The sequence below is a fragment of the Megalops cyprinoides genome, chromosome 8 (genome assembly GCF_013368585.1).
Source record: "Megalops cyprinoides isolate fMegCyp1 chromosome 8, fMegCyp1.pri, whole genome shotgun sequence".
In the NCBI taxonomy this organism is placed as follows: domain Eukaryota; kingdom Metazoa; phylum Chordata; class Actinopteri; order Elopiformes; family Megalopidae; genus Megalops; species Megalops cyprinoides.
Genome location: NC_050590.1, coordinates 8370377 through 8440506, shown reverse-complemented (window position 1 = coordinate 8440506; position 70130 = coordinate 8370377). Strand labels below are relative to the sequence as shown.

Genomic DNA, 70130 nt, shown 5'->3' with positions numbered 1-70130 from the left:
AATTACTGCATTAATGATTAATTTCTGAGACTATATTTCATTAAAATAATGCAGAGTAGGTACTTTATTCAAGGGTACATGGGCAGTGCCACTGCTTAGGATTTAACTTGACAACTATTTGTTTACAAGTCTATTTTCTATACTGGTATAATTTATAACCTGCTTTAAACCTAAATCTGTGTGCTAATGCTTTCTATTCTTTCTATTCTTCAAAATCTTCAGTTTATAGAATAGTATCTGTATGCACAGATTTCATACATATACCATTTATTTTCATAAAGATTTCAAACCTGATTTCATACAGGTTTCACTGTCTTACTCAAGAGTTTAGAGTAAGACAGTGTACAGTGTCAGTGTACAGTATCAACACACTATGTGAACAGTTGAATTTGTGTACGCCTGAATTCATAACTGAACAGCAACAGAAACAGATGTGTAAATAACTGACATGATTTTTTAGCCCCCCCTCCATACTCCAGATGCATTCCCTTCAATGCAGGCAGCTGAACGTCTTCACAATAAGGATCAAAAGTGATTATGTCTTTGCACATCCTCTCATATAACCTGTAATGAGTTTTTAAGCAGAGTGAGATCATTACGGGGCGAGCTGCCTCAGCATTCAGAGGCCTGATTAAGCACCCCATACAGGGGCCACAGTAAATCTACTCCTGGGAAAGCCAGAAGAACTGTCCTTGACCATATTAGTGCACAGATGATTTACGCAACACTCCCATTTGTGGTTTAGGAACCAGAGGTTTGAAATACATTTGTAAAAACAAAACATTGTTTTTTTATTTTGATGGCTTGGACACAGTTTGGATCGTTTGAGTTTAACTGGAGAAATCAATCCCCTTGTAGAAGAGGTTTAGTTTTGCAAGGTTGGGTGTGTGTGGGTGTGTTCATGCGTGTGAATGATTTTTTGGTAACTGGTTTATGCTGTGTGTAAGAATCAGTATTGGAAGCTGAGTTGAACATTGGATCTCTTGTTTATCTAAACAAAGCTTCAGAGTTCCAGCACATTAAATCTGTACACTCTTGTGTTGAGGTAAGAATTTATAGTGGTGTTGCACCATATGATTTTTTTAAAAATGACACATACATAGTCCCACAGAAAGACTGCACTGTCATTTGTTTTAAGATACAGTTGAAAATATTAGAATTCCTGCAAGGCTAATTTGCACTACATGCTTTGAAACAGCTACATGCACAAAGTTCTGTGTGCATTTTCCTTTATGGGTCAGGGATTAGATATCAGCACTGGGATGCACTGTAAATTTCCATCAGCTGAAACCTGCACTGCCCATGAAATTCAAAGGTGACGTCAGATGGCCATAAAAACGCATGCATGGGGGCCACAGAAACGGATTTGATCCGAGCGTAGACCGTAAGCGAATTTCAGCCTAAGCGTTCCCCTAATTGAAAATGATTTATCGCCAGCATTATGTAACGGCCAAATCGGCCATGGGCATTTGAAAAGGAGAAGAAAGAAAGAAAGAACGAAAAAAAAGAGAGGCTACGATTTCCAAAAAAAAAAAAAAAAAAAAAAAAACCACAGCAATGTGTAGTCATTAGGGAACACAGTCCATACTAATATGCAGTTAATTCCTCATCCTATTACTTCCAGCTCCCTTTATGAGAACTGTATTAAAAATCCAGGGGAATATCATGCTGACGCTGCACCTTTATTAATTACCCTCCTCACAGAGAACATCTGCTGATTTAGCTAGATTCCAAAAGGATCGCTTCTGTTCAGACCTGATACTGCCAGACGGTCGCTGTGGCTGTAAAGCATGCCATAAGAACATTGATTGGCATTATACTGCTTGGCCTGCTGGTATGGTTGCCTACCCACGTCACACCAGCAGTCCTGGAGGAAACGGCCTTGGCGGCGGTTTCTTTGACTCATTCAATACTCCAATGATGGCGCCTGTGTTGAGGTTGGGTAATTCCGGAGGCCACACGAGTTTATATCTGTTTTCTGTGGCTCTTAAAGGCAGCAATCAGATCCCACATTCTGTGTGCCAGCAGGCCTTGGTTCCATTAGCCAGCCTTGTTATGTGTCATTATTTTATGTGTCATTACATGCCTAGTACAGTAGATAAGAGAATAGCATTAATTCAGCATCTTCCTGGAGCATTTCCTCTTTGGGATGTGAATCTGTTCTTTTTAGAGACATGAGGTGTAATCAGCCCCTCCCCCCACCCTGCTGTTGGGGTTGTTCATATAAAGTATTACTATATCAATATGATGGAACATTTTATTAGTTTAATACAACCGTCTCTGATCTGCCTTATTTATGAGCGCAGTGTCCCATAAATACCTGCTTACAAATACTGAATCGGTCATTGGTGACATCTTGATAACCTTCCTCAGATAAAGAGGGTTTTGTCTGACAAGGTTTTCTGTTTCAATGTTTGTCCAAAAATGCACAGATCCTGAACTGGAAGCCCCCTGAAGAGGAGAGCACTATAAATTTTCCCCCTGGTAATAATTTATGTGCCAGTGTGTGGAACATGTAGATGCCACCCAAAATTTGGCTGGAAAGAGAGGAGCTCTTTCGCTCACTCTGTTTGCATTGGCTCTCAGAGCACTGAAAAAACAAATAAGCCAAAAATGCAAATGCATACCTGTGCTGAGACAAGCATTTCGAACCTGTGCTGCACAACTGATTTGAACCCTTTGCTGTACCTGCAACCCTTTCTTGTGATCAGTATAAGGGGGAAATGTTTGGATGGGTGAGGTAATGTCACTTTTCACAGTGCTGGCGGTGTGAAGGCACATTTCAGGAGAAAACTGATGTTATGAGGTCATCACAATCACCTAACTCAGACCCCATTCAGTACCTTGAGGACCAAACTGCAAGTTATGCTGCTTGAATTTGCATGGGAACCTGCTGGGAGCTCTGGACTGCTGTGAACACCCCAGGGAGTCTGCTACCCTTGAAGACCTCCAAAACGGGGAGTTCTTTCAACATGCAAAGGAGCTCTGAAGGAAGATATACAAAATACAATTTGTGCTATGCATGCTTTCATGTTTGTTATCATAATCAAATTTTTCACAATGAGGCAATTATTTTTTTCTGGTGAGAAATACTTCTTTGCCTTTTGGAAATTTATGCAGGCAAAAAAATGGGTGTGTGTTGCTTCTCAGATACTCCACAACAAAGCGTGCAGGAGACACAAATCTCCCAACTAGCTCATCTTTGTTTCAGAAGTAAATTGTCTTCTCTGTGTTTTGTTCTGCCTGTCTGCATTGTAGTACAGAGGTGTTTTGATTTATTACATTGCATTATTACTTATTGCCTTGGCAGGCAACCTTGCCCTATACCTGGGTGATGTGCAGTTCATAGTGTGTAAATTATCCATGTTAACAATCAGGTATTGGGGTATTTGCTCAGGTAGTTTGCGTTGGTTCTTTGCACAACAGGTGCAGCAGCAGTCTGTCACCTGGATTTGGACAGCACTATGGCTTTCTGACATCACTATGCTACCATTGTGCCTCACTGGTGTGCTCAAAGCAGTGATACTAAACTATAACTTGTAATGTACTTTAACAAACTTTGCAACCTGGTCAGTGGTGATAGTGAGGACCTTTTTTGGACAGGTCAAGGGAACTTTGTGTTGTTTTCCATGGTTGTCTTACTGCCATAATTACCAGGAGCCTGCCCTTTGTCATCATACTCCCAGGTGTCTGAATACAGAGGTGGGACTGTGTGTCCTCCCCCCAACTCAACCCCCCCCAGGCCTACAATGTGCTGCAGCAGGGTGGGTGGATTGATTCAACAGTATAGTTTAATTTAGTGCTTTCATTATCCTCCCCCCACGGCCTTCCATTCAGCAGCATGTAGGCCAGGGGAACATGCTGTGCACAGACCTGACAGCTGGGCTGAGTTACACCGCTAACCCCAGCTGGACGGGACTGTGCGGTGAGGGCCGGCCGGAGCCAAACTGAATTACGGAAGTTCTCCTCCAGGTCACTGGCAATGTCCAAGACAATGTCATGGCCTGAGCCCTGGCCAAAACTGCTATTGGAGGAAGTAACTTTTCAGCACAGACAATTTAAAGTCCAGGCCTTGTTTTTTTGTTTTTTTTTTTTTGCTTTGTGAAATGATTTTGATATTATGTAATCTGTATCCTTAAATGGTATTGCATAGTCTGAAAAGACAACCACCAGAATGCTTAAATACAAACTAAATGTTAAATGGTGTTTTAGAAGAACCAGAGAAAACTGTGAAAATCCTTTACTAGTATTTCTAATCCCAGATAGGGGTCGCTGTTCTGCAGTGAGACAGAAATAAACTCTTTCTGCCAGTGTCCATTCACAAAAAAAAAAGAAAAAAACAGGAAAAAATCACGTTTCACAGAAACGCTGTCATTGCACCTTCACTGCATGTTACTACGCAGTTCTGCCCCACATACAGCCAAAATGTCATTAGTAATATCTAGTGGAAGCAAGGCAGCTCAGCTGCAGTGTGAGGTGGGATACATGTGCTGAAGAGAGCTGAAGAATTGTTTTGGAGTCAGATAATCATGGCATAGCTAAGAAGCTCATTGAGAGCTCATGCTGAGTGGAACCCTCAGGAAGCCCTGGGCTGAAGCCCTTTCTGAGCAAACTACACACAATGAAGTCAAGAGGACAAAAATGTGTGTGTGCGTGTGTGTGTGTATGTGTGTGTGTGTGTGTGTGCATGTGTATGTGTGCGTCTGTGTGAGCGTGTGTGTGTATATGTGTGTGTGTGTGTGTGTGTGTGTGTGTGTGTGTGTGTGTGTGTGTGTGTGTGTGTGTGTGCGTGTGTATGTGTGCATCTGTGTGCGCGTGTGTGTGTATATGTGTGTGTGTCTGTGTGTGTGTATGCACACGTTTGTGTGTGTGTATGTGTCTGTGTGTGTGTGCGTCTGTGTGCGTGCATGTGTGTGCGCGCGTGTGGTGTGTGTGTGTATGTGTGTGTGCGTGTGTGTGTGCGATCGTCTGCATGCACGGGCTCATGCAGGTGCACGTGTTGCAAGGAGTAGAGGCTGCAGTGGAAAGGTGGTAAAAGCTTGTGTGCAAGGTCTGTTGGCAGTATAGGCCTTTAACTGTGGAAAAAAAACCTCAGTGATCAAAACTTTGTGGCAATAGAAGCTTATAGTTGCACATGCTTGGTGGCTGAAAGTGTTGATTGTAGCATATAGTTGTATGTAGCACTTTATGTTATGACAGCAATAATTTCCACCATGCTGGCACTACAAACATGCGCTAATGATTCAGTGATTTACACAGCAGCATGCTTAACCCTATGAAATGCACTTTCTGTAAGTCACTCTGGATAAGGGTATCTGCTAAATAAATAAATGTAAATTAAATATAATACCAAACAAGAAAATGAGACTTTCACTGTCCATTCAAGCTCACAGTATATAATTTAGAATTTGCTTGTGATGGGGAAGTAAGGCCGCATGAGCTCCATAATGGGTAGAGTTAGCAAGTATGGTTAGCTCTTGACAGCCTTTGCTGTCTTGAGTCATTAAAAGCACATGACAGCTTCAGCCATCACCGATTTGAACGAGTCAGACTTCTGATAACATCAAAACATTCGGATTGCTTCAAATCAAAAAGTACGCGATAGCATACAACAGCTCTGTTCATCACTCACGCATCACTTTAAGTTTACCGTCAGTTACAAGGTGATGCAACTGGATATGCAGAACAGTTGTTCCCCCTTTGAATTGCAGTGCCCTACAACAGCAACCCGTTCATTTTGAGAGGATCATATATGCTGACTGTGCACCAAAAATGCCCATGTGAATCGTTGCCTCCTGGCAGATAGAATCAAACTTTCAATAAAAGTATTACGCAGCCACACACAGCATGGGCCGAGTGCCTCGGTGAGGAATAATTAAAAAGTTTGACATTTAGCATGACATTTAGCTCCTGAGTGAATTTCAGCCAGGGATTCTTCCTGAGTTCAACAATGCCTGTAACCATGAACCATGTGTTCAGGCAATGATCAGCTCACTTGCATTTCCTATTGACTAATGTAAAAAGGGATCAAAACAACAAACTGCTAAATTAAACAAACAAACGGCTTAAAGGAAACAGAACCTGATAACTTTTTCTGTGACTGGGCAAAGGGTGAAGTGCATTCATGAAAACTTCCCCTTGAATTACTTTTTTAGTGCTGCTGCTTTGAACAATAAACCACTCTAACTGAAATTGAGTTAGTTTATTAAATTTAATTTTGCACGGTATAATGAAAAAAGAGACAGAGGTTATAAAACATGTCAACCTGTGCTACATTTCAGAGAATTATGCAGTGTTGACAGTTGGAATTACCCTTCCAGTCACACTAGCCCTGCGTGTGAACAGTGGCTACTGTGGGCAAAAATCCAGCATGCAAATTCACCTGCAGTTTTCTCCACGTCACAGTTTGACCAGACAATGTGCAGGGAATTAGGGAATTAGTTGCACTCAGGGGTTTTTAGAACGTTCTAGATAATGTGTCAGGTAGTGCTAGATTGTACTTTTTTGTTAGTTTCGCGCAGATATTTGGAGACTTGCTCAGAATCCACGGTCCCCTTGCAGATACCCCAAGATGTGGCACCATCATAAGGTCAGGACACCATCCTAACAGCTGTAGGCAGACCACAGCTGGTTGGCAGATCACAGATGGTCTATTTTATGTTTAGATGAGGCAGTTTGGAAGGCAATAATCTTGAAGCACTTACGATTTCTCTTAAAAACGGATAATTGTGGTGGTGTTTGGTGCACTAGATTTAATTCTGTAAAGTTTGTGATGTTAGTACATTGTTTTTCTATGTAAATAAAGGAGACATTGGTAACCGCAATATGTTTTCTGAACTGTGAGGTGAAAAAACTGCCATAATGCAAATGGTATGTGAAAAATAAACAATGACATTCTACACGGATGGAAAAAACAACCCCTGTTAACGCAGTTGCAAATAAACCTAAGTGACATAATGTAACCATGATTTTTGCATTGTGTAACAGGCTGTTAACTTCTAGTAACAGCTCAGGTGATCTTAACTATGAGCAATTGCACAAGTGGCACTTTCCATTACCGTTGTTCAATATTTTCCATCTGTCTTGTGCTACTGGAATGTACAGTGCACTAAGTGAGCAATGACTGAGGTACACAATGCAATCATCTTACAGCGGAGTAAATATCAAGAGGAATGTAGAAAGAAATGAAGGAAAGACTGGAAGCTAAAGGCAGCAGAGATTGGTAAAAACAGAGAAAAAACACATAAGTGTGAGACTGCAGAGAACAGACCCCAGAAAATCCTGCAGAGGATTGACAGTGTTTTACCTTATCCGACAGGTTCGTCTGCCAGAGTAACGCAAAGGTTTTTCATTTCAATTATACAACCAAGAGAAAAATAACTGATAAAGCATAAGACAGTGACCAAACTGTAGGTCTGACTGCGCAGTCATGTGAATCATTCCCTTCCCAATGAGCAAGTTAACAAACCACAACACAGCACAACCAATGATGAAGGAGGTGGTGGTTGGGTGGTTTGTATATATTTTGCATTGCATCAGCATTTGGGCCTCCTGTTCTCAAAATGTTGCAACAGTGTAATATGTTGAATTTTCATGATATAGTGATATCATGTATAGGCTTCTTTCATCAAATCTATGATATATATGCAGTTATGTAATATTTATTATTATATAGTAAATAGTCTATGTATTAAAAATTTGGCGCTGAAGATTGAAGAAAATTTGAGTTTCTACAAAGTGTGTGCATTAAAAACAATAGAACTATTACTGTCTTTGTCTCATGTAGAGTAAGAAAGGGGTTTTATGTAACATTTTTAAATATTCCTGTAGTAATTTCAACAGACTGTGGAATGTAACAACAGTACTCTGAGCTAATTTGTTGATTTTGACATTGTTTCAGCGAGTGGACTATGACAAGGTTTGTTCTCAAGGTGGAGTGTTCTGGTAGAGTTTAGCTGAGTTAGGTTTTCTTTTGTGATGTGCTTAAAGGGAAACCACCGAGATCTTATTATTTCAACCAAGCATTGTGATGTAGGCATTTAAATACTTTTAAAACCTTCAGCGGTTCCACGCTGAAGAACAAAGATGGATGAGTAGATTGCAGCACAACCCAATACATGTGATAATTTTTACTGGGTCACTAACAAAGGTGATATTGATTTGGTCAATGCTGATGTTTTTTAAAAATGTCATGAATGTGTCAAAACTCCACATTTTTTTCAATTTTTTAAAGAAATAGTATTTAAAACAAGCAAGGTTTTTTTAAATAAACAGTTCAAATTCAATACTGGGAAACTGTCTTCAAGAAATTGAACTCACAGCAAGAATTTCAGTTTCTTCTATTTCAATACAAGTTAAAAACAGGATGCAAATTTTAATTTTACAGACTGTATAATTAAATAAATATTCAATAACAATTAATGTAGCTTCTATAAAAACAAAACCATAAACTAACAAAAAATATGGTTCAACTGTTGTCAATTATCATATAGATAACATCTGTAATACAACAAAACACACAAAAAGAAACAAAAGCAAAGGGATGTTGGGTAAGATGTCTTAAAATAAATCTTTAAGATATTTAAGGTGAAATTCCTTCAAAAGAAGGTCCCAGGTCTCATTTTCTGTAAACATATATACATCAGCATTCTCAGCGTTGGTTTGTAGCATATCTATCATCACCACATTCCTCAGCTAAAAATAAGTTTTAGATTTCATAAATGTCAAAAATAGACAAAATAGTAATTAATGTTTCAGTGACCAGTTAGCTAATGTTTCATAACTATAAATAAATTACAACCAACAAGCAGTAGTCTTGAGAATGGCCATTATTTTTAAAAAGTGTCTTTATTTTCCATTTTCATATAAATAAAAATACCAATAAAAATATTTGGGTAAATTTCAGCAATAAAGTCATAAATATTCAGAGTTTAAATATGAAACTGTTTCATTTGAAAGAGTAGTTCTACAGGAGGATTATTGCTGAAGAATATCAGACTCTTCTTGTAGTGCCACCAAAATGGTGATCAGTAGTTTGCATTTGCAAAGGACTCAGCTTCTAGTTGAATGGACTGTCACTGTAGTGTTCAAATGAATCAGTTTATTACCAGCGCTGGTTTTCTTCCGGAAGCCTTTTCTTCCCTTTGTGATGCCTTCATTTTTTCTTACATTGTGGAAAAAATCTTCTCCATTTATCACTCTGCAGAATGGAAAAAAAATAAGAATCATTTCCACCCTGTTATTTTCAGAACATTTTCTTCAGGCTGAAAAAGATGACTGGTAGACCGGATGACATTTTGAGTGCTTTGGGAAAATTTTAGCCGGACCTACCTTTATTCCCCAGCTGGACTCAGTATGCCTGCGATGCATGTCCTTGAGCGTCTCATAGGTCTTGTCCTCATCAGCGGCAAAGACTCGGGGTGGTTTTTTGAAGCCCTTATCAGGGATCTGCTCGTATGTGTTGTTGTCCAGGGGGGTGGTTTTGAACCCCTGATCTGGGATCAGCTCATAGGTATTGTCGTCAAGAAAGTGGCAGGGCAGGGGATCTTGGGGGACCTCGGCATATGTTCTGTCATCTTGCATCGGTGTTGGGGCCCTGGTGGGTTCTGTTTTGCGGGGGGCAATACCGCAAGGAACCTGGTCATCATAGGTGTCACAGGGCCTTGTAGCCATATGGTAGAGAGGGTTGTTGCACAGTGCGTCAAGGCTGTTGCTGCTGGCAGGTGGTCTTAAGTTTACCTGCTGGTCCAGGAGAGAGTATGTTTGACTGGTGGCCTTTTTGGATGTGTTGGGTGAGAGCTTTGGCGGGCTGCTCAGCCTGTAGGAGTGATTATCCTCTGCACAGTTGTCCAGAAGGGGTAAAGACTTGCTCCTGCAGTTCTCCAGGCTCAGCTCTGAGTACACAACCCCTGGCACCTCCGGTGAACTGGGCTTGGGTCCCTTAGGATGTGGTCCTCCATCATTATCAGCACTGACGCTTTCTTTAATCAGTGGGGGCCGAGTCTTCTGATTGGCTCGGTTTTTCTGCAGTTTGGCATACAGGACCTGGCTGTGTCGATCACTTGCCCCATCCAGAGTGGAGACACTCATGGAATTTGTCAGAGGGGTGTCCCTCTTTGGGACCAGAGGTACTGCCTGCATACAAAAAAATTCAAAGAAAAAGCATCACCAACCTATGCAAGTTTATTCAATTTTTTGTACTTTTTTTTCACACAGTTTTGCAAAAATACATATGTCACAGGGTGCAAATTCAGGGCCTTCACATTTTTACTAAAGGATATTACAAATCGGATTCAGTGACCTACACAGGTCTTAAAAACATTACTTACCTGTGGAGGAGAAGGTGCATCAAAAGAGGCAGGAGAGGTGAGTTTTCTGTACACGCTCTTAGGCGGCAGTGCAGGTGGTTGTTCGGGGGCCTGTTCAGTCCGCTGGTTCCATAGGCTTCTCACAGCTTCCACGCTGACCCTCGGCTTCTCTTGAAGCTGAATCTGGACCACATCATAGATCTCACTGGATGAGGACTGCTGTGAAGCAAAGCTGTCTGTTAGGAGTTCGTTCACAGGAAAAGAAACACTTTTCAAAATACGTTTCTTTTCAAGTGATATCACATAAACTCATATTATCGACGACAGCCCTCCTTACCTCAGAGCATGATGATGTCAGGTACTCATCGAAGGGTTCGATGGGACTGGACCTGTAGTACTCTATCAGGTCAGTCAGGTTATCATGAATCTCTGTGTCACCCGAAACAATGAACTGTCCAGTCTTATTCTGGTTGATGACAAAGTGGCGACATCGATCACGGCCCCTGAAATTGAAACTTGAGTTAAAGTCTGTCCTTCTTTTTTCTGAATAGTTTAGTGTTTAAGAATAAAAAAGCCATTATAGCTTGAAAGGCATACAGTGAGGCCGGGGGCTGTATTGTCTCATCACTTTTTTATCCTGCTTAGTTCAGTCTCTGATGTGAACAAGGGCTGACATATGGTCCCAAAAGGTATAGTATTCAGAAATAAATGGGCAGGTCCCTGTCAGTCACCATATTGCTGGATATTGCCATGCTTGATAATTACAGAGCACTGCAGCTAACAGTGAAACCCTGGTTTGTCTAAGTTTTCTGGTTTCCTGCTGCCCTGTCTTACTGCACTGTTTGTGGGAGACTGGCTAGTACCCACCTGTAGGAGAGGATGTACCCAATGGCTTTCTCACTGAGTCGGATGAGAAAACAGCCCAGGGGCTTATCCCACAGCTGAGCTTCTGCATCCCTGTCAACAAAAGCAGCAAGCATTTAGACGTCACAGTGAAATCTGATGAAACTTCAAAGTCAAAATTTGTTTTGTGATGTTTGTGATGAATGTTCTCTTCTTGGACCCATTGTCTGAACACAGATAAATGAGATTACATTACCAACACAGACTGTGCAACCAACACGGGCAATCAATCACTTTACAAGCAAAAACATTTTCCTGCTAAATGATTGCTTGAATATCCATTTCCTTAAAAGCCTCTTGATTCTACAGCCTCATTGTGAATGCACCACTCTGTTTAATACCTACATGCACTCCTGTTATTTTAACATATGTCCAATCAGAGAAAAACCCTTGGTGCACCATTCCGAATGAACAGTTATAAAAATGATTGTTCTGTGCCAAGTATTGTTATTGTATTCAATTTGCTTTTCAGAACAAGGTTCCCAACTTACAGTCCATAATTTAAATTGCCAAAAATGATTGAAATACTGGTATTAATGTCCAGATTTAAAAAAAAGAAAATGTAGGAAATAATAAAGCAGGAGAGCAGCACTATAATATTATTTAAATGCTCCATGAATTCTATGCAAAATGTTACACTCAAATATTTTTCTTTTATTTTTTTCTAATTTCTTTTTTTTTTTTTTAATTAATTAACTGGTTTGCAAAATTATTGCTATGGCCAACATTGCCCTGTACATCTTTGCCCTGTACTACAGATGCCTGAAGCAAATCTCCCATGCAAGCTCATGATCGATGCTTACTTTCTGGTGATGAAGCCCTGGAACCAAGAGGGGAAGTTCCCATCGTGCAGGATGAGGGGAGCCTGGGTCTCTGTGAACCATCGCAGGGCCAGCTCCCGTAGCCTGCTCTCAGTGTCCTCCACATGCGACTCCATCCTGACACGGTCCTGACCGAACAGGATAAGGGAGTGAGCGGTGCAGGGCTCTGCAATCTGAAGGCTCTTACTGCGGCACAAACCACCTGCCACCCTCATTTGCCTATTATCCTACGACGTCATCCAATGTGCGCGACCCACTGAACGGTTCCATTGTTTCAGTGTCCCTGCCTTCACGTTGGCTGCTGCTGCCCCATGCCCCATGCCCTATCGCTTTTTACATACGTTACTTTCCAGAAAATGATAACCAGGAAATTTGGAAGTGGCTGGCTTTTGTAGCTCTTCTCATCACAAAACAGTAACTCAAACCACACGCCATAACAGGACCCGTTGGTGGATGGTTAACTTTAAGCACACTTTGAGCACAAAGTAGCTCAAACTTCACCCAGCCCAAAAGCCTCCCTCTGGACCGTTGTCAGACCTTGTAATGCAGTATGTCATGTTCACTCAACATTAATTGTTCGTTAGTATTCACACACTACACGGTTCCGAGTGGGGCACTCTCATGTAAAATTATTGTATTATGTAAAAATATTGATTTCAAACAGCAAGTGTGTACAAAGTAGAGAATATTGTGAAGAGATGGTGGTGTAATTCTCTTACCATTCGGCGAAACATCAGACACGTCCGCAATGCATATGCCTTTGGCTGCTTCTGATCCATTGAGCTTTTACCGTAGAAGCGGCAGGTCTGTGAACTGGGGCTAAGCAGTCTTAAACAGGTCCAGCTCTGCCATGGAGTTGCTAGACACAACCAAAAACAGAAGTTCTCAGGAAAGCACCCTAAAAACTCCACAAACAGGGGTACATGAGATAGCATCTCATTGGCTGAGGAGCCTAAAACCTAACAATGTCACCTACCCAGCCACCCACCCCCACCTCCCCTGCATGACCACCACAAAGCTGGACCACAGATTTAAGATCAAAAGAGGTACACTGTTGGAACATTCAATATGAACGTTGTACTGATGGTTTAGTACATAGGCAAGATTCTCTCCTTATAGATATTGTATTCAAAACTGCAGCTTGATACATACAGGAAAAACAAAGTTCCATTGCACAAATCTGATACAAGGTTGCAAATACAATAATTAATTTGATTTCTGGAGCTTACAGTTTACATATTGAGCAGCATCTCTTTTCACTATATAAAAGAAAGAAATTGTAAAAGTAAAACAATTTAATTTGTATCATAAAAAGAGCATCAGAAAAAAATGTGAAAAATTACAATTAGTAAAACATTACATCACCTTAAAAAGTCTCTCTAAAAAGGTCCAATATCAATATGTACATTTGAGATAACTGACATATATCAGCAGGAGGCCAGAAACATACCTGTAGTGAGGCATTGGTGAGTACGGTTTGACCGGAGTCTCATTCTTTCAAGACTAAAATAACTCTGTTTGACTCTTCATATGTCTGTAACTTCAGAGGTAAGAAAGGGTGTTCTGAGGGGGTACAACGAAAAACCTTGTGTAATATACACAGGTGACATTTACTTGTGTTTCCGTCAGTTCGGGAAGGTGTTGAGCAACGGAACAAAATATGCTTCACATGTTCATGAGAAAAAAAACCTGAAGAAAGTAGGGCTTTCACCGAGCAAGAGTTTCCTGAAGATACATTAAACGGAAAGTGACTGCTGAAAGGCAAATGATGTGGTCTCTGCGCACATCAATCCAAAGCAGCACGTGATTTACCGACAGGAAGTTGTGTCAGCAACAAAAACTGACTGTACGTCTTGCCCTTTATTTTTTTTCTGTTTAAGTGATTAGTGATCTTTATTTTGCCTCTTGTCTCTTAAGATTCTGTGAGTGTAAATGACTGTGTCTCTTCTGTGGCAATAGCTTCTATAGATTCAACTGTCTTTTTGGTGCATGATTCGCTGACTGGATGAATAACAACGAACAGCTCTTTATCCGTAGATTTGGAATAGTATGGCTTTGCTCCAATCAGAGCTGTATCCTGGATCCTAACAGTGGGCTGACATAGGCTTGGATCATTTCAGCCTTTTGTAATACTTGTTCACTTTAACTCTGTTTACATGAATGCAGCTAGATTTACTAGGACAAAGAGTGAGGTCCTGACAAAATGTATAGTGATGGTGCAAAGAGAGATGATCCAAATGCTTGTTTGCATTAAAACAATAAATTAAAAGTCCGGGTGGATGTTTACAAAGCACAACATTTCAAGGACACGATGACCTGTGTGTCACCATTTATGAAAATAAAGGCACGGTGCCCAATAATATGTTCACAATGTAATTAAAATATCAAAACAAAATAACAGTACAGTCCAACAGCAAGGGATTGTGATCAGCTTAATGTTGTAGATTATATGTGCATCACATTCCAAATATAGTAAATTGACCTTTACATCAAAGGTTAAATGTCGTGGCACATAATGAAAGAACAAGTCTGACCTATAATACATCAGTTAGTTACTGTTCTAGTTTTCAAATATTATTTTTATTTTATATTATTTGCTCGTTGAGAAGATAGACCATTTTTCCCAATCTCATACCAAAAAAGTTGCCCAAATGAGAAAAACAACTTTATATTGCAAATACCCCTATCCCCCCCAAAAATAGCCAGAGGTACTGGCCCATGAAGCGATCCTGCACAAGAATTTAAATTATTATAGGCACAGTGTCCAGTATTGAGCTTGGAGACAAGAATGAATCAACAGTCTGTAACTCATAAAAGCTGTCTGAAACATGTCTAAACCATCCAAACCTAAACAGATGTTTTTCCTTAGGAAAATAAAATTATAATTATTTGATTTACTTTATACTGTACATTCTTCAGTGGTGCTGAAATCACCCTGAGGTCTGAATATTTTCCACTGTGGTGATACAATGCTAAATCTACTTGTTGGATTACTGTGTGACCTGCTATACCCGTGAGAGCTGTTATCTGCATTTAACGTCTTCTTCCAATACCAAATTTTTTTTAAATTTATTTAATTAAAGTGTTAATTTAATTAACACTACCTAATTAACACTATCACCACTTAAAGTGGGCACGCTTGCCATTCATATTGCTTTTTCCTGAAAACGGTTCATCATTGCACCCCCACCGTGCAATGACAATAAAGTCTATTCTGATTCTGATTCTGATTCTGAAGTGAAATTCTACTACTTTACCCAAGGCAATTCAGTTGCAATGGACAAATTGCAGCTGTCTACAGCTGAGAACACACAGACCTGATAGCAGTCAAACTGCACTGATGGTGTAATCAGCCGGGTCATCTGATAATCTTTATAAAGCATTGCTGGAACACACAACCCAGACTACAGTTGACTTGTAAAGACCATGGTTGCATGTTGACTCAGTCCATAATTAAATAATTAGTCCACCTCAGTTAATAGCAGGTGTGTAGGGATCAAGGACAGAACAGAGTGAGTAAAGGGATATCACACACTACAAAAATAATGGGAAAAAGTTCATCACAGAGACTACAAAAATATATCTGTATATTCGAAAAGGTGGTCACATATGCAAAAATGTGAGACAATTTAAAAAGACCGCGTATTATATTTAGCACATTTCACAGTAGCAGAAGTGCAGTTGTAATTACTTAAAAACCGAAACCATCAACAATGGAGGCAGACAGAACAGTTGGAACATTGTTCATGACTAATGTATTCTCCTGTTCAAACTGTACGGAGGCGAAAGATCGATTCATTCAGCTGTGGAGGAGTGCACCGTGCCTGTAAAACCAGGCCACAAGTTACGTTTCAGAAATTCCAGGTATTTACCAGAACTGTACAATGATGATATGAAATACAGTTGTAGGCTGCCTTAATGATTCTGCCATTTTTTTAAGATTAAGCAAGCAAAAGTTCTGTTCATCCTGATTTATTTTGTTTGACTGTATATTTTAAATTAGTCTTAAGATGAACTACCAATGCATATGCTTTTCAGTAAGGAAACGTGTCTTTGTTGATCCTTCTATTTGTCTTTGACATTTTCAGTGTGCTGCATTGGAAACAGGTGTTGAACGCTGAACCAGTCCTTCAGTGCATGAAAGTAATCTAATGCATCAAGGAGGTAATTATTCTGGGTATGTTTTAAGTGCAAGCCTTACCACCCTTTGGCTAATGATTTGCTGGAAATGACAACTTAAACTTCCCCTTTACTATCATTAGTCTGATTTAGGAATAAAATTACCAAGAAAAGAGCCCCTGTGTTCGTTCTTATAAATGAATGAACAGTGCCGTCACACAAAACAGCATGTGTGGTAGAGTGTTGAAGGAAATGGGGGGGTTCCCTTTTTTAAAATCATATGCACTGCATTACAAACACAAACTTTGCAAATCGAATGAAAGTTTGAAAGCAGAGATGGAAAGAGATAGTCTGTGTGTTTTACAGTCACCGGATATCTGCTCTGAGTGACGTTACCAACCCTCAGGGACGGGCTGGGCCGAAAGATGTGCCCAGAACTGGGAGACTGACATTTCATGAAGGTCACAAGTCTAGTCTGCTAAGTCCTTCTGTTCAGTGTGACAGACATGTTACAGAGTGACAAAGAGGCGTAGACTGTAATGTAATGTAATGTAATGTAATAAGCTTGATTCCCAGGTAGGGCGCTGCTGGTGCACCCATTATGCAAGAGGATTAACCTGAATTGCTTCCGTAAATATCCAGTTTTGGGTTAGTATAAATCAGTAACATGCAAAGCGTAATCTAAGCCATTCACCCTTGATATAGGGGTCTGCCAAACAATTAGATACTACTGCAGTAGCTGCAACCCCATACTGCTCCAAAAGGCATCAGGCGAAAGTGACATCAGCACTCGAACTTATGGCAGCCTAAAATGGCAAATTGTATACAAAAAGTTCTTCATTGCTGGATTTAAACTTTCAGGCATCTGGGAAAGCTGCTGATGTGCATTTTACTAAATGTCACGGGCCAGGACAGACCAGTTTGTCACATTGAAATTGGCCGTAATCTACTTTCAATGCCTCTGCGTGTTTATCTACCTGTAACCAAAAGTTTTAAAGTCTAAGATTTTTACCACTAGTTCTGAGGCTGCTATCTCATGAGCTCGTGCCAGCAAGAAGGTTCTTGTCACATCTGTTCCAACAGGGGTGGGTTGACAAAGATCTGAGTCAGCCATCCCCAGAGCGCCCAGTGGGCGTTGACGGCTCAGAGATGGAGAGGAGCCTCTTTACCAGACAGAAAGACAGGTGCTCATGTTACACAAGTTGACATTTCATACTATGCACTGCCTGAAAACTGAGTCCAAGCCTGCTAATGGGGTAAACTGTGTCAAATGAGATCTGAACTTCATCATTGTTCCCATCTTCAGTTAACAGACAAACATGATGTCACTTGGACGTGGTACATTGTTGTTTTTGTCATATTACTATCAAAGTTTTCTATCCATGTTTTGGTCTCTGGATACTTTTTTTAAAAAAATCCGGAACCCATTCTCATTCCAGAAAATACAGCGTTCATCACCACAACGAACTATGACATCAGAGCAGTGCTGCATTCCGGTGGGTTTACAGAAAGCTGAGCGACACAGGAAACCAGTGTGGTTCCCTCAAGTGTGTTTCCTGCCTAGGGTAAACAACATGTTGCTATAGCTATAGCAACCGTGAACAGCCTCTTTACAGTACCCCGAGTGGCTTTATGGAAACACACCCTTTCCCCAGACAACCCAGGTAAACATTTTATGAGAGATGATTAAGACTTTGATAAAAAAAAAAAAAAAAAAAAAAAAAAGATGGAGGTTGTAATTTCCCTTTTGATAACGGAACATAAGACATCTACCAACACAGATGGAATGGGTGTGTCACATCAACACAGTCTGTTGAATGGTGTTGGACTGCCACCAAGCCTACAGGTGTCTTCCAAGTAGGTGGACTGCCCTCAGAATGGCCCTTTATGAACAAGAGCCTCCTTCTGGATCCCAGCCCCCAGGCTCAACCCACACCGAGGGAAGTCACTCTGTACAGTGGAGGAAACAGCTCACACAAGAGGGTAATCAGAGGTTAGGGATATGGCATCTACAACCACAAAAGACTGGGCTACATGAAGATTATCTAAAAGGATGCTTGTAACACTCATGGAACCTTCACCGAACCTGGCATTTGTTGCATCTGCTTCACCTGATTATTCCTGTGGTCTCTCTAGGTGGCTTAAATAGCATAAGATGTCAAGGTCTGCCTATGTTGATAGCTCCTCTCCAGAACTGGAAAGCTACCACTGACCTTCCATGACCTTGACCTCTTAGTTATATATAAAAGAAAAATCTGGATGACAAGACTACCTTGCTCATCCTTACAGTATGTAATGGGGGGGTGGGATTTTAATGAATGTTTACTCTCATTCTTGAGATTTTACAGCGTGATTAATGTAGGGCTCTGATTGGTAACAATAATCCCAGCACACAGACTTTGCCATGTGTGGGGAAAACATGCTGGACCTTGTCTACGCAAAAGTCCACAGCGCATGCAAGGCTGCACCCCACCCCCACCTCAGACACTCAGACCACATAAGGTGTAACGCACATAGCCACTTTATGGAAGGTGTAATTCTGTCTACAATTAACTTTCGTACTTCTGCCTTCCAGTGTTTTCCATTTAATGTCTTGATTTTTTGTTTATTTATTGTCTTGTGTATTTATTCGCAGACTGAATGTAGCACCATGTGTCCCAGGGAAACGTTATTTCAACCCTGCTGTATACTTGTATATATGGATAGGCTGACAATAAAATCTCTCTTAACTATTGACTATTTACTATTGACTAACTATTGACTATTGTCTATTTTTGGACCTGCTATGAACAATCTAACTGTAGAGCTGTGTCAAATGATGTGCCTATTGCCAATGCAAATAAAAGTAATGTAGACTTTACATTTTTAGAAATAAAAAAATGGAGTTCAGCCCTGTATATTTTCTTCTCTTGAGCTGTAGATGACAATTGACATAGACTGAGTAATAGGATTTGGGGGTTTTTTTTGCATGGATTATAACATATTGTGTGACACGTTGTTTCTTGTTTGTTGCAGGTTGGTGATGGGCGGCGTTCAGCTCATGGGTTACTTTGGAAACTTATGACAAATAGTTCAGGATACATAGCAAAACAAATGCTCCTAAATGAAATCTTCTTTCATTTTTACATTCTGTTAGTGGTTTCCTGCATGCAGATGATCACGTAACTTCCCAAAAAAGGTCGGGCACATCGTTACTCACTCATCACACCAGGTGCCTTTGCCTTTGTTTCCTGTGAAGGGAGATGGAAATATGAGATCTGTCCCTCAATATTCTGGCACCACAGAAAAGGGCCACTTCGGCCTTCATGGTAATGTTGTTGCCTTGTAATTGAATTTACAAGCATTTTCACAATTTGAGGTTGATGTTTTTATCTGCCATTTCTCATTCCTTGTTAGTCCTGCCTCAGTCTCTTTGCCCCCCTAGGGATTCTCAGTGTTCAAAGCTTGATTTATTTAGCTGCTCTTTTCTGAGTTTTAACCCTGGAAAGGTTAGAATCCGATTTCAGATTTTTAACATACCAGTGTAAATTTACAGGACCATTAGTGATGTCACATTTTTCTGTTTTTAGCTGTCTGATCTAAAACTGTCTAACTTGAACTCAGATTCCTTTCATATCAATAGTGTTTGTATATTGTAAGTTATGATACACAACTACTGTATCGATTTATAGCCATTGAACTATGGTACGTGAGCCTCTTTGTGGTATGTTCTAAATTAATTACATTTGACAAGGTCCACAAGATGATGTCGATGTCTCTGCAGTTCTTATTATGAATAAAGGTAATAGCTGAAAATGGGAAGATAGTGTATCTGTCAAGGTAGACCGTTCTCTACTCTGTACACATGGTTAAATTTACACGCACGTTCCGTTGTCTCGGGCACCCCAGGCTCGCGCGCAAAAGCGATGCAATTTTTCTCCAGCTGTGGAAAGGATAACCAAAGACGATCCCCTTCAACCTAACTAAAAAGAAAGCATCAACTCTTAAAAATGAAGATAAATAATGAGCGATTAAACCGTGTTTCCTGGAAAAAAAAATCACAACAATTTGTAAGACAATAAACATTATCGTCAATCTTTTTGTTAAGAGGCCTAATTTTAGCTTACTTAAAGTATAAAGATTAAAATTAAAATAAATTTATGGAAAATTCCTCCAATTACTATGTATATATATATATATATATATATATATATATATATATATATATATATATATATATATATAAAGTGAGTGAATGACAGACAACTTTCATGAAGTATTGTCTATTTCTGTTACTGTGGCTGTTAAGATTCAGTGCTGTAGCCTACCTTCTTCAGACGTACAGACATAACCGTTATTGGAAACGGGCCCGTTACCCACTATGCGCCGCTGTGCAAAACAACATTGATTCTATATCTCCCCCAAGTGGTATATTAATATACAGTACAGACAGGGAATTCATCTTTTAGCCTTAACGGTGAAATCACTGCAAGTGACACGTCGCAGTTGATAAAAAAGAGCTTAAGTGTCGAAACCAAACAGGCGGCACTCCACTAGACGTTTTAATTAAATAATAAATAAACAATAATAATTCAATTAATTGTTTCTCTTCGGTTTCTCTCCTAACTGAGTTTGATAAGATGGATCTAAACTTGTAGGTAAAAAAAAATACCCTCACGTATAAAATCTCTGCAACAATTTCTGTGGCAAATCAAACTAAATGAGTTCAAATACAATTTGCATTTGGCTATTTGCCTACAGACATTCACTTCATAAGTCAGGCAGTCATCCGATCCAAGAAACACGAGTCAGATCTTCCTATTCAAAATGTGTTGTTCTGTAAATGTTGGCAGGGAAATGATTTATAAATTCTACGAATAAATAAAACATTTGATGATTAAGTACTGTCGAAACAGTGGTTGTGAATGGTGGCATAACGGGTTGTGCGAACTACAATAATTGCTACGCATAAAACTACAGTTCCAACAATTCCTTGCAGCACCACGAGTCAATGAGCGACCAGTCATGCGGATGGAAGCGGAGAGCTGTGCATCCGCTGTGGCAGAAGAAGAAAGTTTCTAAGAAAAATGCATGGAGGGGATGGGGGTGAGGCATCGTGTCCGCGGAGCTCTAGGATTGTGGCCACCAAGTCAGTCGAGGTGGCCGACTCTGAGGGCACGAAGGAGCAGGCCTCGAAGTTATGTGGGTATCTGAACAAACTTGCAGGGAAGGGACCGCTCAGAGGGTTCAAAACCAGGTGGTTCGTGTACGATCCCAGAAAATGTTATTTGTACTACTTCAAGTCTCCCCAAGACGCGCTGCCTCTGGGATATATAGAAATAGCCGATGCTTGCTTCAGCTATGATGTTGAAGGGGATGAGGGGCAGTTCGAGATCCACGCCTCTGGAAAGGATTTTTTGCTCAAGGTAAGGACGGGTACCACTCGACGTCTACATCTTTCTCCTATTGAAAAACGGTCCGACCAGCTTGTCTCTCTTCCTTAGTAAAATAGTCACAGAGTTGTGTTAGCAAATAAGGCACGTATCGTTTTCATACCACTTATGTTGGCGAGACAACTACCGCTACATATTTGAATAAGTCATTTAAAGACTAAATGTGACCCTTCTTTTTGTAAACGTTTATGAGTCATTGAGTTGTCGAATCATCAGCTGTCAGATGCTTTGTTGCAAGGGGCAGTGGAAACGGCGCCCAGTATGTAATTGACCTGCGTACTAGTTGTACTTTACTGGTTACAATTTCGCTTCTTGTCGCAGCCTTTCGTACGTTGTTGTTGGATATACGGTGGTTATGTCTTCTTTACTTAATGAATATACAGTCTTCGTATTTGAATATGAGCTAGTCGGTTTATATACATCTGTGGTTAAAACAAGAAACGCTTTCAACCTGTGGAACTGCAGTCCAAGGTTTTGAGAAGTACTTGGAGTTGAATTCGTGTGGAGTTTGTTTTGCCCTCTTCGTTTTTGGGCAAGGACAACAACATACCAATTTGCGTTTCAGATAATTTTGATAAGGAGCGTGACTTAGAAGATGAGTCATAACTTGAAAACTTTTTTTTGTAAATATGTGTGAGGACTAAATATAAATGCACCGTCGGAGGTTGACACAAATTGCAAATTCGTTGTGCTTGCACAATGACAATAAAGTTCTTCTTGATCCTTGACAATAAAGTTCTTCTTGATTCTTGATTCTTGATTCTTGAAAACAAAAATATCCTTGGCCAAACATTATAGACACAGTTATATAGCTTTATAATTAACCTAAAATGATAAGAAAGAGACCTGCCTTACACCACTATGTAGTATTCAAGTAACAAACTTGTTTGAAAAATAGTTGCGTGCTAAACTTACTGTAGACATGCTAAACTTTAATTAGCTGTTCGAACTTGTTTTTTTTTTCTTTCCACAGAGAGCATCGTTTTACGGTGTACGTTGCTTTAAATTCGTACCATGAACGGAACGTTAACGCATATTTTAAAGCCCAAAAAGATAAGACGGGTTGTTTTTGAAATTCGCCTGCATGTGTCTTATCTTTTTGAATTCCAGCAGACTAACATAGGGATTCTCACAAATACAGGTATCTCCTAGATGGCATAACTATGGCTGCTTAATTCCATGATGGCTTAGTTAATATGGTGGAATGAATGATTTTATTCAGTCAGATTGATTCAGTCAAAATATCATTGGATTGGCCTCAACTTGGTAATAATTATCATAAGCAGAATGCGGTGGTATTAAATGCCGTGTCAGAGCATAATCGGTCACTGAAAGTTAAGGCCTGTTGGCTTTGATTAAAGCACACCATTTCTGAGCCCTCAGGCCGAAATACTGCAGGATGACAGGTTGGTATTTCGTATCTTGAATGTTGACATGTGACAGAAAAGTGTTTCATAGTACAAGCTTCACTCAGGTTACTATGGCATGGGTCCCAACCCTTTTCGGCTAGGTCTTCATAGTTCACCTTCAGTGGAGGCTGTCTTGGCACATGACTGATTCAGTATTTATTGGGTGTGAAAAGAGGGTGCAGTGACAGCTATGTTCATAGTCTGTGACATTTGCAACACCCAAGCAAATGTTTAACATGAATAATGTCTTATCACACACTTTGTTTCAGCTGTTGGTATTATGATTCACTCCAGAGCAGACTTCTACCATGTTCAGCAGATGTGACAAACACTGCACAGATTTCCTGTTTCCCCTGAGTTTCATAGATCAACAACTGTTTTGGTTTTCAAAAAGTTGAGTCTAGGGTTAAAAAGGTTTTTGACAAAGGCTTTGTCTGCATATTCCAAGAGTGTCTGATGTGTTCCCCATAAAATATGGCGGTTTCCAGTGGATAGGGATTGGAGCTGGGTCTGTTGCCAAAGAGCTGCAGTATAATTATACAAAACATCTAATAGCATTGAAACAGCACATGTCGGTGAGGAAAAAGAAGCCGATGGTACAGACTTGTAGACACTAAAATTTATAGTATGTAGTACCTGCACATAAAGGTGACATGTGCGATCACAGTCTGTGAAAAAGCCAGCTTTAAGTTCAGAGTTAAGTTATCTCTGTCCATCTGAAGTGGCCGTGTTAGAGCTAGCTTCCGTTGTCCTGACTCTGACAGTGTGAATGTGTTGGAAAATCCTTCTAATCCAAGAGCAAACGTCTCGATTTCAACTTTCACTGATGTGCACAGGGTGGTGGGTGGGGGGAATAAAGGCTTTTTCTTCCTAGTGTCAAACCAGGTCCAGGCTAATGCTTTCTCTCTGTCTCCTGCAGGCTCCCAATAAGCAGGTCATGCAGTATTGGCTGCACCAGCTGCAGCAGAAGAGATGGGAATTCTGTAACACACGTGGAACCGGGTCCCGGGACAGCTGGAGCTCTCCCACCTTCCCTCCCACACACACTGGTTTGGTGGCCACAGACTCAGGTACACACCAATGTCTAACACCTCACGTCCTAGCTACAATGCCGCATGACAGCAGACTGACGAAATCGTTTTGCACTTTCCTGTTAGACGAAATCCATTAACGTTAATGATTACAGTTTCCAGTGGAATCACAGAGTATTCATTCTTTAGTGATCACACATAGTATATAAAATGCTCATTTCATTTGCGTTATGTCTGAAGTAAATTTTGAAGTTCACATTTGTTTATAGGAAGATATCTTGTCTCGTCGGTCACATGTTATTTTACGACAGTAGTGGGCACGTCTGTTATAAGCACTGGTACCTGGGTAATGTCCATTCCCTACATGGTTATCTGATCCCTTGCTGCCAGGGGAAAAACACCTTGTAGGACATTCACTCTAATGTTGTATACCCTGACCTGTGATGTTGTATATGGAGGACAATGGGCTGCTTATTACCTTCCCATGATGATTGAATGTTCCTTATAAGTGAAACCAATGTCAATGGGTAGTATGGAGAAATTGGTTGTGTTCGCGCTGCAGGAAGAAAGCACATATTTTAGTGCCTAGTGAAATCCATAATCATGGATAATTCTGTGATTCTGTGGAATCAGGTGTATGTGTTTTAGAATCATGCTTTTAATAATATCTCCTGTTTAAATACATTTGTGCATTCATGTGAACTATAGAATTTGTGACTGCAATACAATGAAAAAGAAAACCCACAGTTTGGTGGTTTGATGCACAGAAAAAGCTACTTACATACATGGTCACAGTACTTGAGCATTTTTACCTATCCAGCAGCTGACCAGCTCAGTGACCCCTGTGCAGGAAGTGGCAGACTAGTCAAATGTCAGTAAACAGGAAAATGAGCCAGACTTCACGCATATTCTGTCAACACCGACAGCACCAGATTGAAGATCAGACGCTGGAGAGCACCACCCAGAAGATGGTGCTTTCCAGGCTGTCTGATAACCTGAGGTGTTCATGACCCTCTGGTGGTGTTCATTTTTATTGTGAGGTATACAGGCCTCTTCCCTCTGTTTGGTGTTGGCGCATGTCTTTGAGAAGGGATCAGTGAAGGTTTTAGCCATTCAGTTTCCCTGGCCTGACAGCCTGCCCTGTCTCAACACAGACAGCGTTGGGCATTTGGTTTTAATTGGGACAGTCAATTCATTTCTTGTAGCCTTCAGTTTGAGCTTGTCAAAGGGCGGCCCTGCTGGTTCAGATTTTGGGCCACATTTGTTTCTAATTTAGTCCTCTAGCAGACCGTTCCCTAGCAAACAGCGTCAGAGTGGACTGAGCCAAGTTTTTTTTTTTTGTTTTTACTCAGTCTTTCAGGCTATTCTACCAACAGCCTGATGTGTATTATGCAGAATATGACCTCAGATCTCCATTTATTCACAGATGAAGACAGACAGATGAAGTGGAGCACAGCTTAATTAACTGTGTTTGACTCAACTGTCAGGTGTTAAATGAGTTTGGTGACAAACTTCAGACACTTCAGACTTTCTTTCAGGATGACAGTACTCCTTGAGCTTGCTGGTGTTTTGAGCCAGACTGTTGAGTGGCGTTACTCTTGCGTCTAATCTACTATTTCAGCTATATCTACACATTATATTCAGTCATAGGTAACATCATGAGAAAGAGCAGACAAGTTTTTAGATTGCACATGGTTATTTGTGTAACTTACCTGAAGACACAGTAACTGGAGGAAGGCCTCATTTTCCATGTTAGGGTAACAGAACCATTAGTTTAGAGTTGATGTCTTATTATGGCAGGAATGGGTCACGGAAACCCAAAACAACAAGAATCAGAACTTTGAACAGCTGCTCTACTAGAGAGGCATCAATGCTCAACATTTTACTTGTGAATGTGGTTGTAGTGGTTTGGCTAGTAAAGTGCTCATTTATCATGGTTAAGAGGAGTGTTGCATCATTCAGCAAAATGAGGGCGGACCTCAAACAGACGTCAGTGACATACAGAAGTGTGGACTGGTCAGGACTGTTCTGTGGAACCTAATAGGTGTTGTGTGATGCAGCTGAATTATAAGACGTTAAAAGCCAGTATTATCCCGAGATTGCTTCACTCTTATTTCCTGACTGTGTGTGCTAGCTGGGTGCCAACAGTCTTCATTAAAAAGCACTTAAAGTAGCTTTATGAAAGAGCAGAAATAATCCTGGGCAAAGCATTTGGTTGGACATTTGTCAGTTTGTGAGTGCTGCTACCCTGGGGTTCAGTTTCAAATACTGGATGACTTTTTTTTTTTTTTTTGAAAATACCAAATCACTTTCAAGCTCCATCTTACATTGTGCTCCTCAGCAGAGTGAGCGTCGGTGAGGTCACACGTTGAATGTCACTCTTTGTTCTGGATTCCAGATGCCTTCATGTTTGAGAAGCCGAGTGAGAGCATGGAAAAGGTCCGCAACGACTTTGCCATGGAGGCCAACATGGACGGACTGGTGGGCATCCACTCGGCCCGTGGTCCCAGCTCCCACCCTACCACCACCCTGAATTTCTCCCTAAGACACTGGGGCACAGAGCTGAGGTAAGCCCATGGGCCACCACACCTCTACTGGAGATACACAGCCTATCATCCGGTGTGTCAACTTAGATAAACGCCTATCCCTTTGAGATGATTTTACGGCAGAGTGAAATCCAGGAAAGTTGTTTTAGTTGAAAGTAAAGTATTAATGAAAGACGGTTAAATCAGTTTTTTAAGGGCCATTGCCTAAGCATGTGTATGGCTTGTCTGTCTTAAAAGTTCCCCTGTGGATTGTTTTCAAATACATACTGACTTATTCTTGTGATTAAAGCTTTACTTTCTTTAAAGTTTATTTCAAACTTCAATTAGTGATACAGCTTTGCTGATCATTTTAATCTGGATTGCTGATCATTCTTTCCGAAAACTGTTCCAAGTACCTACTGACATTATTTTATAATGCCCTGTGGCAAGGCATTGTCATAGAAACTGTTTATGTAAACAAGACACCAGAAGGAGATTTATGCAGAAAGAAGGGCTGTATGTCTATTTTGGATATAATGCTTATGAAAATGAAATTGCTTACCTGGTCTTTATAAGTCATTTCTTCATTGTCATGGTACTTGACTTAATAGCGTCATCCTTGTAAATTCTGGAAGTGGTTAGATTAAATGCCGTTTCCCTTGCTGGTAGATTTATGTGAATATCTGTTAGCTTTATCAGGTTGCTGGTTCTGTCCCTAGGTTTGCCACTGCTGTTTTGGGCCTGGTACTTATCCAGAGTTGCATTAGTCAATATCAAGCTTTATTGAGGAGTCACATGTTAAACTGGTATGCTGTGAAAGTTGCTATGGATAAGATCTTCCTTCTGAGAAAAATCTAATCTAAGATCTAAACTTCAGAGTGATTTCAGTGTGCAGCCATTGAATTTCCCCAGGAGTTTTTCCAAATCTTGTGCAAAAATTGTGCTGTCTGGTCCAGCCTTTGGCTAGAAGTCTGCTCCAGGTTTTAGCAGAAGCAATGTGGTGTAGTAGTAAGGAGGATGGATTGAAACCCAAAGATTGCCAGTTCCCACTTGGTAGCTACTGTTGTACAAAAGGTTAACCCACAGTTGCCTCTGTAAATATCGATCTGTATGAATGGATAACATGTAAGAACTGTAACCTATTTAAATCTCTCTGGATTAACGTCAGCTAAGCAAATTAATTGTAATGTAAATATACACGTTTTCATGCCGGAAATGTAACAATTGTAATGAATTATGTGTTATTTAATGGATCATCTTTAGTGATTGATTAGTGATCTCATGCTTGAATCTTTGTCTAATGAAATATTTGGTCTCACCCCCTAGTTAATGTACATTCACTTGAGGTACAGCTTGGGTTGACGTGTAGTCATATTCCACCATTCTTCAGGGCTAGAGGATCTTTGCATTTCGTGTTGCTGAAGGTAGGCCTGTGCCTCCAGACTGTTTCTGCACATCTGGAAGATTCTGGAAACATCTGCTGGAATGACATAATGCACTGGAATGCCAGAGATTTTAGCTTGGCAGGGTGGACACAACTTAGGTGGAAAAAAAAAGATTCCATGTAATGTTCCAAAAGCAGCTTAATGAGAAAGAGGGCGAGAGAAGTAGTCCAAATAAACCATGCTGCTGTGTCTTTGGAGAAATTCATAAGCAGCATTTATTGTTAAAATTCAGTGTTTGTGCAGTGGGTTACAAAAGCAGATCTTTGCTCAGCTGTAAATTTCACCATGCATGTGAAGAATGAAAAAGAAACACTCTTGAGGAAAATTATATCCTGAACACATTATGTGGTGTAGAAAGAATATTGCCAGAATTATACAAGAGCACAGTTTTCAAATACAGTATTTGTGTATGAGATTGATAAACAAACCCTACCCTTGTCTTGGCCCAGTTTGGTTGATGGTTTCCCATCGTGGTAGCACAGTGAGGAGAGTTTTGTCCTAGTGTAGAGAATTTTGTGTATTTAGTATGGCTATTCATATATGTGTAGTGGTAGGAGGGTGGACTGTGCATACTTGTGCATACATCAGTCTGTACTCTCAGATATCCTCTCAGATATCCTCTCAGATATCCTGGTTGTATCACTACTCAAACCCCCAACATATTAAAAGTGCTATTTGCACTCATTACATTTTCTGTGCTTTAACATACCTTAGATAAAGTGCAAAATAATGTGCGCCTCTGCTCGGTTAATTCATATGGGCCTTTGTCCCAGAAGCAAGCAAGGTTTTTGTTCCTGGTCAAGCAAAGCTTAACAAGTTCCTGTTCCTGTTCCTGGGTATTCCTCTGCTCCCTGTCTGCTCTAATGTAGCCAGGATTTAGGGATACTCTATATCTACGCGGGGCTGAGGTTTTTGTCAGGATTACGTACGGTGAACTCCATGTATAGACTGTCCTTTTCTCTTGGCTTACATCCCAGATGTGGTGCTGAACCTCAGAGCCGGTCATGCGGAAGTAGGTGTTTTTTTTTTTTTTTTTTTTTTTTTTACTACGGTGGAATGACAAATCGGGACGTTTCTGTCACATACAGTACGCCTTCCATAAATAATCAGCAGTTGCATTGCTATGAGGAAGATTAAAATAACAATCTCCCAACTTTGGAGGAAAAATGTGTGTTGGTTTTTTATTTATCTGAGATAGTTTTTATGCTTGATTCAGGTGCTGTTTGAACATGGATATGGATTAAACAGAACTGGGCCGTTTTCTGCTGCAGGTCCTTTGTTAAAGAAATATGTTATTAAAAAGGTATTTGTCATAAGAGTAAGGAGAAAGCAAAGGTTTTTCTTCAAGTTTTCCTCAATGTTCATCTCTGCCTCTCAGATAGTTTGCTGACGCAATTAGTAGCTCACATTTAGTATTAAACTTAAGTTCAGTGTGAGTATTGATAAGCAAGGAGACAATGTTTAAAAGCTTGATTGAACAGACAACATAACTTGCATCTTTTTGTAGGCATGTGCTATTCCACAAAGGATTTACAGCACATAAAACTGCCAAGAGAAAAGCTCAATCAACCCGAATTAATGAAAAGCAGCTTGAACAAAACTCGGAGTGTGGCCGCAAGTTCAGGGTGTGAAAGAGGCTGCTGTGAAAGGCTGCCATGCTGACGGTGAGTGTCCTCTCCTGTTTCTCCCTCTGCGTGGTCTGCCAGGAACTCCATGTCCCAGCTGCGGCCGGGCCGGGCCAACGAGGGCAGGCGTAGCGTCTTCTACACGGGCAGCAATGACGAGTGGGAGATGGTGGACCATCCGCCCAAGGACCTGCAGGAGCAGCTGCCAGTGCCAGAGCCCGCCAAGAAACCTGCCTCAGAAACCCACAGGAGTGAGGGCGATTTTCACTCTCAAGTCTTCCTTCTGGGCAGAGAGCAGGACCATTAAAGTCATAATTTACACCAGTTAACCTTGGATGTGATTCCTTGGTGGCCTTCACTGAACAAGTGCTTTTAACAAACTGATTTTTTATTTATTTTTTTCTTTAACACAGTATCAATAGCTGAAGTGGCTGTCAGGCTTTTAAAGCCCATATTTTTCTTGCTTTCCTGTTTCGTCTTATTCCTCTTGCTTTTGCAAAATTGTGAAATGTAACCAGACACCTTATCTATATGTGTTGCAATAACTGTTGCTGCACATACAATGTTTTTCAATAAATGTGGCCTCGGATGACCCAGGCATCTCCAGGACCTCGTGTAGGTTTTTACAGAATAACTGAAAGACCAGAACACATGAAAATTATTGATACCCCTGGAGCACGGGGGCATATATCATTCCTTAACTTAACACAAATAATAAAAATGTGTGTGTATTCATTTCTTTTGTTTATACTGCTGTCAAAGCAGTGAGTGACAGTACAGAGTAACGTTTATTTTCCTCTTTCACGTGAAAACGCAATTCAGCACGATGACTGAATACCGCAGAAAAGCTGAATAATGCCATAGAAGGAAATTGTAATGTTTGTTATACATGACCCCTCCCTTATTTACAGACAGCCAAGCTAAAAAAATGTACAAGTCTGGCAACCTCAGCCTGACAGCTGTATAGCATCAATCTCAATTTTTGAGGAAGCGAAAGTCTTGTGCATCGTTGCTAAATATACTTTCATCTACAGTAAAAACAATGTGACAATCAATAAACAGAGCTATTCCTCTGTATTTCAGTCTATTTTTTTTTCCATTGGATGTAAAGGACTAGATGTGTCCATTCGAATGGACGAGCAGATATCTAATTTCATCCCTGTGGTTTCCCCTTTCCACAGATTCCATCGGCTCTGCGTTCACCTTCGATTTCGGGCGGACCTCCTCACGCTCCAAGAGACCCCAACTGCGGGACATGATGGGCTCGGGGAGGCTAACCCGGGGCGCAGACACACCCCCAGTGGAGTGTAACGGGAGCAAACCCTCGGAGTTGCAGGTCCGGCTGCAGAGCCAACAGGAGGAGCTGGACAGGTTCCGCGAGGAGCTGGCCAATCAGAAGGTGCAGTACCACAACCACTGCCACAAGGCATCATTGGTACCCCCCCCCCCCCCCCCCCCCCAGTCAGCGCGCATAGATCAGGTCCACAGGAGTGAAGGAGCAGGCAACCAGATATACATCACCAGGAGAGTCAGCCTCACATCACCCAGGGTGATTAAGGCAAGAGTGAGAGGGCTGTCTGTCTCCCAGAGCTGCTGTGTCGTCCACGGCCGGTGTGTTGCTGACAGCCTCATTAGTATCGCTCAGCTCTGAGGTGGGGGGTTTCCTGTTACTCCATCTCTCTCTCTCCCTTCCTCTACTGGCAGCACTGGCTACTGGTGGCAGTCAGTCACCCAGGCACAGCTGACAAGAAAGGAGGAACTAGCAACGTGTCACTTCCCCCCCGGCGGTTTTCTCTTATCAATCAGCTGCTCCATTCCCAGTTCAATTATTATTTATTTATTTGGTTAGCGGAGGCCCCTACCCAGGCTTGACTTGCATGTCTTTCATTGGTCATACTGTGTGTAGTTATTCAGGGAATGTTTCAGGTTAAGTACCTTTCTAATTGGTGCGACAGCAGAGCCCCGCCCAGGTTTTTAACCAGTCACAACTCCCATTTCCCTGGCCATGCAAGCACACTGCCACCCAACTCTGCTCAGTGTCCATATGCTGCCCATATGGAGTCACTGTGTGCTCACTCTCTCTCTGCTCAGCATTTTCCACGGAGGCCGTGTTTGTTCAAACTGTCCACTGCTCTGAGTTGAAGTGTCTGGGACCGGTGCTGTGTGCTGTAGGGCTGTCAGGGGTACTCATACATTCCCATGGCATTTACTTGATGAGCGCCAGTTCTAAGACTGGTGTTGCCTATATATTTTACGTGTTCTCCATTTACAAGACTGGAAATTTACTGAAAGGGAATCAGGGGAAGTACCAGGAGTACCGCATCCCGTGCCCCACCTGAGAGCTGAACCTGTCCAGTTCCTCTAGCGCTACCACACACCACTTCTCGCGCCGGGCCACGTGGTCCCCCTCCCCCAAGTCACATGAGAGCTGCGGAGAACGAGAGGTCCGTTTTGCGTGACCTTGCAGGTTTCCACCTTGTGACTTTCCGTTTTATTTAAAGGTTCCCCCCCCCCCCCCCCCCCGTGCGTCCAACTCCGGCTGTTACTTCATCTTGTGACTCTTCGTTTTGTTTAAAGGTTCCCGTGTGCACGTTACCCCAGCTGCATGCTTACAGAGAAGTCTCACTTCTTGCATGCTCCGTTTCATTGTCCTTCTAAAAATAGAAATCAAAAGAGTGAGACGTTTCACTCTCAAATTATCGTGTGACATTTCATTCTCACTTCTTGACATTTCGTTCAGTCACGGTGCTCAGACGCAGTAGCAGTACAAACCGAGATGAGACAAACTTCTATTTCGCACGAAAATGTACGGATTTGTTTACAAATCACTGTCTCTTAAATGCTTGTGAGCTCAATGCAAGCGTCAGCATGAAAACAGGAAGCAACTTTCAGAGGGAATGTAATGACATCAGGCGGTGGTATGGCTGTTTGTGGCCGTGGAATCACTTGTTTACTCTAAACACAAAATAATCACAGACACACCATTTTTAAGCGGGAACTAACCTATAAGGATATGAAATGGGTAATGGTCATACTAAATCCTAGTTCATCAGTTGGATAAGTAGCTGCAGCTGGTTAACTGAGGCCTTTTGGCCATAGTGAAGAATACAATGCAAAGATCTTCTGCCTTATGTATGTGCCTCATGCCCCTTTTTGCTGACAGCGTGAACCATGCTGCAGAAACTATAAAACTCCTGGCTTTATTCAGTTACCTTCATGAGAGCCGCTCTTGACTCCAGCTGACCGTAGGGGAATTAGATCTAATGCGCGCAAAATGCAATTAGATGGAATTAAAGGGGGATGAGCAGAATAAGCTGGCGAGCCCTGATTGTGTTTGAGTAGGGAATTACACCGAATTACGCTGAATGTTTCCTCTCATCTGACTGATGTTGTTGGTATTTTTTTTTTTTTCCAACTCAGATTCAGTGGAGCAAATTAATCAGCCAACAGCTAAGCTCCATGGAAAGCATTCAACCTCCTCATGCACAGATTGCTTGTCTTGGCCACATCTTGATGCTTTCCACTGCAGTGTATTCGCCTCACAAACAGACGGAGTAGCAGAGTTGCTTATCTTGGAACAAACAACAGTGTGTCCTTAGTGAAAGAAAAGGAGGCGTACAGTCTAACCGCCGTGGTGCTCTGAGTTTAAAATTTAAGCAAGTGTTAAGCAAGCAAGCAAGTTTTCCCCATCCTGGAAAATGTCATGGTCTCTGAAGTGAATTTTAAAAACTGTACAAGGAGTGGCATAATGCAGTACTTGCTTAAATTTCTGAGTCTGAGTTAAGGGCAAATCACCATACCTGTAAGGTGGAATGCTTTTGAATGTGTTTTCTATGCAGTCCTGGTGCACTGGTCCACTCTGACTGTTGGGAGAGGAGATATCTGGAGACACAGATCTGGTTCTGACTTTCTGTTGTAAGCAGCTGTGATGTTGTCATTTGTTGTTTTTACTCAGCATAAACACTCAGGGAGCTTGATTCAGTTAGCAAAGATTGGGGCTGGTTACACCATGAAAGCCCAGTCTTACCTGAAGTGGTCCTTCACTTCATGGGACATACATTAGCATTACAGAACCCACCTCAGAGTAGAGATAACACTTTGATGAGCTTAATCTGACTCATGAGTAGAGCTGCTTGAGGAGAGGGAGCACTGAGAGGTTTAAAGCCAGAGGGTCTATGTTAACATTACATTGCATTACATTATTGCCATTTAGTAGGCACTCTTATCCAGAGCGACTTACATTGGGTACAGTTTTATTTTCTACATGTTACCCATTTATACAGCTGGATATTTACTGAGGCAATTCTGGGTTAATTGTATGGCCCAATAGTACAACAGTAGTGCCCCAGCGGCAACCTTTAGATTACGAGTCCATAATGCTGTTCTACACCGCCACTGTTACACTGTAATGTTACACAGTAGGCCACAGTGTAACTTTTGCAGTTACAAGTGCTAGTCTGTTGAAAGATGGCAAACTGAATTTTTATATATTTTTTTTGTACAAGTCATTTTTCCCCTCATTTGTGTTATTGTGTGGGTAGAAGAGTAGTGGTGAGGGGTCACCACTGGGGGGCGCTGTGTGACACTTGCCTGTCTGCTTCATCTCCTAGGAGCTGGTGAGGCTGCTGCAGCAGACCCTGCGGAGCTCCCAGTGCGAGAGGCGGGGGGCGGGCGGCCCCGAGGGGACCCAGGATGCATCCCCCTTGCTGCGGGAGAGGGATGGCCAGATACAGGCCCTCTGCGGTCACATGGAGAAGCTGGCCCTGGAGAAGGAGAACCTGCAGCAGGAGCTGAAGACTCTGAAGAACAAGGTGGGGGAGATGAACGAGCAGCTGGGCATGCTGATGGAGACCATCCAGGCCAAGGACGAGGTCATCATCAAGCTCTCTCAGCAAGGCGGAGCGGGCGGCGACGGGTCAGCCAGCCCCAATGAATGTAGCTCACCCTCCTCCGCAAGCAGGGAAATACAAGAGCTAGATAAACTGAAGGTAGGAACTGCCTTGCGTATGGCACACTCATGTAGGTCCAGTTCTCAGCTTCTGTTTACAATGCTCTCTCTCTCTCTCTCAATGCTACTGTATACACAACACACGCTCTCAGTCCTTTTCTTCTGGGCTGCTGTGTGCTCCACACGCTCGTAGATCTAATTCTTAGCTAGTGTGCAGACCACACATACCACACATTTTTGTGTTGCTCTGTCTGTGTGACTGTCTACGGCACATTCTCTCATACTGCTATATCTGTGCTGCTGCGTGAACCACATACTCTTTTGTCTAGAGGCACACCCTCTGCTCTTGGGCAGACGTGCACGGTACTCTCGCTGTGGAGTGCTACCGTCAGGGTTCCCACGGTCGTGGAAATCCTGGAAAAGACATGGAATTTTAAAATCCCATTTTCCAGGCCTGGAGAAGTCATGGAATTCAGTAAATTGATTGAAAGTTTTGGAAAAGTCATGAAATTTGATTTTGTCATACCAGAGGCGTAAGAGATGTAGGAGATAAAGTATACCTTATTGTATATTTTATGGATTAATGCGAGTCACAAAATCCGATCGCTTCCTACTCCCATTAAACAGTGTGGTAACAGAGAGTGAGGGGAGAAAACACATTTTATCCAATCTCGTTTTGTTCTCCATGAAACTTCAGTCTGTGCTCCGCCCTTCAAATCATTCACCACTTCCTCAGTAGTGTAAATGAATAGGAAATCTAATTTTGGTTGTCAGACATCATGGTGATCAAATTATTCTATTTCTACAAGGCAGCCGTATTCTATCGAAAACATCAGTGGCCAAAGCCTCCTCTGGATTTGGCTGATAACGTGTGATAACAACGTGACTGACAGTAAATACTAGCAGTTTACTGTTGTTTAATTGTCATTTAATAATTAGGCCCAACCTGTGGAGTAAAGTACGCAATTTTGTGTACTTGTAGGTAGTGAAAGGTCATGGAAATTTCATTAAAGGTCATTGAAAAGTCATGGAAAAGTTTTGAAACGGGTGGGAAATGGGTGGGAAAATGGGTGGGAACCCTGACTGTTCATTTGACAAGCTATTGCCACCAAGTGGTGACAGCAGTCAGAGTTTTCTTATAACAATATGTCTGGTGTCAACTACGATATTTATGAGTATCTGATATCAGCAGTACAAAATTTTAGATTGCAATAAAATATTTAGATGGCAATAAAACCAAAATGAAGAAAAGAATTTGATGATAAGAAGAGGATAATCATCAATTAAAATTTCCATTTAAAGGAATGAAACATTGCAACATTAGGTTGCAACATTAATATCACAGGAGGCAAACATGTTTTCTGGTGATCATTTGCAAAATGATGTCTGAATGCAAATCAGCACTTCTAAAAAAAGGTGCTTTCCCTTACAAAAATAGCATTATGTACTCCTCCTCTGTCATGTGAACTGTAATGAGGGCGAACCCTTTCTGAATCCCTTTCCGTTGGGAAAGTATTGTCAGTGCTTTAAGGTCACTTTATTACTGTCAGATTTCTCCATGCTCAACTTCAGTTTCCAAGAACTCTGCAGGGACCAGTAGCACACAAAAATAGTTCAATTTTTTCACAAACTACCCTTACACAAGTGTAATTTAGTAAAGAAAATGGATAAAAGAGGAAATAGGCATGAGTGCATAGAATCCTTTAATAATTCTCATAATCTGTTGCACACAGTGGGAGGTTTTGAGGAAGCAGTTTCATTGACGATTCTTTAGAAACTGGGTAACCCTGGCAACAACGGCATTGTGGTGATTAGTGGGGACGGGCCACAGGACACAAAAGGGAAACTGCTTAAATGCTAGTAATTGCAATTGTTATTGTACAGTAATATGAATTGCTGTTTTGTAGTATTTTCTGCTTTTTTCCATTTTTCCACCCAGTCTTGAATTGCCAGTCATACTGCTGTATGCTGAACTCTTTACACATCCTGGATGCTTGTACAGGAGTTCTGAAGTGAAACAACAGATGGCAATCCATGACAGAACACTAGAACTCAGCCAGGGGCTTTTTTCACACTGCAAGTCCCCTTCTGCGTTTCAGCAAAGTAAAGAAGTGACTGACATTCACTTATGTTAGCCAAGGTACTTGCAGGCTCCAGGAGAGCCAAAATAGCCTCCACTGCAATAGAGAGAGCAGGCCATTGCTAGCAAAAATCACCCTATTCCAGGAGGAGGAAGCCAGTCACGTTCCTCTGGTCATTGTTGGCACATGACTCAGCTCAGACTGCAACTGTTGTATGAGCTGTAGGCCTTACAAAACAAAAGGATCTCCTTAACCACTTCAGCCACTCAAGAGCCATTCATTTCCATTTTATATATGTATATAGAATCCCATGGGAGTCTTGAACAATCACGTGGATATGAAATTCGTTCTTGTCGTATGTGGCTTTTACAGTGCAGGCAATCTGAAGCTGAGCGCTGAATCTCAGGTTTCACTCTCGCAGAGTTCAGTCATTTGTAGTTCTACACCGAACTTTATGAACTAGTATTTTTATTTCCCCCACTTTGTTTTCTTTAGAATATCTCTTATCCATATATTTGTCTGTACTCTCTTAGAATAACAAATGATATATGTAATTTTTGCAATTGTCATTTAATATACTATGTTTACACGCCATTTTAGGACAGTCTCCAGGCCTACAAAAACCAGAACAAGTTCCTGAATAAAGAGATTCTGGAGCTGACAGTCCTGCGACGGAATGCCGAGGGCAGAGAGAAGGCCATGGAGGCCAAGGTAACATCAACTTCCTCTTAAAGACAGTGTCTGGGCTGGACACAGGAAGTGTGCACCGCAGATAAGGGAAGGGGGAAGCTCAGTGTGTGCATGTGCACATATCTGTACAAATGAACACAATCATAATTCTTATGAAGAGCTGATCATTATTTGGGCAACTTCTTCGGAAGTTTATGACAATAAATTGTGTCTGCTGTGTCTACTGTATGTCTACCACCCCACTTTATTACCTATGTGCACAACGGTGTAGCACAGTGGTAAGAAGTAGGGCTCGTAACCAAAAGGTTGCTGGTTCAGTTCCCCACTGGGGCACTGCTGCTGTATCCTTGGGCAAGCTACTTAACCCTGAAGTGCCTCAGTAAATATCCAGCTGAATAAATGTATAAAACTGCAACATATGGATGTCACTCTGGATAAGAGCACTTGCTAAATGACAGTAATGTAACATAATGTGTACTCCATCAGCCAGTATGCTAGTGTTGCACCAACTCTGTGTTCCTCCTGTGTTGGCAGTACACGGCTCTGGAGGCAAAGCTGTGCCAGGTGGAGAGTAAGTACCTGGTGCTCCTGCAGGAGGTGAAGAACCCGGTGTGCTCGTCAGAGCAGAGCCCGGCCCGGGAGGTCATCTCCAGGCTGCTGGAGGACGCCCTGCAGGTGGACAGCACCGACCAGCAGGAGCAGCATATCTTCAAGCCCCACCCTGTCAGGTACCACGGGACCGTCCTGCAGCGGAGCCACACCTGCCGCTAACGCCGCTTCTTCTGTCTTGCATTATCTGTCATCGATTTCGTTATCTGCTTCTGAATCTGGAAGGTGTTTCACCACAGCTCAGTCACACATGCAGTCGTCACACACTATCAGTCATCTGATGTCACGTTATATTACATTACATTACTGTCATTTAGTAGATTCTCATATACAGAACAGCTTACATAGTATACCATTTTTGCATGCTATCAGTTCCAGAGGGGAGCCGACATTACACTACATTACATTTCATTATTGGCATGTAGCAGACGCTTAGCAGAATCCAGAGAGGATTACATCAGTTACAGTTTTTTTAACAATGTAATCCATTTATATAGCTAGATGTTTACTGAGGCAACTCTGAGTTAAGTACCTTTCCCAAGGGTACAGCAGCAGTGCCGTAGAGGGAGTTGAACCAGAAACCTTTTGGTTACAGGCCCTGTTCCTTACCACCATGCCACACTGCTACCCACATGTCTGCTGCAACACCTGCTGCATAATACATCTTACATTATTGTATTACTTTATTATTATTTTTCATGTAGTATCGCAGTGTGTTTTGGATTCTGTGATCTAGTGACTGATGTATGGTAGTATACTTGGCTTCCCTTGTCTAGTCAGGTTAACACAAGTTAACTTGTGGTAGGGCTTGAATAGTGTTATGCTCACACTCACTGGTCTGGGAGTGTTGTTAGCCTGGTCTGACACTGTTGCTCATTCAACTTGAATGGATACACTTCTGTTCTTTTGTGCTGGAAGTCGCTCTGGATAAGCGCGTCTGCTAAATGAATGTAACGTAATGTAATGCATTATTGTATACTTTCTGTGTAGTATGCATTAATCATCTGCCCCCTTCTTCCCCCAGCGAGTATGATGTGTACGGATTCAAAACGGTACCAGAGGATGAGGAGGAGGAGGAGAGGCTGGAGGCGAAGGTGAGGGCCCTGGACCTGAAGTCCCTTTCCCTGACGGACCAGGAGGTGTCGGTGGGGGTGAAGTGGGAGAACTACTTGGCGGGGACGATGAACAGGGAGATGACCCGGTCCCCGGAGCTGAAGGCCCTGGTGCGTAGCGGCGTGCCCCATGAGCACCGCTCAAAGGTGTGGCGTTGGTGCGTGGCATTCCACGTGAAGAAGCTGCGTGAGAACGTGCCGCCTGACTACTACGAGAGCCTGCTGGCCGTGGCCCGGGAGAAGCAGAACCCCGCCTCCAAGCAGATCGAGCTGGACCTGCTGCGCACCCTGCCCAACAACAAGCACTACGCCTCACCGGAGTCCCCCGGCATCAACAAGCTGAGGAACGTGCTGTTGGCATTCTCCTGGAGGAACCCAGATATCGGTTACTGCCAGGGTCTCAACAGGTAGTGCAGCCATATCTGTCAGTTCTTGACCTGTTACTAATTTCAAAACAGCATTTTTAAAACTGGTCTAATACTGTTGGTCCTGTATCACTGTCCTGTACCTTGTGAGGAGCGTGTTGTATATTCCTGGTGAATAATGTATCGTCTACTTTTACATTTATAGTATTATATTTACACTTAGGCTGTCATGATCGATTTTATTGTCTGTTGTCTCCCTGTTTCTCAGGCTGGCGGCTATCGCCCTGCTCTACCTGGACCAGGAGGACGCATTCTGGTGCCTCGTTGCCATTATAGAGGTCTTCATGCCACGAGACTACTACACCAAGACACTGCTTGGGTCACAGGTAAAAAGCCCGTCTACCCACCTGAGGAACTGGCATCAACACAAATGTGGGCCTTTTGTTTCTGAATAACAGCTAATATCAATATGATGCAATGATGCTGTCATCATCATTTGATTCATTATGCTGTGCAGGAGATGAGAGTCATGACTTTGTGCTGTTCCCACAAGCAACCGTCCCACAAACAAACCCAACAGCTGAAATTTCAGTGATTCACAGCTGTGACTGTGTTCTGCTCTTGGCCCTCTTCCATGGAACTGAAACTGCACTGTGCCCTGTGTTTGGTCTTACTCAAACGTTGCACGTTAAGTAATGTATTAGCGTCTTAACCATAGGTGCTTCATTTTGCAATAGGAGCATGTGGGTTTTCAAGCTGGCAGTTATGAAATTGGACATGTTTTGTGAAAGATAAGCACATAAATTTAATTGTGAGATTGGAATTGTCTTTGGAATGTACACTGACAAGAAACAAAATCTAATTTTGTCCAGTATCATCAGCATGTTATTTTTTTGGACGTGTATTTTTTTACTGGCTGTGTCTGGACATTTCCTTGAATTCTTCAACAGAGCCGGTATTTATGAAAAGAGATATTTATAAAGTGCAAGGACTGCTACAGGCAGTGAGGCTCTATGTGTGGCTGAATGAAGACTAAGTGTGGCTGATCTTCAGGTTGACCAGCGTGTGTTCAAGGACCTGATGAGCGAGAAGCTGCCTCGCCTCCATGCTCACTTCGAGCTCTACAAAGTGGACTTCTCCCTCATCACCTTCAACTGGTTCCTGGTGGTGTTCGTGGACAGCGTAGTCAGTGACATCCTCTTCAAGATCTGGGATGCCTTCCTGTACGAGGGGCCCAAGGTAAGGTGACACCTAGACGTATGAAAAAGTCACAGCATAAGCTTTGGAGACTTAGGGTGTACTGTGTGGATAACAAACTTCACTGTAACTGAGGACACCTGCATCAGGAATGTGTGCTGCAAAACCTACCCCGTGAAATATGATTTTATGCAGCCCTCCCCCACCTGGATATTCGCTGTCAAAATCTTTCAGTGACATCTGCCATGCGCATCTGTTACATTAAAAATCGTTTTAGAACAAAAAGGAAAGGTGTAACCTTCAGAGACATCAATGGATCTCAGTTGCTCTGTACCTTAAATGTCTGATGGACGATGGATGTGATTTCCCTGGTTTTCCCCTCAGATCATATTTCGCTTTGCCCTCGCCCTCTTCAAATACAAAGAGGAGGAGTTTCTCAAACTGCAGGACTCCATGGCCATTTTCAAGTACCTCCGCTACTTCACACGTACAATCCTTGATGCCAGGTAGAAATGCGTCACGCCATTTTCTTTCCTGATTTATGTGAATTTAATACAGTTATGAATATTAACAGTTTGAGGTGCACAAAATTATTTAAAGCAACTTTTTCTCCGTAAGAATTTGTCCACAAGGTGCAGTAGGTGATTCTGCATTAGAATTTAGAGGGGAACCTTGGACTGTTTTCTGGAACAATTATCAGTATTTTATCTTACAGACATTCAATATGTGTATATACAGTATCTGAAGCCTAAATGTAAGTGGTCTGGAAATAAGTCATTAGTTATTTGAATGTTGAATGTATCAAGGGCACACCAAGGCAATAGGTCTAACAAGGCATATTCATTAATACTTAATATGTACTACACTTTCCATAGGTTTTAGTTCCTCATAGAACCACCACATGTGTGTCTTTATTCACCATCTGTTTTCTGTTACAGAGACAATGAATAGCAATGCATATCTGAATACGCCAGTTTGATAACGTTGTCAAGGGCTAAAAGCTGAACTTTGTCTCCCCCTGCAGGAAGTTGATGAACATGGCCTTCGTGGACATGAACCCTTTTCCCCTCAGGCAGATCCAGAACCGTCGGACCTTCCACCTGGAGCGGGTCCGTCTGGAGCTCACCGAGCTGGAGGCAATTCGACAGACCTTCCTTAGGGAGAGAGAGACCGACCCCGATGGCAGGACTCTCATCAGTGACGACGAGGAAGACAATGAGTAGCGATCAACCAATCTGTCTCGCAGACTGGCCAATTGATGGATGGTATTCATCTCACTAGGCCTGTGTTGCATTCTTTTCATAATCCAGCAATGTCCTTGCTTGGAGAGATACAGGTATGCTGGACATGTCCTATTATGTGATCATATGTATGTGAGCTGGAAACATTCCCCCTTTGATCAGCGGAGGTGTAGAGATTGCAGGAAAACCGCAAACCATAGTGTTTACCAGTATTCTGCTCGTCCACTGTGACTGCCATTCTCTTTGTATGTTTGTTTTGCTTGCTGGCTTTTTTATGCTGGGGAGTATTGAAATGAATGGTTGGGGGATGACCAAAAAGAACATTTCAAAGCCATGAGGGTAGTATATTTTTCTAGCCAAACTGGCCCTTGGAAAGATCGAAATCAGCAGTTATGCTGACACAAATATTTTGGTCCTGCTTTACATTTTAATTGTTTTTATTTTAGCATAAATTCATTGGTGGAAAAATCAGCTGAATATATAGACAAAAAAGAATAACAGTGTTGAAAATGTTCATGTGTTAAAATAAGTGTAGTACACAAGTATGATCTGTGGATAACTTTTCTGGCTTCTACAGATCTTCACGGACCAATTCGCTGTTGCCAGGGTTTGTTTGCTGTTTTTTAAGTATTTTGTTATGATGACATTTAAGCAGATTTAAGCATTCCTCATCCCTCCAGACAGTATAGATGTACCCTCCCTACATTGTTCTGTTATTGTGGCACTTGGAACACTTTAAATTCAAAATATTGCATGTCCATTACCCATTTAGCCAGCAGGATATTAATGGGCCTTTTTCATATTTCATTACATTCACTCAGACATACCTTACAAATGTTATTATACATGAATGAATAACATTTTGTTTCTAGGATACAGGAACAGGATACTGCCATTGCAGCCCTGTATTCACCTCTATTCCTTACTCAGAATTGTATCGGCACTTTTCTAAAGACTTATCTTAGTGTAATAGCATGATATCAGAATTATACTTTGTAGTCCAACTGTAAAACAGTGAAGAATTTTCAACCAGAAAGTACTGTGAAACTTCTGCGAATCTTCTTTTGAGAGCAGGTCTCTCTTGCGACCAGATGTTTTTAGTTTGTCCCCGTTTGATGAGACAGTTTACTTTTTAAATTTTAAAAAATAGTCTTTTTCCCTCACTTACTTAGATTGGGAAGGTATGTTGACATATCTTGTATTCCATGGCAATACAACAGAGCAAACATTTAAAGACGGCCAAATACTTACGAAAGTTCCCTCTAACCTTTTGAATATTGTTTACCATGCTGTATTAGTAGAAAAGTAGTTTTTGTATCTATAGGCCATTTGCAATATTTTTTCACATGAATACTGTGGCCAACTGTGTACAGAAAAACTATGACCTAGACTCTTATGGAGTCAGAATATTCCTCTTTTTTCTTTTCTTCATTTCATGTAGATGTGTTTTTATTTTTCAAAAAAAAAAAATTCAGCTGAAATATTCGTCTCGCCATACCATTTCTCACCGCTCCACATGAAGCGCTTTGTATGGAACACGATCATACAAATGTTCAAAATATTCATTCAGGCAAGTTAATGTTAGATTCACGGGATGTTCTGCTTTTCACTCTTGAATTCAATAAGCTGTAGTGGGGAATCCCCTTTATATCTCCTCACCAAATGTATTGCACACTTCCACAAATGCTGTGTTCTGAAGATTCAGCATTAACACTGATGGGCACTTTTTCCTGTACTGAAACCTCCATAAATTGTCCCAAATGTCACATGTTATGCTGAATGTTACTGGACCTCTGTAGTATTATCACAGTGTAATCATTCTATATTAATATTTTGTATCGAAGGCATGACTATTCAATAAACTCAATTGTAGCTGACCATGTTTATGTCTTCTTTGACTTCCAATACTTGTGTTAGTACTGTTAAATATGAATGGGTGGAATGTAAATTTTCAAAATGTTGTAATTATTTTTGCTTTATTTCAGTCCTTTGAACCAAAGGTTAGGACATCTGTGGTTTGTGTGTTGTTAGTAAGGCATGTGAGTGAGGGGACTGTTTATGGAAAGAGTCATACTTCTGAGGATGGTTACATTCTAGATTTACGGACTGCAGTTTGGGATGCTGAGGCATGTACTTCATGGATATCATAAAACCTGAGAAACCTAATTCTGCACATTTTAATGTGTCACTGGATATTTACTGAGGCAATTGTGGGTTAAGTACCTTGTCCAATGGTACAGCAGCAATGTCCCAGCTGGGAATCGAACCAGCAACTTTTTGGTTACAAGCCCTGCGCCTTACCACTATGTTAAACTCTCTCTAAAAATGCATGTCTTCCCAAAGACAGGAAGAACAGTAGATATTTTTCCCAGCAAAGAGCTCCAGCACTCTAACTGGTTTGAAGGACAAAGGTACATCTCAGCCTGTTAAGTCATTCTTGTGTCTTATCTTTACACCACACTTCATTATTGTCGTTTACCAGATGCTCTTATCCACAGTGACTTACATAGGTTACAGTTGTTACATTTTTTTACAGCGGTATATTTACTTAGGCAATTCTGGGTTAAGTACCTTCCCCAAGGACACAGCAGCAGTGCCACCAACGTTTCAGGTATGAGCCTTGCTCCTTACCACTATGCTGCACTCCCGCCCATATATACTGTAGATATGCTACACTCTAGCTTATCTACGGCATACACTGTGCCTGCTCAGCAAAAGTGAGGGGGAAATGGAGTCTGAAGGGAGACACGGATAGCTAGGGAGGAGGAACGGTCATAACGGAACCAGTGCAGTAACAAGTTACTCCTGACACTGCAGCTGAGTCTCCCAAGAACAGGAAGTGTAGTCTTTAGAAATTAGTTCAGGGAGCATACCATGTTATGATATCATCACTAGGTCACATGACCAGCGCAATATTTCCTGCAACCTGGTAATCTGTGGCTGACGCTGGGTCAGGTCAACTGATGGCATGGAGTAGATGTCGCGCTTAAACACCTAGTCTTACTTCTGTAAACCAAACACATGAGTCGATGTGTTCAAAAGTACAATCACTGCAGGTCTTTCTTCTTTGCAGTTCTGAGATCAGGGCTGCATGTTCTTCATAAGAAACTGAGTGATAATATATGTTTACATGTAAGTGAAACGATCACATCCATGCACGCACTCGCCGTCAAGTATCAGTGAGGGGATATTCACATCTGTCTGATGGGAATTTGTGGAAGTCTGTGAATCATTTTGTGCTGTAACGTTTCCTGGAAGGTAAGACCAGAAAGAGGTTTCATTGCCCTTGCCATTATTTACCCAATTATATAATGAGGTCATCGTACCAGAGCTATTAGAAACCAGCACTCATTAAGTTACCCGTGTCAGGAAAAGATTACTGTATGTATTTTTTATTTTGACCAGTAGATGGCAGCAGTGCCTCATCAAAAGCAAAATAAGCACACTACATCGCTAGCGTGGAGTAGCACTGCTATTAGCACTTACGTTACGTTTGGCTGAAGATACGATTAATGCTGAAATGGACTGGAAGATGACAAAGCAGTGCTAGTTACCCTGACATTCACTGAAAAGCATGGTCTGTAACAGTGAAAAGAGCATCCCGACTCTCCATTTGAAGTGCCGCTGTTTGCGTGTCTTTTGGGGGTAAATAATGAAGTGGAAGGTCTAAGGTTGAAAGGAGTCCGGTGGGAGTTTGGGCACGGAGCCAGCGCGCGTGATTAGGGATAGCAGAGTGTACTTTTGAGATAAGGCTGGGAGCACTGAGTGTCACAGGGGGATGTCTGTCCTCCCTCACCCTGTCACATGGCCCGTTCTAGGGCAACAGTGAGGAGCATGCTGACAGAGCACTATTTCTACATATACCTGCTCTGATCTGACTATCACAGCTCTGATCACTTTCATTGTGGTTGGTGGTGGTGTTGGACCTTTCATAATTATTCCCCACAAATCCCTGGCCTTTCATTCAAGCCCTTAGGGTGTAGCAATACCCGGATCCTTTCAGCTTCTCTTGCTAATTGGCTTTAGTTATACTGATAAGCAGTGTAAACTTGGCTGGTACTTGAGAGACATTCAAGGAAAACCAGATGTCTGCACAGTGCGCTGCTTAACAACCAGCAGAGGGCAGTCATGCCACTAGACAGAGTAGAAAGCTGATACAACAGTGAAATGATGGGAGAAGTGGGCTGTGGCTCACCATTGTAATTAAATATCTTGAGGTGCCTGTCAAAGAGTAGGGGTGTTCGCTGGTTTCTGGACCAAGATTCCAGTATGGCTCTCACAATCTTGCCGTCTTATCATCCTCAGATCAGTCTGCTAAATAAATGACAGCCCCTCCATTCCTCATTGAATGTGTGGTAAGTCTCCTGACTTCCAGGCAGAAATCTGGTGGCTGATACACAGTATTGATGCTTGAGCTGAGTCACCTGAGCTCACTGAAGATCATTGTCATCATTATTTTAACATCACGTACATCTTTAATATTGTTATTATTATTATTATCTTATTATTCTTGTTACTACTACTATTGAATGAATTAACATAAAGCAAAGCACTCATGGCCCTAAAGACTTCTAAGACCACCAAGACACAAGTGAGATTGATTTGAGAAAGAGCCACGGTGCCATGTCCATTCAGGCAGCAGCAGCCTGAGAGGAAAGTCCCTAATGATGGCAGATCATGATTCTTTCATGGGATGCTCTCTAATGCTCACTGCTGGGGGCCTAACTCAACCTTTGACCCAAAGCTCTTAGCCAGCCTATAGGTGGCTGGACAGTAGTCACCTGAGGTCCTCCGGAGCTGTTTTATCAATCATCAGGAAATAGTGGTTCATGCCTGATCATGAAAGGATACAAATGTATGATTACCAAGATGAAACAAAAGAGAAATGAGAACAATGGCAGAGAGAGAATGAGAAATAAAGAAAATTTCATTCATACTCTAACGTACTGCAGTCACCGCCTTGCATTTTGAACTTTGTACAGGTCATCGCAGATACCGTATCTGACAGCAGCTGAAGAGGCCTGTGTCCTGCACTGCGTTACTGTCCTGTATGCATGCTTGTTCAGCACAAGTACACTCCTCCCATTGAGCTGGTGACTTCATTCCCAGGGGACTGGGGGCCTGGCCAATTCTGAGCAGAGTACAGTGTGGGTGGAGGGAGATGCAGCAGAGTCCTGCAGTCTCCAGGACCTTGAGCACAGACAGGGACCCACCCTGTGCTCAACCACTAGAATATCTCCTCTGCTTATTGGCAGCAATAAGAAACAGGCAGAGGTGGGCAGGAGTTGTCTGCTTTCTCTCTCCTCGGGTCACTGAACTGGGTCTAATCCTAACTTGACTCCCATCTAGTCCCTGTTATGTTGGAAGTTTGCGTGGTTGCCGGTTCACTTACAGAGCAGTGCCTAGGGTTCTGGACCATGGCTCTGAACCATAAAACAACGGCGTGATACCCGATGTAGAATTATACATTTTGCAGACGGGCACCTCCTTCAAACTAAAACTTTGAATTAGGTCAGATAAAGTCACCATTAATGAAAAATAGACATGGACCAGAAAGCTGTTCTTTGCAACAGCTTTTACATTTATCATAGTGGTTTCATTAACAGAAAATGGAGGTGTAGCACCTTTGTTACATTCTTTGGGGAGACCCCTGCACACCCACAATCCTCAGAAGCTATCCTAAATTCCCGAAAGGACAAACAGACTCTCTGACACATGCAAACCCTGGAGGTATCTGATATCCCTTGATGTATAAATCCAATAAACAGATTTGATCCTCTTAATTCTCTGTGACGGAGCCTATGACACAGCTAATGTTTATCAACAACTTTCCGCATTTTCATGTACGTTTCTAATGTATTAAAGCATGACGCTTATGTTTTTTCAATGGGGTCATGTTTCTTATGTAACCTTTGTCCTCTGGGCATTGTTATGGTTTCGGTGAGATGGCCGAATTGAGAAATCTCATACTATACTGTAAATAACCTCCGTCATGTCACCAGCGGAAAGTAACAATGTTGTGGTGAGAGTTCGCTCTGCGTGTTTTGGCTACCTATATGAAAAACAGGGCTTCAGACTTGGGCTGTGGGCACTGACCTTCACCAACCCCAGAATTAAATGATGGCTATAGGCCAATTATAGCTGCCAGAGATCCTTTTGCTCATTAGACCCCTGTGCATTTTAACTGTTTTTTTTTTTTTTTGGCCATGTCGAGTTTGTAAAGTATAAATACTCTGTTATTTGACTTAAGAACCATTAATGGTCTGTGTACACATTCTTTTAAAAATAACAAACAGAAATAACCAGATATGAAATTTAAACTACTAATCATTGTTTAGTGCCAGCACATAAATCTGTTTATTTTCTCCAGAACGTTTTGAGTAATACTGTAGGAAGAAACTGTGGGCCTTGGTCCTTAACTTTGAGCAATGAATGTATGTTATAGGCTTTTTAGCTCGCTTTGACAACATCTTTTAAATTACAACCAAAATCAATATGATTATAAAGAATAAAAAATATATACGTTTGTCAAAATATCCTTAAACTTAAGGACAAAACACCAGAGCGGTTGGATCTTACGCCTGTTGTGCGTATTGACCTAAAAGGACTACACCCTTGAATAGACAACAGGTGGCGTCTGTTTGAGACACGCGCGCGCAAGTGAGTCTACCGCTAGGAACGCGCACCGGCGCTGGACGAGTGAGACTGAGTAGTTAGGACTGCCACAGACACTTTTCTACACGAGGACAATGAAGTGGTAAAAGAAGCCCTGGCACACATTTTGATACGGTGAGGATTATGAACTTAACTTTTTTAGATTTCCCTTCCATAAACACTCGTAGTTTACATACTTACTTTCACATATACATACACACGCATTCGACTTGAATATTATTTGTGCAAAGCACGATTGTGTTGGTTCAGTTAAATTAATTGTGCGGTTTTGCATCGTTCACGTTATTGTGTGACACATGTAAATAAGAAACGCTGACATGTCAATTATTTAACTGTTATATGTTCGCCTTGAAACTGTCTTTAATACGTCGCGGTCTTTAGTGCCGCAGTATCATTTACCGGGCATTAACGCATGTCCTCATGTACTAATACAGTAGCCTACTCATTAATATCATCCATTTAGTTGTATATCACTGGCATTTACTTTGTTTGTGAAAGACCATAACGTTTTATTTGCGTTCAAAGACAGGGAAATCGCTCGCAACTTCTTGCAAACATCAGACCGCACTAACCGGCTGGACACATGGGGACCTCGTCCCGCTCGTTGATTCTTGAAGTATAGTTGCGGTGTTAAGTGTTTTATTAGCGTGTTCGGCAAAACGTGTAATCTCTAGTTCAGTAAAGCAAATCATGGCCTGATCATTATCGAGGTTACATGATTGTTAATCACAAAAAAAACTGTTTTCCACGAATAAGCATGTAGAATTTCATAAAGTAACGGTAACTCAAAACCAAAAGTCATTTTAAAACAAAATGTTTATTCTGTATAAGGCAATGCTAAGTAAGTTATGCAGTGATGACTGTTTTCGTCTTTACCCCTGCCTTGCTTTCTTAAAAACTTGGTGATTGTATTCCCTAAATATAGTTTGCTGTGCTTGAACATGACACACCAAGTGCATCCCTGTTTATCACCATAGTCTGACATCACACCCTCAGCAAAGCAGGGTCTTGAAGTGTTTCTGCATGACCTCAGGCTACAAAGAGAGCTATCAGAGCCCCACCTCATCTCTTGTTTTCTTATAGAATGCGGAGCAGCCTGCTGAAACTTGTGAGGAGAAAAAGCGTCCGTCTCTGTAGTCCTGGGACCGCAGCCGGGGGGGATAGATCACAGAGGTTTTCCCATCTGTTCTCACACGGCAGGGGCAGTGTATGATGGGAAGAGAGAGAGCCAGATCACGGTAATTGTGTCAGACGCCTACAGGAAATAACCGACATCGATGAGGACGACAGGCATGGCTGTGTTCAAGCAACAAAAAGTGGAGGACTTCTATGAAATTGGCGAGGAGCTGGGAAGGTGAGTGTCAGGTTGTTTAGGGAGTAGATGTAAATTCAGTGTTACTGCTGATGAAGGGTCTCAAGTCTCCTGTCTCCAGTGGTGTAAAAATGCACCACGTGTGACTTTTTTGACAGATAAAGCTGGTTTAGGGTAGAGATCACTACATTTAGGCTGTTATCTTGCATACTGAATTGTTAAGACTGAGGGTCCTTCTCAATCTGCTTCAGGGAACAGCAATGTACATAAAGAGAGCCAGTTAAGGACAGGGATGATGGTTTAGTGAGTGAATGTTTGCAGTCACAATGAAGAATGAATTAAGAGCACAGTGTATGGGCACAGAGAATCCACATATGCTTAAACACAGGAATTCGATCAGCACCAAGCATGACCCGACGCTGCCGTTTGGGTTCCTTCAAAAATTATTTCACAATCCAGCTCTCTTATGCCACAGTTGCTTTTCCAGTTCTTTGGTGGTCCACAATGTGCCTACAAAGACGTTAGCTGAGTACTTCTCAGCTGTACGCCCCTACATACTCTCTTTTTGGGGGCTCAGAAGTTTCAGCTGCTGAGCTATAACCACGTGACACTCCTTCCTATCCCATAATTCAAAACCTACAAACTTCAGCTTTTGATGAAAGAGGATATATTTCTCTGAGGGCAGTTATAAAGCCAAAATGTGAATGAAAGTCATATTCATGGCCCAGTATTTTTCCTTTATTCATTAGTATATTTCTCCTGTTTGATGCTGTGACATTCTTTGAGGGGTCATCCTCCACAGAGTTTCCACTCATCCTACCATCCCTTTGGCGGTTCATCTTTATAAATGAATTAATCTTTTCTGGTTTGAGTAAACAATTTAGGGCTCTGTTTTCACACAGTCTTTTCAGTGGACAAATTACAAATGTCTGTGTGTCCAATATTTGCGCTTCAGAGGGGAGTTTCTTGGCTAGGAATATTGGTTTATGAGTCATCTTGTGTTTTCTCTTACAAATCAAACTCCGCTAAAGTGCCCCCTTGGGCAAGCCCAGCTCTCATGAAGATGCCAAAGGTCAGATTGAGAAGAAATGTGGATAGGAAATATGATTTCACTGTGAGGAAGTTATAAACCTGGTCTGAAAGAAAGCGAGAAAGTGAATTGACTGATGTGGTGGCAATGGGAAAGTGTGTTATGGTTGATTTCCAAATGATCCATTTGGAAATGTTACAAGTCAAAACCTGTGCCATGTCCTTCCTGCCAGACTAACATACAAGGGCCTGTTCTTGATCCATCACTCATATTCAATTTGAGTGATGCACCTGCCATTCATTCAGAGAAAGATTATCTGTTCCACAGCTGTGTACAGTCAAACTAAGGCTTATATAGCTTATGGAGTGTTTGCAAGATTGTTGGTTCAGCAGTCGTTCTGGGTCGGCTGATTCATGTCCGTTTTTGTAGAGTTATTCATGACAGCCAACCCTCAATATGCCCCATAATCAAAAAGAATTGTAATGAATGCTCACTTCCTTATTGGACAGGCAGCTGAGAAATGATCAAGGTTAACCCATCTGCTGTATCGTCAGTAAATGTGTGGGCATTCCTTACTGACCCACTCCTCTCTAGCTGTGGCTCCATTCTTAAGTGCTGAGATGCACAATGGAAACAGTCAAAGACATTTCACAGTAGACAGAGTGAAAGGGAAACACCCCAGCCCATGATAACAAGGAAGTCAGTGACACGAACCCTGTCACTTCACAAGTGGCACATGCTCATCAGAGAGTGAGAGAGATAAAGAAGCTGGCGCTAATGAAAGAAAAAAAAAAGAAACATCCCTGTCCTTATGAGGGAGAGTTCCCTCTCAGTCAGGGAAGAGCTTTTCTATGACCGTAGGGGGGTCTGGAGGTGGGGGGGTATCTGTCACCCCAACTCATATGAGTGACTGACATTGATCGCGGCCTGCAGATCAAGGCTGTGGGCTGTGTGGTCCTTTTGCTCTTGCACAATCATTCCCTTGGGCAGCAGCAAGCAGGAGGCAGTGCTCTAAGCTGGGATGTCAGGAATGCCTTTGATTTGTAATAGCTCTCTGCTTAGAGTTATAGAACCACTCAAAGTGAAGGTCATCTTCTAAGTAGGGTGGATGATTGGGACAGAACCTGATAAGTCACACAACTCCCATTTATTAACTAAGGCATTCGAATACTGCATTGTAGGTTCTTTTGAAATGCTAAACAGGTCAGATAATGCCATTTCTTTTTTTTTCTGGTGCAAATTATAATGAACTCTGTTGATAAATAGATGTTCAAACAACCTCCATGCCATGGAAAATAGGGTAAACTTTTGGCGATTCTACATCCGCCTCTGAATTGATCATATTGATCAGGTATTAGCTGAGCCGTTGTGCTGTCTGGCAGATGCTGTGGCGTTCCTGGTCTTGAGCTATGAGGAATTGTTACTTACTGAACAGAGGAAATTGATTTGGAAATAGATTTCCTACATAGAGGGAGGCTGTCAGTGAACTCCAAAAGACAGAAAAAAAATGTATTAATTCGTGACAGGAATGGCTGAAAGAAAGGAATGGGGAGATTGACTTTGCAAAAAGTAAAGAGCAAAGTAAACCATGTCAGTTTATGCAACTGTTATCATTGCATTGAAACAATATGGGACGGCTCATGCAAATGAAATTCATCAACGCTGTTGCAACAGTTCTGTATTAATGTGGAATGCTTGTTCTGTAAAAGTGGCTTTCTAGACAAACGTTGACAGTTAGGGCTGTGAAACATACTGCCCGCACCAAACAGATATTGTGCATCTACACAGTTCTCACATAGGGCCTGCAGGCCTCGACAGCTTAGATATCCATCTGAGTAGTCATCACGAAGTTAGCCACATCCTATAAGCACCCACACAAGTGAACAGCTGCTTGTCAGAGTGTAAGCGCAGACTTGCCTGTGCGAAAGCACTGTGATGGCTACACAGGCCAAAGGTGCACCACCTGCATGCTCTGTGTGTATGTGACACTGCTAGTTAATGTGCATACCTTAATCTCATTAGATAAATGTGGTGACAGACCCAGCAGAGTTATGGCCCAGCTTGGTCCGACTGAGGTGCTTGAGAAAAGCATGTCTCTGCTTTTCTGTTTTTTTTTTTTTCATGCGGCTCTTCGGTTTCACATGCTGCGTCTACTGGAGGGTACAAGGCCGGTTATTTATCTCCATCCCTTCTATCTGATCATACCCCGCAGACATAATTAGGTATTTTTTGCAAATGTACTTCGACACACCACCACCGAGTTGAGAATGGGAACTGAAATAATGTCTGCATGATGCAATTTTAAAGAATTAAGGAAGTTTGGGTTGCATGTGAAGAGGCCACTGTAGTTGGACATTTATTTTACAAATGATGCTGGGTTCCCCACCCCCAATGTCAATATTTGTGTGGACATGTCATCGGGCTCTTTTTATATATGAATGTTTTGTTAAATTCCAAATAAAAATATATTTTCACAAAAAATATGCTGGGCTCTGAGTAACCCCCTACATAAGCAAGGTCAGAGCTGTCTAGTGCAGTTTGATTTACACCGCAGTGAGGTATAATGTTAGCTCTGTGGAAGAAGTCAAATGGTAAAGCGTGTGGCAGGAGGCAATGAGCCCACATTTGCAGAAGCAGATGCAGAATGGCAGCTGTGGCAGATCTCTGAAAGAGGAAATGATTGAGAAGCTTCCAGTACGTTCTTTACAGTGTCACTCACATACAGTACTGAATTTTTTTTTTTTATTATCCTTCTGCCCTGCCAAGCTGTAGCTTGTAGTTCGAATTAATTTAAAACGCCACAAGATTAAAGGTAATCCATGCTACTCTCGCGTGACACAGAATGTGTAGGTGCCTGGGATTGCTGGCCGGTTGAAATGTCAGACTGGTGCCCACTGATCCCACCGGTGCGAAGGCCTATGACATACTTATCTGGGGATTTTGTCGGCTTGTTTGATGTATTTATAGCAGAGCATACGCGCCGTGCAGCCATCGGCAAACACTGCAGCTCTGTGCAGATATTGACTTCTATTGTGTTGTTTTGGGTGCAAAAGTTCCAGACGCAGTGCATCTCTTGGTGCACACCAGGACACTGCTCATCTGTGGGCAGGTGTTTGCTTCCAGTTGAGACACCCTCAAAGCCCTGCCTCCCTCACCCGTTGGTACTTCCGTGTGAATTCCACATCGGTAATTTCATGCGAGTATCAATGTGGAAAAAAGAAGTACAGTCGATTTCAGGACTTCAGGAAGATGAAAGTGCATTTCACTGCTGATCTCCCATTTAGATCAACATGTGGCACATGAAATGGGTCCCCCGTGCACGGAGGACTTTGTCCCGGAGACACGGGGATGTGCTGTTGCGGTTTTATCAAGCATGGGCCCCGGCCTCGTGTTTCTGGAGTGGATCGCGGACTCCCGACTGTTGTGGAGATGCCGTTTGTCCCAGCGCTGTGGCCACCCTGCGGCTCGGGTAATGACCCTCAGCTGTTGTCAGCGGAAACTCTGCCAAGGCTGTGGACTGTCAGACCCACAGACAGCTGAGGGGAGCAATGGAGGAACATGGTGCCCTGATCATATACAGAATGCAGACAACAAAAACCGACGCCTGCATTCCGCACGACATCTGGCTCCGCGAAGCCACAGTAACGCCTGTGCAAACCTGACCTCCGATTCGGTGTTAGCTCCAGCCCTTCCTCAACACAGATGTTTGGTTTTGCGTGGTTTAGATTAGTTCTTTGTCTTCTCTTTATGAACTCAATTGAACTGATGAAATAAATAACTTGTTATTTTGAGAAAAAAAAAAAAACGTACAGCGCAATGATCTCATTGTGCTCCCTGCCTTTACCTCAGAAATGTAAAAAATTTGAACCTAGGACGTGGTGTACTTAAAACCTGGTCTCTCTGGGATTCTGTGGGTCAGCTGAAAGCAGCAATCACACAAGCAATCCATTCAGACCCCATCTGACTCACATGTTGCTCTCCCAAGGCTTGGGTTTTCTGTGGATTTTCATCTGGGACATCCCAAAGAGCCAGTCAGTGGTGTTTTCAGGGGCACAATGTCCCACTGAAATGGTAGGTGGAACAAACACATCAAGCAGAAGCAGCAGCTGTCAGTCATTCAGGTCTGTATACACTCGTGCATTCACTGCAGGGTTGCGTTCTCTATATGTTTGGGCTCTGTGAAGGTTAGTGTTCTGTGCAGGATAGTGTTTTCTAGGATATTGGGGAGGGCAGGCATCTGGTCCAGCAAATCCGTCCACTCCAGATTGTTTTGTCTTCCTGAGAGTCACTTATCTCTCTGCTTCAAGCTGCAGGACAGAGTTAAACCAGATCTTCCCCTGGGTTGATGCCTCTAATTGCCAGATGGAGGCTTGTGCATTTCTAAACTCTAGTAACTGCCATTGCAAACTTCAGTTCATGTAGTCATAAACAACTGCCATATATGTTTAGACAGAATGTGTTGTACGTCCACTTCTTCGGAATTGAGTTCAGAGCTGCAACGTAATGCTTCTCTTATGTTTTTGTCTCGTTTTGAAAATGGGATGTGGAGCTTGATGGTTTCACTTCGAAGATGTTATCCACAAAGCCTATATTTAAATGGAAAACAGCACACATGGTTTCTGCTGGAGATGAGGCGAGCTCAGAAGGCCTGCATAAAGGACAGCAAACTTAATCTCTCTCAGCTGTGAAAGAAATAGTATTGAAAACAATAACTGGAGGATTCCCGATAGAGTAGTCTTAAACGGGTCCTTAGAGGGGTTTCCTTGACATGAACAAATGCTGAGGCCCCTGATTGCCCCAGAATGTAGTTGTGCACCCCCCTGGGGTAGAGAGAGAGAGTGAAGGAATCCGCTGGTGTGTCTGACACTTCCATGGGACAGACTGAATCCAGCCGCCCCCTAACCCCCTCCCGCACCCTAGTTAAACCCCGGGGACCCGACAGGTGGAAGAAGCAGCCAGACAGAGGCTAATATTAGCCCTGTGATAGTCCAGATAGCACAGGACCAATACGGCCTGCCCCGGCGGACAAGCCATGGAATTTTCTCTCCCCTGTGGGAGTGCTTGTGGAACACAGAAAAAAAAAACCCTCCATCCTCTCTTATGTCCTCTGTAGCTTAGCTATGTCTAGTGGTCTAGTGAATATCAGAGTACTGCTGCTGTTCAATGTGTAAACTTTGAACCGAAAGTGTTTTTTTTTTTTTTTTTTTAAAGAGCACCTCGTCATGTGTGTCTACCTTTCTACTGCATGAATTCATTATGACGATGCTACTTTTTCTACTTTCCTGTATAAGGCATAAATTCAACTTGATATCACTGTGTGTTACCGCATGCTTTAATTGTGTACTTAGGTATGACAAGGTGCGGGTTGTGTGTGTGGGGTTTTGTGGTCTTAAGAGAGTGGACATGACATGTTTATGTATATATATATATATATATATATATATATATATATATATATATATATATATATATATATGTGTGTGTGTGTGTGTGTGTGTGTGTGTGTATGCCTTTCAGTGTGAGTTCATAGGTCATTGTCTTTAACTTTAAATGGTAAATATGCATGTGCGTGTGTGTGCATGAGTGCTGACAGACTTAGCCATCTCTAAATACAGAACCGTAAATGCAAGCCGTGTGTTATATTTCAGGCCAGCATTTCTTGAGTGTTTGGAGACTGCCCCTATCACTATATTTATGAAAGGTTTTGTCACATCTCTGTTATCAGAGAAATGTGCTTCAAAGCACCAAGACTCATATGGGTTGCTCCAAGCCTTCTCCATTTTCACCAAAATGCATTGCTGCAATGCAATAAATGACATTTATGATGGTTCTATGTAATTAAAAAAAAATCTGGAAAAAGTGTGGTTGGATGTGTTGAGCATTAAAAGATAGATTTGTTGATGCCTGTGTGCTTCACATGGCAGACAAAACACTTTCCCAGGGTGTCATTTTAAATTACTTATTGATGTGAAAATCATTCCAAAATCCTTTTGGATAACCATGGCTATAATTTCAACGATAAAATAAAAATTTGTATCAGGAAAAACCCTTGGCGACTTTTATGATGAGATTTGCCTCTTTGCCACTGAAGTGTCAGCCCTGTTGCCAGCCCTTGGCTTAGGGGCTGTTAATGAGCTTGTGATTAACTACTGAAAGGATAATGAACCCCTGAATATCACCCTCCGCTGCAGAGCCCAGTATGGCAAAGCACCGTTCAAGTCAACTGGCGAGCATTCTTCACATACCCGGTTAAAGACAGCTTCTATCTTTAGGGGCTCCGTATATCTAATCAGGAGCTGCTCACTATGAGGAGGTGGTATGTAAGTTTACTCACCAACAGTATGTACCCATGGACAGGGTAACAGAAGAGGGGGTGCAACCACCATAATCCTCAGTCTGTCTCTGCCCACTATACTCCTTTGCACCCTCCACCTCTCTGGCATTGTGAGGTAAGCGATGATGTAACACACTTTCAGTGCCGTTGCTCCCCATTCTCACTGGTCAGAGGAGGCAGTGGTCAGTGTGAGCTTGATATGGGGTGTGTGAGACAAACCTCAAAAGTAGCTGGTGCTGGTAGGGAGACTATCCCAGCACTTTTATTACCTCCCTCGAAGGGAGCTTGAATAAGCACAACCAAAATAGCATCACTCGCTCATATGCTGCATTTAGATTAAGCGACGGAGGGAAGGTGCTGAGTAGCCTCTCGGCTTCTTTCTTGGTCTAGGTCTTACAAAATGGCTGATTCACCATTGTGAATTGAAGAGCACACGTGTCTGCTTGACAAGGGCAGCGAAAACATCACGTTCAGAGCAGTTCTGGCAGTAAGTCTGAAGAGGGAGATGTTATATCTGAGGGTCAAGAATACTGGCGCACAATGTGTTCATATATCTGAGTCCAGTAAGCGTGCCCACGTTGTGCGAAATGCAGCTAAGTGAAACAGCCCTCCGTTTTTTAAATAATCCAGCAGATCGCTGGCCTGAAATGCTTAATTGAACTGGCTAAACACTGAAGCTGATCCTTCGCAAGCCGAGAAAAATGAAAACAGTGAAATGTAATCCTTGTGCTCAGAGCGAAAATATCTTCCCGTGGGCGTCTATATGTAAGGTTCGGGAATACTGCCAAGAACTGCATGCGGAGGATCAAGATCACCGATCTTTGACACCATTGTCACTGTAGCTGGAAGTGAGCTGAGCTTTCTACCTCTTTTTGGCATGCATACACACAGCTGTGAACGTGATACCCATCCTCTGCCTCTAACCCACAGTTCTTGCACGGCAGCTGAGGGCTCTGCCTGTGAAACCCAGTCACAGATGACATTATTATCGGTGGACTGATAAGAGTGCCAGTGTATTGTTCATGGTTTTATCCACGTGCTCTGGCTGTACCTGATAAAAATAATGTGTTAAAGGGTTCAATTAAGCAGAAGGTATGCCAGTGAAATATAAGCAATACATCATCATGTATGTGTGAAATGTTTTACATATGTTGGAGAATATATGAATTATTTCTGCTTTTAGGTATGCAATTTTATTAATAAAATTAATACACATCTTGATTGCAGGCCAAAACTGACCAGGGTTGAAACCTGGCTGCATGATGAAAATGACCAGGAGGTCACAGTGGAACAGTTTGACTTCATCCTGCCAAGGATAGGTGTATAGCAAGGATGGCCAGGGACCCCTTGACTTGCCAGGCACCTGCAAGTCGCTTGGATGATGTCAGCAGAGTTGTACCTATCTTCAGATTAGCAGCCATGTTACTGTAATGGACCGTGGAACTTGTAGTGCGAAAAACTGCTTGCGTGATCCAAAAAAATTGCCTTCACCTCACCATGTGGTCCTACATGAGTGTAGAGGCTCCTGTGGTGAAACAAGTCTAACATATTACAAGTAGCAGTTGCAAAAACATTTCCAGAAAAATGGGTGGGGGGGGGGGGGGGGGGGGGTCAAAAAACTGAATTTGTGTTTCAGACATGTTTTCAAAAAAAAAAAAATTAATAAATTGCTTAAAACATGGTGTGTCCCCAAGCCAGTAAACCAACGGTCATTAAGAGCTATGAGAGGGTGGCCCCAGACTGTGGCATCCTGTTCTTTTCCTAAAGTGCGTGGCATGCTGTGATGTCAGAGAGCAGCGACCTGGTCTTCCTGTGAGGGTGTGACCAACAACGAGGCACTGGGGTCGTTGCACAGTGTCCTGACCTTGCAGGCCCTCAGGCATTATTGTGCAGAGGCCGGTTCCACCCAGAACAGCCCCATCCTCTGGCTCCAGAGATCCAGCACAGCTGACTTCATCATTTATTTAGCAGCTGAATGGTTTAAGTACTGATATAATAGGACAGCTTTCTTTTTTTCCCGCCTGCCCTGTTTTCTTTAAACTATTCCCAATGCCTCTTACCCCCCCAGTTGCCATAGTGACTGCTGTTCCAAAATGTAATTGGATGTCCCGCTCATATATCAACCTACAGGACAGATATTGGGACCTCTTGGGTTGTCAGTACATTAGTCCTGTTCTTTCACTTGCCTGCAGCTGTGCTTTGTCAGACAAACTGTTCTCACATGTTTAGAGAAGTTGCCTGTCAGCGGTGTGGTCAGCGCAGACATTGCGATGGCAGCCTTCTGTTCTCCTTGGTCTTTTAGGAAATGCCATTCAACTATTTTAGCAGAGGTATCGTAGCAATGGAAAGCTAGCAGGAGACCTCTGCTTCCCTTAAGTAGGCAATTACGTTTACGATGCGTTTTGCTGTGTGCTTGTCATCAGTGTGGGGGACATTTAAATGTCAATCATTTCACCTTAAGCCAGTTTGAAAATTACCACAAAGTAGTAAAATGTAAAGTTGGACAGTACTTTTTATAAAAGAATTTGGATGGTGTTTTCCAGAGTAGACTGTACAGGTGTCTTTAAAGTGCAAAGAGATTGACTGTGACTAGTCCAGGGCACTGTAGGGCTGTTTAGAATGTGGAGTGCTGTTTTTTGGGTTATGTACCTCTCCGAATGCCAGAATATTCTCTCCCAAGGCTTTGCTTATGGGGTGTGTTGTGGCTGGGATGTGACTGTGTGTTCCTCAATCACACATCCCTTTGTGCTTTGTGCACCCCCACCCCCCTCCCCCCCATCGCCGCGGGCTGCAGCGGGCAGTTTGCCATCGTGAAGCGTTGCCGGGAGAAGAGCACGGGGCTGGAGTACGCCGCCAAGTTCATCAAGAAGCGGCAGAGCCGGGCGAGCCGGCGCGGGGTGCAGCGGGAAGAGATTGAGCGGGAGGTCAACATCCTGCAGCAGATCCAGCACCCCAACATCGTCACGCTGCACGACGTCTACGAGAACCGCACCGACGTGGTTCTGATCCTTGAGCTGTGAGTGACCGTCGTCATCATCCACCATCATCCACCAATCACACGCCCCCCCCCGTTTGCGCTCATTCAAATCGGCTCATTTCCATGTATACAGATTAAGTCATGTAAAAATAATGGATTATGAATGAAAAGCAATGGCTTATAAATACAGGTTGTGATTGTACAGGCATAAAGAAGGGATAGATTTAAAGAGCCTCACCTTTGAGTTGATCAGCATAGGGAAATTGGCAAATGTAGCTTCCTCAATTCTGCCTCATCAGTGTATTTATTTGTGTAGGTGCCCATGCAAACTAGAGAAGTTATCAGACAATAGGCTTCACAGCATGTAGTCATACTAGCTGACACTACCCCTCTCTCTTAAAAAATGTGGATTGCTGTCAGGCCAATCAGCTGCTGACTTTCTTCTATGGCTAGTGTATATGGGGCCTGTGTGTTTAAGTTTGAATGTGCAGTAGTCCCTGAAGCAACATTCACTGTGTGTCTCAGCCACAAGAGAAAGTGATCTAAACTGTTTCTCTGTTCGGAGTCAGTAGCCATGAGCAAAGGCCCTCTCTGCATGTTTGATCAAGTGGCAAGGGGCATGAAGGCCCAATTAAGGCTAATTGCACGCCCCAGTTCTGTCAGCACACCCAGTGAATTGCGGTTCCTATCAGCAGCTTCAGAATGCTTAGGTAGAGCTGTAATGGACTGTTTCAGGGAGAGTCATTCCTCTGGTCATTAAATTATGCACTTGCCTCCGGTCTGAGTGGTGAGAACAGAATGTTGTGCCTTGGATTCTGTACAGCGCAATTATCAAAAAAGAGGATGTGACTTTAAAAATTTTTTTTCTTTCTTTCTTTCTGAGTTGAGTGGTTTGAATGTCAGAGACAGGTCTGATGACACATTTTCTTCATGTGGAAGTAGCTTAGTAAGTGTCCTGTGTGGGTGAGATGGCTGTGTGCTGGAGCAATATTTGTCCCCACAGGGTGTGCTCAGGTGATTGTCTGTGTTGCAGGGTGTCTGGAGGCGAGCTCTTCGACTTCCTCGCCCAGAAGGAGTCCCTGAGCGAGGAGGAGGCGACACAGTTCATAAAGCAGATCCTTGAGGGCGTACATTACCTCCACTCCAGGAAGATCGCACACTTCGATCTGAAGGTGCTCCGGCTTTGTTTGTGTTTGTTTTACTTGTCTCTGTCTTTGTTTTCCTGCTTTAGCGGTCTTTGTCAGGGAGGGGCGACTGCTTTGGTCCCTCCACCACAGTTTTTGCTCTCTTTGTGTTGAGCTAGGCCTGTGGTGAGAGAGAGGAGAGGAACAGGCAAAGTTGCCGTGGTAACAAATGATTGCTGTAACCTGAGGACTGTGCATTTGAACTGTTTGCTACGGTGCATTTCATGGGGGGAATACAGTCAAGCCACAGTGATTTCTGCAGCCCAGTACAATTTCTTCAGTACAGTTTCTTCCATGGAACTGAAGTAGCTGTGGAAGATACTAGTATAGGTATTTATTATGTGCCATTAAACAGAGGTAGCATCCAGATGAAAACTGCTCTCTCTTTCTTTGCCCTCTCCTGTGAGGAACAGAGACATTTGCTCAGTTTCCTGAGCTGATCCAGCATGCTTTTTGCAGAGGCCTTGGTTTGCTCTGCAGGGTAGGTCTTGCGTAAGAGTGGAGCGCAGAGCACTGGTGAGGAGGGCACATGGGCTCAGAGCGGCGCTACGTCAGATGAAGGGAGTCCACCGCAGCAACGGGCGCAGTCCTGGTGATGACAGAGGGTCCTGCTCAGGGGGCCAGGGGAGGAAGACCTTTAGGGGTGTGGCCGTGGTGTAGGGGTGGGGGGCCGATGTGTGTGCGCATGTGCGAGGAAGTCTGTTTTGCAGCTCAGCGCCTGGGTCAGGAGCACTTTGTCACTCTGACAGCTTTCGGTTTCTCGCTCAGGGGCCAGGTGCTAGCTCAGGTTTGTGTTGAAGGCGTCACCGCCGGTCCACAGGAAATGGGAGAGGAAGGCAGAGCCCACACCAATGGCTCCCCTGCTTAAATAACAAGAACATTGACCTGGGCCTGGCTGGTCTTGGCTGAACTGGACATTGCAAGCCTGTTCAGACTATGGCAGTGGGGAGCAGTCTTCCCTCTGTAAAGTGCATCACTGTATGTTCAGATTACAGATTAACTACTTTTATCTACTATACTGTCCACACTTAAGGAAATTTCCTGACTAGTGTCTCTGTTGGGTCAAAGGTCATGGTCACAGATGGGTGTCTACACTTGTCCTGTGGTATCAGATGGTGTTGTTAGTTAATGTCCCACCGAAGTCAAAATACTTTGAAAATGTTTTTGGAGGTGGAGGCAAATGACTGAGCTATGGATAAACCTAATTTTTTCTCAACCCTATCTTTTTGAGATGTTTTCTTTTGGGAAGGGGCTGTGCTTTTTAAGAAGATCACTGTTTAAACATTAGTTGTTTGCGTTCAGATGTGCTTTTCTTCTCTGTGCTTGCTGGCCTGGACCCAGACTGGCATACACAAGCCACAACAGACCTGCCAGATTCCTATCTCCACACCAGAATGATGTCACCTTTGGCACTCTCTGATCATGCTTTGTCTCTGTTTGAAGGTGTTTTTGCCTGTAAGTTGATGAGTGCAACCAGGCAGCCACAAATCCCAGTTTAGTGCAACAATGAGGTGTGAATCATGGCACATTAGAATATACATAAGAAGTTAAATGATAAGGACAGGCCAGTCAGGCCATCTGTGCTTGACATCTGCCAACAGCCTAGTATGTAACTGACTTTTTCAAGCCTGGTCTTAAGAGTCTCTAGTAGGAATCCTTGTAAACTGTTCCATTGCACTGGTACTTGGAATCAGTCTTATGAATTGAGCTGCCTATTACTCTGTGTCATTCAGCAAGAGCAAGAGAGTTTCAATATGAGTTGATTTCTGAGGGTAAGAAAGCAATTTCCTCCAAGAGATCCTTGGAGCATTGTGTTCATTTCTATAAAATTGTTTGAGGTGGGAGGTTGTTTATTGAATTGCTGGTTATGTCTTTAAGGGGTCTGGGGCACTGAGAGGAGGGTTTGTTGACTCTGATGTGAAATTTCATGAGATCTGTCTGCAGTTTTCAATACCTGTCCATCGTTCCTTTTCACATATTTTGCTGGAGAAAGTTGCTGGAGTCATTTGAAAGTCCTTGGTCTTGAAGTGTGATATAAGAACCACAATATGTTGCTGTGTGGATAGTACTGTTTTATATTCTTTGAGAATCAGGCTAAGGGTTAATTTTACTATTGAACCAGAGATTTGTGTATAACAGTTATAACAGTTACAGGTTAACGCGTGAAGATTTGCATGGTTGCACAATATGTGATTTGTGATTCTTCAATCAGTAATTTGTTTGCTTTATCTGTGTGTTTGTTTGCAGCCAGAGAACATAATGCTACTGGATAAGAATTTTCCTCTGCCCCGCATCAAGCTGATAGATTTTGGTTTGGCTCACAAAATTGAGGATGGGGCCGAGTTCAAAAACATTTTCGGAACTCCTGAATTTGTCGGTAAGTTTGTTTGAATAAAGCACACACTAGTAAGTTTGTCTGCTGAGCTAAAAATAATGGCTGGAGGTACTATGACATTTATAAGCGTTTGTTTGTATTGTGCGATGTACTGTAAAAAGGACAGAATGGTTCCTCGCAAAACAGACTGATTTTTGCATGCACCGATGATAAGAAAAATGATAATGCCTGGGTGTTGCTGACAGCATTTCAACGAGACTGCAGGGATGCTCCAATTTTCTCTGCTTTCAGCTCCAGAGATCGTAAACTATGAACCACTGGGACTGGAGGCGGATATGTGGTAAGACCACATCATTCACTGTTTGCATGTTTTATGCTGTGCATTAAAAACACTGAAAACATTAATACGCTTCATCCTCCTTTCTCGTCCTCTTCCCTAGGAGCATAGGAGTCATCACCTATATCCTGTAAGTTAAAACGGGGAACACTGTCAACCCTCTGGGTCTCTAAATGGGAAGTGCTATTATGCATGCTCTTATCTGTCTAATGTTAGCTCCCGGTGTCTGGCTTTTTCCAGATTGAGTGGCGCTTCGCCTTTCCTTGGCGAGTCTAAACAGGAGACGCTTGGGAACATCTCGGCCATGAACTATGAGTTCGATGAGGAATTCTTCAGTCGCACCAGCGAGTTGGCCAAGAGCTTCATCAGACAGCTGCTGGAGAAAGATAAAAGGTGAGAAGTCATGGTCACAGAGGAGACCATGTGACAAGGGGCTTTTTTTAGAGAAAGAGATTCCAGATGAAAAAAAAAACTGCTTAGTGGAATCTTGGAGCACTTAGCCTTTCACATGAAGAGGCGCATAGAATCTAAGGCATTTTAATGGTATAGCCTATTTGAGGAATGGGCTTTCTAGAAACATTTTTTTCTACTGTGTGTTCTTTTTCCTGGAGGTCTCTGGCTGAGATATGGGGTGTTGGATGTCAGGTGTGCCAGTGTGCACTAAGCAGAAAGAGGGCAAAATCTGACCAGGTGTTTCTTCAGATTACTCTCCTTGGGCTTTCACTGTAAAGCCAGACAAAACTTGTTGTTTAGTCTGCAACACAATGTCAGATCTCTCTGTTCCATGCTGAGGACAGCTATGCTGAGTTGAGCATTGAAGTGATGAAGTGTTTGCATTACAGGAAGCGACTAACCATTGAGGATGCTCTCAACCATCCCTGGATTAAGGTAACTGTGATGTTGTATTTTAGTTTAAAAAGCACTTACTGCAAATCACTTTTAATTTGAACTCATATAAACAACCTGTTTAGGTGAATTAGTAGAAGACACAATGAGTCATCCTTTCACTGCTCTTAAATGTGCATTTAACAGCCTATTTGTACACTGTGTTGTTGGGCACTGATGTTGATGTCAGATTTGCACGAGCCACTCACCTACCCCCCGGTGCATTGTGGGAAATCTTTAAGGGTTGTGCACAAACACTAAAGGTACTAAATCCAGCTTGTGCAATTCACATCTTGCCAGTGAGGTTTTGTGATTGAGCAAGAGGATAGTATGTGACTGTGAAAGTCCTATACTGTACTTATGGCAGTGTGGCATTACGTTAGGCAGTGTAAAACTGAGAATTGTCTTTCTACTATAGAGTTAGTGGCTTTTAGTTTTAATTCCATTGAGTGGATGTCAGAGTGTCAGCATAAGGTTTGCCATTATTTTTGGTCGAGTATTATGTCAGTGCACCTCTTGCACCAATTGCAATTCAGTTTAAGAAGTCCTGTTCATTTCTTATACAACATATGGAAAGTTGCCTGCCAGCAGGAAATGCCTTGCCTTTTTCCACCATGAAATTTTGGCATGATTTCACAGGAAGATCCCAAAGAAGCCATTTCTAAACAGGAAATAGGAGATTTGCACAGGACTAACCTTTTGACTAGCATGCACCTAAAGAAAAGATTCATCACTGGACAGCTTCAAAACATCCTGCTGCCTTTGGAGCAGTTTTTTTAAAAAATAAAACCTGGAGCTGATGCTATTGCGTATTCCGCACCGATCGACTGGCATGTGTTTGGATGCTTGTTTTAACTGGGAAACCCTATCACATTTGGAACGCAGCATGAGCCAAATGGAAAGAAAGAAGAAAAAAATTACCGCATGGAGTGCGGAGTGCATTTTTTTTCATTACCTCTAATATCACATGCCATGTCTGTGGTCTGGACTAACCCCTGCCATACCGTCCCAGTTCTGGCTGCTGTGTCTGTACGCATGCCCATGTTGCACGTCCCTCTGGCGCGAGCTCTTCCTGAGTAATCCTCCGTTCTTGTGTCCAAAGTCCAACGAGCACAAGGAGGAAACCAAAGCCCCCGAAACTGGGAAGAAAGCAGAGCGCCGTCAGCTGAAGACCAAACGGCTGAAGGAGTACACCATAAAATCCCACTCCAGCATGCCGCCCAACAACACCTACGCCAACTTCGAGCGCTTTGCCCAGGTGGTAGAGGACATCGCCCTCATGGAGACCTGCTTCGGCAACATCACCGGGGTGCACACTTCCCTCCAGGATGACATAGACGCTCTGGTGTCCATCTACAACGAGAAGGAGTCCTGGTACAAAGAGGAGAGCGAGAGCGTGAGGCACGAGCTGTCGCAGATCCGCTACGAGTTCCGCAAGGTGGAGGCCATGAAGAAGCACCTGCTGGATGACATGAGGGCGGTGGACGCCAGCCTGACCAGCGTCAGCACCCGCTACCTGGAGAGGAAGTCTCACCTGGATGCCCTGAGACAGGAGCTCTCATCCGAGCTCAAGTGGGTCCAGGATGTTGTTAGCTCCTTCAAGGTTGACGTCGGCAACGGGGGTTTCTCCAACAACAACTTCTCAACCGTCTTCAACAACGATGTCAACGAGGCATTGAAGGAGCTCCTCAACCGATCCTGTGGTGGAGAACTGCTCTCGGGAATCAATCTGGAGATCACAGATTCCAGCCAGCAGAGATAAATTCAGGATAAGGGAAATGGAATAAGAATTAGGCTATAGGTTTGCATCACTGTGTCTGTATGGTACACCCCTTTTGTTGTGATATTAGCATTCAATTAAAGTCATTTGACTTCCCAATTTATATTAAACTGTAACCCTTGGTTAAATATATGTGTTACTGTAGATGAAAACTGAACTCAAAGATGATGTGTGGTGCTATTTTTCACGAATGATACTATTATGGAAAGACAATTTATTGAGATAATCTTTAAGTATTATTATGACGTACATATAAACTCAATTCATATCTAAAATAATCCAACAAATGAACAGTTTGTTAATTAATTTTGTATTTTCAAAATGTATTTTGTTTGATTTTTTCAGTCCCAGTCATAAAAAATTGTGTTCTTTCACCTGAACACATTTTGTATAAGTCCTGGGAGACAGTGTTTTTTTGTTTTTTGAGGGGATGCATGTGATGAAACAAAGTTTGTAAAGCACTTGTTTCAGAAGCACTCTGTAAAAGTAAACTAAAATTACGGCTTTTCAGTAGCGGCGGAGGAGGCTATTATTATACTGAAGCACTTTGGGAAAATAAAATGGCTGTACCGGGTGCTTCTTTTTTAAAACAGTATTTTTATTCAAAACAGCTAAAGCAAATTTTTTTCAATTCACTTTATTAAAGGAGAACAGTTGCAACTGTTGTTCAAAATGTCAGTATACTATACTGGAATGTATTGTACTTCCATTCCAAGGTCTTTTTCAATAAATCTCTGTTGCTCATACAATATGTGGAAAAAATTAGGTACAAAACTTGAGGGCTATGTAAAACTATGACATTGTTTTTGATGTTTAAGATGTGGCTGACCTAGACTTTATTGTCCATAGTACCTTCATTCATTCATTTCTGTAAGGTGTTGTGGTGGCTTTAAATGTTTTGCATATATTTAATGGTTTTTATGAATTAATTGCACATCAATGACATATTTTTCTGTGTGCCTTAGACATGCAACACAATTAGAGTTGTATGAATTCATACAAAAATTAATTTGTGTGAATGAATATTCATTACTTTTATACTGGTCTCTTTCGTCATTATTCTGTGTATTATATGTGTATGATACAGTCACCTTTATTGTGAATGCCTGAAAGATGATTTTGTAAGACAATTCAAAAAGTAATACAGAGGGTACTTTTGATTTTTGCCTTTGGAGTTTTTACTGCACAGTAAGTCATGACATAAAACATTGCTGAAAATAACATAAAACCTAAATGGTATAAGATCAGTAAATCTTTTTTTACTTTAATGTTTTTTTATTTCAAACAAAGAAAGGTCACTAATTTTAATCTACTTGTGTTATAAAATACACTTTGATTTAATATATGTGTCTCTGTTCTTTGCTCTGCTTGTGGCGTCATTTTTGAAGTTTGATTTGTCAGAAAAAAACACCAGCTTAAATAAATATTATACTATTGTCATGTTTTCAATAATAGCCATCCACTACACAATCCAATTACAGTACACTAAACAGGAATTCAGAGTGAGATCCCAGAGAGAAATCAGTGTATGGAGAGGAAAGAGAAAAAACACAGCTTTTCAACCAAACCCACAGGGCACACTGTACCTTTACTCAGGAGCAGATTTCTGTCACCTAAACTTGTGATGTGTGCTCTACCTATAAGCTGCTCCTTGCAATGTTCAACATTTCTCATATGTATAAAAAACTGTTCTTTCATTGGCTTTTTCACTCATATAAACTGTAAATGTCCACATGGTCATTTGCTTGCAACGAGCTGAGATCTGTGTTTTTCTTGTAGCCTGCAAACCCCAGGCAAGCCTTGGTCCGACGGCAGTCTGTCATCAATCTGGAGAACTTCAAGAGGCAGTACGCCCGACGGAGATGGAAGGTACAATAACAGGGCTGTTGGAGTTTTTGTTGTGAGGGACACATATGACACGTCTGATATCTTAACTGACTCCTCTCCTCTCACTTCCTGTAGCTGTCCTTCAGAATTGTAGCCCTCTGCAATCACCTGACACGAATGATGAAGAAAGGCCAGCCCAAACCCGAGGATGAGCTGGTAAGTAACCGCACTTCCTGAAACCCAACATTAGGAGGCACTCTCTGTTTACTGAACACTACTCACTGTCACTTAGCTTCACCCAGCTCCTCATATCAGCAGATCAGCTAATTTGATAAAAACTCAAAAGTCATGGGTTGCTGGAGCATAATCCTGTTATCGTCCGGTCGAGAGTTCATGCCTTTTCATGCTCTGTATGCCTCAGAATCCCTTAAGCAGACAAGACCAGTCTGTGCTTCACATAAAATGGAAGCCTAGACATCTGCCCATTTCACTAACTTGTATATGAACATGGGTAATGACAGGGAGCACTGCATGTTTCAAGGCTTGGCACCCCTGTTGCCCCTGTTACCTTGGGAGGTTTGCTGTGGTTGCAGTATAATTTTATTCAATCTTTTGCATCAAAGCAAATTGCCCCACTTCCTCTTCAAAGCAAACAGAGGGTTGTTGTACATACAGAATTTATCAGAGATTTTAAAGACAAGAAGCCAGCTGAAGTTCTATCTGAAGCAGTGCGTGTGTGTGTGTGTGTGTGGGAACATGATCTACGATGACTAACACAGGGCTGAGACCACTACCTTTGTCAGTGGAAAGTTTGACACCTGTACAGGGTGCCATAACCCCTGTGTCCTCCTTCCAGAGGGACTGTGCGAGTGACCAGGAGGAGGACCCTGTGAAGAAGAGGCCCAGGACTAGAAAGAGAAGCAGCACCTCCTGAGGACCTCCTCTGAGCCTGACCGCAGACGTCATGACATCATGTTAGAATGAGAAAAACAAACAACCTGCGTATGATGAACAGAGGAGACGAGCTGCCGCTGTAGTGAAGTGTTTCACACATTCCGGAGCACAGGTTTCTGAGAACGAGCAAAAAACGACAGCTCCAGTGGTCCTTTCCTCTGTCCACTCCCTTGTCATGTTTACCAAAAAACAAAAGGGTCTTTGAAATCCATGTTGTGGTCTGAAAAAAAAAGCCTTCATGGGTAATAATTATTACTTAGATCCTAGCCATGACATCGGCTGATGATGACCAGGAGACCACAGCGATGGAACAAATTGCCTTAATTCCGGTGGGGACAGAGTTGTGCGTTTCGGACGAGTTCCCTCATCTCACCATTCCCAGGCACCTTGTGTGTAGCACCAAAGCGTTTGTTTCACTGCAATGCAGTGTGTTACCAGCAGTGTAAAAAAAGTCATCAGCTGCATGCAAGTATGTCGGAGTTTAACACTCCTGTGCTAAACTCCTGTGATAAACATACCATTGATGATTAGAAAAATATTGTTGCATAAAGGGGGGGGGGGGAAAGCATATAAATAATTTAAAAAATCATTATTGGGTAAAAAAAAAAGACTAATAATGAAGAAGATTTGTAAAAAGTAT

General features: G+C 42.3%; 3 protein-coding genes across 5 annotated transcripts; 2 read left to right on the top strand and 1 right to left on the bottom strand.

The window, feature by feature from the left end:
* Nucleotides 1-9258: 9258 nt before the first annotated feature.
* si:ch211-112g6.4 (SH2 domain-containing protein 7) lies at nt 9259-12246 on the bottom strand. The gene is made up of 5 exons (XM_036535568.1): nt 12014-12246; nt 11175-11264; nt 10645-10810; nt 10329-10523; nt 9259-10134 (listed from the first exon to the last, which is right to left on the bottom strand). Exons 1-5 carry the CDS (start codon nt 12244-12246, stop codon nt 9259-9261), a joined length of 1560 nt encoding a protein of 519 aa, XP_036391461.1.
* An 8970-nt stretch (nt 12247-21216) lies between these two features.
* On the top strand, nt 21217-42045 carry tbc1d2b (TBC1 domain family, member 2B). The gene is made up of 13 exons (XM_036535076.1): nt 21217-21555; nt 23911-24061; nt 26421-26589; nt 29699-29868; nt 30799-31016; nt 34228-34605; nt 37247-37357; nt 37871-38064; nt 38970-39464; nt 39691-39808; nt 40476-40661; nt 41004-41125; nt 41644-42045. Exons 1-13 carry the CDS (start codon nt 21217-21219, stop codon nt 41840-41842), a joined length of 2850 nt encoding a protein of 949 aa, XP_036390969.1. The 3' UTR covers nt 41843-42045.
* A 6507-nt stretch (nt 42046-48552) lies between these two features.
* On the top strand, nt 48553-69878 carry LOC118781905 (death-associated protein kinase 2-like). 3 transcript variants are annotated; one of them, XM_036535048.1, is made up of 12 exons: nt 48553-48649; nt 49619-49889; nt 60006-60227; nt 61222-61360; nt 63620-63749; nt 63999-64047; nt 64148-64174; nt 64285-64437; nt 64887-64932; nt 68489-68578; nt 68672-68752; nt 69393-69878. In XM_036535048.1, the coding sequence occupies exons 2-12, from the start codon at nt 49813-49815 to the stop codon at nt 69468-69470; spliced, it is 1092 nt and encodes a 363-aa protein (XP_036390941.1). In that variant the 5' UTR covers nt 48553-48649; nt 49619-49812; the 3' UTR covers nt 69471-69878. The 3 variants fall into 3 exon arrangements, with proteins under 3 accessions (XP_036390941.1, XP_036390938.1, XP_036390937.1); XM_036535045.1 differs by lacking the exons at nt 68489-68578; nt 68672-68752; nt 69393-69878 and adding an exon at nt 66032-66751 and having other exon boundaries at nt 49736-49889; XM_036535044.1 differs by lacking the exons at nt 68489-68578; nt 68672-68752; nt 69393-69878 and adding an exon at nt 66032-66751.
* The last annotated feature ends 252 nt before the right edge of the window (nt 69879-70130 follow it).

Coding starts and splice junctions, on each gene's coding strand:
- LOC118781905 (XM_036535045.1), top strand. CDS start 49,813: ATGAGGACGACAGGCATGGCTGTGTTCAAGCAACAAAAAGTGGAGGAC. Junction 63,750..63,998: donor CGGAACTCCTGAATTTGTCG/GTAAGTTTGTTT, acceptor CTCTGCTTTCAG/CTCCAGAGATCGTAAACTAT. Junction 64,933..66,031: donor TCAACCATCCCTGGATTAAG/GTAACTGTGATG, acceptor TTGTGTCCAAAG/TCCAACGAGCACAAGGAGGA.
- tbc1d2b (XM_036535076.1), top strand. CDS start 21,217: ATGCATGGAGGGGATGGGGGTGAGGCATCGTGTCCGCGGAGCTCTAGG. Junction 26,590..29,698: donor CACTGGGGCACAGAGCTGAG/GTAAGCCCATGG, acceptor GTGGTCTGCCAG/GAACTCCATGTCCCAGCTGC. Junction 39,465..39,690: donor TACTGCCAGGGTCTCAACAG/GTAGTGCAGCCA, acceptor CCTGTTTCTCAG/GCTGGCGGCTATCGCCCTGC.
- si:ch211-112g6.4 (XM_036535568.1), bottom strand. CDS start 12,246: ATGAGGGTGGCAGGTGGTTTGTGCCGCAGTAAGAGCCTTCAGATTGCA. Junction 10,811..11,174: donor GGGTACATCCTCTCCTACAG/GTGGGTACTAGC, acceptor TTTCAATTTCAG/GGGCCGTGATCGATGTCGCC. Junction 10,524..10,644: donor TGACATCATCATGCTCTGAG/GTAAGGAGGGCT, acceptor GCTTCACAGCAG/TCCTCATCCAGTGAGATCTA.